Source organism: Condylostylus longicornis, unplaced genomic scaffold, assembly GCF_029603195.1.
Source record: "Condylostylus longicornis isolate FDR11 unplaced genomic scaffold, ASM2960319v2 ptg000091l, whole genome shotgun sequence".
NCBI classification, from domain to species: domain Eukaryota; kingdom Metazoa; phylum Arthropoda; class Insecta; order Diptera; family Dolichopodidae; genus Condylostylus; species Condylostylus longicornis.
Window position 1 is genome coordinate 1,260,567 of NW_026578059.1, and position 60,948 is coordinate 1,321,514.

The 60,948-nt window shown below is 24.0% G+C and overlaps 1 protein-coding gene and 2 long non-coding RNA genes across 4 annotated transcripts; 2 read left to right on the forward strand and 1 right to left on the reverse strand.

Moving 5' to 3' along the window:
• Window positions 1-19,014: 19,014 nt before the first annotated feature.
• Window positions 19,015-33,629, forward strand: LOC129613765 (uncharacterized). 2 transcript variants are annotated; one of them, XR_008697332.1, is made up of 6 exons: window positions 19,015-19,079; window positions 20,065-20,221; window positions 20,300-20,455; window positions 26,826-26,982; window positions 27,061-27,216; window positions 33,592-33,629. It is a non-coding gene; the product is annotated as an uncharacterized LOC129613765 (long non-coding RNA). The 2 variants fall into 2 exon arrangements; XR_008697331.1 differs by lacking the exon at window positions 33,592-33,629 and adding an exon at window positions 28,392-28,453.
• A 5-nt stretch (window positions 33,630-33,634) lies between these two features.
• Window positions 33,635-35,245, forward strand: LOC129613768 (uncharacterized). Its single transcript, XR_008697333.1, has 3 exons — window positions 33,635-33,748; window positions 33,827-33,982; window positions 35,184-35,245. It is a non-coding gene; the product is annotated as an uncharacterized LOC129613768 (long non-coding RNA).
• Window positions 35,246-42,045: 6,800 nt separating this feature from the next.
• On the reverse strand, window positions 42,046-60,623 carry LOC129613766 (calsyntenin-1). Its single transcript, XM_055527978.1, has 11 exons — window positions 60,470-60,623; window positions 47,616-47,851; window positions 46,928-47,070; window positions 46,350-46,850; window positions 46,163-46,270; window positions 45,797-46,094; window positions 44,003-45,649; window positions 43,610-43,693; window positions 43,387-43,520; window positions 43,189-43,312; window positions 42,046-42,197 (listed from the first exon to the last, which is right to left on the reverse strand). Exons 2-11 carry the CDS (start codon window positions 47,776-47,778, stop codon window positions 42,139-42,141), a joined length of 3,261 nt encoding a protein of 1,086 aa, XP_055383953.1. The 5' UTR covers window positions 47,779-47,851; window positions 60,470-60,623; the 3' UTR covers window positions 42,046-42,138.
• Between the last annotated feature and the right edge of the window lie 325 nt (window positions 60,624-60,948).

A 60,948-nucleotide genomic window follows, 5' to 3' on the forward strand; every position in this document is an offset into this window, starting at 1 on the left:
ACATTTTGTTTTAATTACGTTACATTCATATTAAAAATTTATATTTCTCAAGCAACGATTTTTTTAATTTTAAGAACATTCAAAATATTCTTTACAGCACACCGTGCTTAGAGATATTAAACAAACTATGTAATATTGTATAATCACAATTGGGCTTTTTGATCATTATATAATTATCCAATTTTTTTAGTATTTAAGAATATATATTTTAATTTGTTTCCTTAATTTTAATTATATTTGTACTTTGAAATTTTTTTCCACTAATTGTAATAATAACCAAAAATTTAATAAAAAAAATGGTGATCAAAGAACAACAAGATTGCCGCAAAAAAAAACTTTTTTTTATACCTAATAAATAATAGTTCTAAATAATAGTTTTTTTACAGTTGGGTTTCTACATAACAAACACAATTAAGTATAAAAATTTTTATATATTATGTAGTACACTTGGAGCTCTGATATGTACGTGTATGCTTTATTTTTTGACGCATGTATGCTCTATTTGTTAAACATACATGTATGCTTTCGTTCACAAAATGCTATCGATATCGATTTCTTTTGAATCGAATTATACAATTACAACAATGCTGGTCAAGAACAATTCGATGGCTCCAAATTCAGAACTATGCGCACATGCAACTATCTACAAATTTTTGTACACCAGTTTTTAATAGAAATTCCATAAATATGTACAAAAAAAACTATTTGTTGTAAGTTGTTCGAAAAAGACTCAAAATATTTTGTGAATGAATCACAGTTAATATTGTCCATTTCTAGTGAGAACTTAAAATTTTCATTGGAATCTTCGTATTGCATCTAACGGTCACCCAGCACCAGTGAAGTTGAGGCCGTTTTTGCAGATTTTATACAGTTTGAATTTAACGAACGTGCTTTATATTAAGATCTATAAGTTAAATTAATCATCGAAAATTCCTGTACTTTTAAGATATGTCACTGAATTACGACTACGTAATCCGTGACTTCAATAATGCTTTATAAAAAGTTAAAGTATTAATTAATGCGATTGTAGTACCTTTACATTGTGAAAAAAACTGCTAAAATTTTTGATACATTTTAGAATACAATTTGCACAATACTAATACATACTTTGACGTTTGCTTGAAAATTTCAATTTAAAGCTCTGTGCAAATGTTAATTTTTAACAAACGTTATCACTTAATTAAAACATAGCATTTTTATGCTGCATTTTGGGAAAAGCACTTTATATGTATAAGAAAAGCGTGCTCGATTTTTTCGATACCCAATTTACTTTTATTTTAGGTAACCACTACGTATAGAGCGCATTTAGGAAAAGTGTACAAATTTTAAGCGCATTATTGAAGTCACGGTTTGTATTATAGCACGTTTCTCTTCAACAAGAATTTTGTATTGTAGCACTTTTAAAAACAATCTATGTATACTCGTACCTTCTACACCAGTGATTTCCAAAGTTCTCCCAGAGGTCTATGAAGACTCGCTAGGGGTCTACAAAAAATATGAATTTAATTGAATAAGTATTAAGGGGGCTATCAAAAATTCAAAAACATGACAAGAGGTCTACAAGGAAAAAAAGTTTAGGAACCTCTGTTCTACACTGTTCAAATTATTTTAATTTTTATAGAAAATTATTTCAAGAATTGCATACATTTAACGCAAAAAAAATTAAAGGGGTGTTAACATAATGCTTGATTTTTTAATGGCATGAAAGTTACCGTTAGCTTTCTGAAGTTACAGTAATTTGGAAAGGCGATGGCGAAATGAACTATTTATTAGTGTGTAAAAGCTGTTAAAATTTTAGACTTTTACAACCTGCGCTCTAGAAGAAAAACGACTTCAAAAATTTGAAAAAAAAAAACGGATTTTAGATATTTGCATTCCGGTAACGTGTTCAATAAACTACCACTCATAAGTTGCTTAACATCGTAAATGGAAGGCTAATAATATATGCTATAAGATAAAAAAAAATTTTGCCAGATTACAATCCAAATACAAAAAGATTTTAGTATACTAAACCGGAAATTTTTTAAATGTGAATAAAAGATAGAAAAATGGAAGTTTTATTTATTAAAAAAGAGATGGCGCCTGATAGTTAAATTTATTTTTAATAGCGCGATATAAAAAACTCAAAAAATTCCAAGTCCTGAATGTGCGTGTAGCTATCCTTAACAAGAATAATTAATAGAAATGTATGTATACCTAGAATAAAAATGATAATCGCCAGTATGTTATTAGATTAATTAAGATTTGAATAGAATAATTTTAATTATTGGGAAAAATTATTACAAAAAATTTTATATTGAAAATAATTTAAAAACTATTTTAATTATTTCTATTCTATAGTTACATAGTACTTGGCTGCATAAACTCTGATGAGTAATATATGTATTAAAAATTACGGTAAATATAAGTTTCCATATAAATTTAATATTTATTTAATTTATTCGGTTTCAAAGTATGATCATATTTAATTATAAATGCATTCTAAAATCCTTTATATGCAAAAGGGATTTTCCATATGCACTGATAAAGTTTTAAATTAAATTTTAAAAGCCTTTTCACACATAATTTACAAATCTGTAGAAACTGAATATTTTAATTTTACAGGTTTTGTAACAGTATTCGAGAGTAACTCTTTAATATCCAACAATTTTCTATTATTTAAATTAGAACATCTTCTAATTAATAATATTTTTACAGTATAGGTATAAAAAGTTTGAAAATTCTTTTAGAACTTTAAGCGCAAACTATATTTTTCTTATCTCAGTCTTGTATTTTCTTAGAATTTGCAATTTGGGTTTATAGAATGTGCCTTATAATAAGCGCTAACTTAGAACTGAATTATTGGAAATCCCCAAATAATCATAATTGCAAGCCAACAGATCGAATATACACAAATCCATTTTGGTAATCAATGATTCGTTTACATGTAGTAGTAAGAAGTTTTACATTTTAAAATCTATGATTTTTTGTTTTAAAATTTTTTATCTCTTCTTTTACATTAGGTAGTAAGTGTTGGATATGTTAGTGATAAACAGTAAAAAAAAGTTTCAAATTTCGTTAACGCAGCGGTTTTCTATTTAGAAAGAATTTTTAATTTCTACAAATATTTTAAGAGTGCGCAATAAATGATCTGATTTTGATTGAATTGATTTTGTAGTTAGAGAGAGAAAGAAAAAGAAAAAGAGAGAGAGAGAAGAAAGAGAAGAATCGAATGTGTATAACGTTAACGCATTGTCAATATTATTTACAGAAGCATTTATTATACCCAACATTGTACACAAAAATGAAGTTAGACCTGAAATAGTAAAATTTGTATATGAAAAAGAATAATCGAAAATGATCCTTTTGAATCTCGTTATGAGAGAAAGCTGTTGAGCTGTTTCTCATGAGGGGAAGCTGTTGAGCTGTTCTCTTATGAGGGGAAGTTGTTGAGCTGTATGTGACTAACAAAGTTAATACTGTCTTTATACAAAAAAAAAATATCTGCTTCAAGACAAGTCAATGAGTGCTGTGGTTATATTACAGTTCAATTTGAATTAAAATGCCTAGATTATAAAGAGAACCTATATAGATTCTTATATGGAACATTGTACAACATGCCTCTGAAGTATAACTAAAATATATAAGTATAATATAAATTATTATCACTTTATATTATTATATTATTTATCTTGATTACACTTACCTTTTCCATATGCTTATAATAAAAACACTTGATATCTCCTATATTTGATATTATAGATCCTTTCTTATAAATAATGTCATACAGCGGTAATGACGCTAAACATATACTTAAATATTATATACTTTTTAATTAAATAAATTTTATAATATGTCCGCATATATGGTCACTCTAAAAAAGAAATTTCTGCATGCAAATTTTTGTTGTTTTTTTTTGTTCTTGTATTGAACTATTAATTTTGCAAATGTTTCTTTTTTATGCTACCAGAACAGATTTTTTCTCTTTAATTTTTATTGCTCTGATTTGATTTTTATTGTTCTCATATTTCTGACATTATCGATGAATTAAATACAGCCATTTAAATAAGCTTCTCTATATAAATTCGATTTACATAAGAATTTCTTCATCAGTTTCATTTAATCAGTTGTTGTGGTAACACACACAGTGTTTTATAAAACCATGAAATTGGTATGTTTTATTAAAAATTAAATTCAAATTATTTTTTAATCATTTCAAGTTACATTAATAATATAATTAAAAATATATAAAAATTAAAAAAAATAATTAGTTTTGGAAAATTTATTAATAAAATATTTTCAATTTTTAAATAAGAAAATTTAAATTAAATTTTTTTTAATTGCAAATCATCATGTTTAATCATGCTTTTAAATTTTAATTTTCATTTGTTTCAAGTTCGAAGAAAAGCCTACTTGCATGATAGTTTTGTACTTAATATTACTTTTTACTTTTGTAATATTGTATAAATGTGTGGTAAGAAAATTAATGATATTATTCTCGAAGTTCCTATATACAATTGTATAATGTAGAATTAAAAATTTTTTACAAGATAAACGCCTACAATTGAGTCCTACATGGATGTAATTCGTTCCTAATGTAATTTTTTTCTATAACATATAAAATATTGTTGTTGTACTTCGAGTTTTTATAATTATAAAGTGGTGCTTCCAAAATAATTTTAATTTAATTTTTAAATTTTGAAAAGTTCAAATTTTTTGTTTTAATAATTTACAATGTTGTAATTTCATTTTAAATTCAGAGCCTGGATTTCAAAACAAAGATTTACTGTTAAATTTCTTTAACTTTATACCATTTTGCTATGTTTTTCAATATTTTATTTAAATTAATTAAGAAATTTTCGGATTAAATTAAGAAAATTAATTTCGCGACATGTGTACCTTAAATATTGTTCAGTAGATCAGACTTAAGTCTTAAAATAGACTTTCATATTTTCTTGTGTATAAATTCTGCGTCATAAAATTATTTAAATATTTAGTAAAAATTAATTTTATAAATTCTTTTTTGTTTTGGGTTTTTTTAAAGGTTAAGAAATTTAATTAAAAAAATTTAAGATCTTTTTAAGTTTTTTTAAAATTAGAACTTTTTTCAATATATTTTTAACTTCTTTTTTTATTTTTTTCATTTTTTGACAAATTTATACAGATAAAGAAAAAGAAAAAGAGAAAAAAACAGCGAAAAGTGTGGTGTCGTCGCCACATTTTTCGCAAAGCTTAATATTTAAAAAATAAATAGTCAAAATGTTGTTGTGTTAACAAAGTCCTCGGATAGTCCTAAAAAATTGAAATCAACACAACATGTAAGTATCAAACAATTTTTTTAATGAACTATAATTAATTTTTTAAATATTTTTTTTTACTTTTTCCTGAAACTGCAGTCATCTTCTTTAAAATGTCCGTCCAATCATTATATTAAAGAAGAATTTGGGGTTCAAATTAATTTATGTGAACATCTATAATTAAATTAATTTTGGAAAAAAAATTTTGGTTGACATTTTGGACAAATTTTAGGCGAATGTACCAAAAATATAAGGTAAATAAAATTTTTTCTATCAAAATTTATTGTACATACATAGTTTAGCGAATTTATTATTGTACATACATAGTTTATAGAATCAGATTGAATTCAATAATTGTAATGAGTAAAAACTATGGTTTTATTCAAGTTTTGGGAAATTCTTAATTTAAATTTCAAAATTATTTTATGCTATGAGAAGAAGATCTAAAAAATTAAGAAGTTATTGAACTATTAAGTAAGTGAATATTTGAAAATTTATAATTATGCATTGTAGGGTTAAATTATTTTGCTATTATATTGCATATACACATATAGACATAAATGTTTGTAAACTTTTTTTTTAAAACGTATTTATATTAAATCGAAAGTATTCAAATTATTTTTAAAATTTATTAACGAAAATATTAAATTTATAAATTTTTTAATAAATTTTTATGTGAGATATGTACAATATATATGTGTGTTAAGATAAATAATCTATTATGTACAATATAATTTACTCTCCTATAACATATACTATGTATATATTTTGTTTAAAATATGTGAAAATATTAAAGAGATGGAAAATATTTAAAAAAAATTTTGTATGGATAAAATGTTTCAAATAATTCAAACAGAATAAAATTTAAATACGCCTAATCCTTACTAACTTTTTCACCACCTTCCTTTCTGTCCGTGATACTTAGGAATTAATATACGAGAACAGTCGAATATTGTGCAGTTATCAATTTCCAAATGTGGGCAAAAAATCCAATGCGTGTTGTAAATAAGTTTATAGAATTTAATTTATATATTAAATATTTTTACTATATTTACACATATTTTAAAATTATTAGTAAAAAAAATTGATTTTAATTGAATTTATATTTATTTTCTGTTTATTTCCGCAATTTATGAAAAATTTAATTTATCTTTCCTTAATTATCCACGAGAATATTGCTTATATTTTTTTACTATGATCCTTACTAACTCTTTACCATTTCCTTTTTCTTCCTAATTAGAAATATATCACGATTTGGCTAATTCGCAATCTGATAGCCGCAATTTATGCGTCTAAAATGATGATTGTTTTTGGCTCTTTCGTTGCAAAATGTTAGAGCTTGCATGATATAAATTAAGCTTGGCCCTAAGCAATTCTTCTGATAATTATTTAATAATTAAGTAATAATAATAATTTATTTTTTTTTTTCTTTTTTTTACCATACGCACAGCTATTTTAATTATGTTACAATTGTATTATTTAATTAAATCGTAAATTCATGATTAATTTTTTTATTATCAAATATACACAAACAAATAGATACGTAATTATTGGAATATTTTAGGTCCACTTAACAACAAACTTGGACTTTTTGCTTTTCAGATTAATAACTAGTATTAAATATAAAAGTATAAATGTATAATTAAACAATGCTAGTTTTGTAAGGAATATTGTTTTTTAAGTTCTATAATTATTTTACCATTATATTATATAACAAATGTGTGTAGATGTTTACATAATATATGAATTCAAGTTTCAAAAATATGTTAATTACTGTAATCAGTTTTTTTATATAAATGTATTTATATATATTTAGAGGTAAATGCAGTTCAGTGATTTCAAAATTTCTCATAATATACTAATTTTATATTGCTTAATATATATATAGATATATAATAAATCGGTATATGTATTTACAACCTTTTAAAACACTGATTTGTTATATAAATATATGTATATATATATGTATATATATCATTATTATATTATATAGTTATTTTGAAATCGTATAATATATAATGTATATATCAATCAATAAATATTATATACGCATACGTACGATTAATACTTTAAGATCATTCCACATATAAATTTTAAATGAATTTATATATGCATATATCATATATGCATATGTAACTTTATGTATATACATATATATGTATACGTATATATATATAGATGTTATTGGTTTTGGCAGTTTCGATATAATTTTCCCTTTTGAATTTTTATATATATATTGAATATATTATAGATTATATAAAAACAATAGGGAATCTATATATATAAATAGTACATATATGTGTATAATATATAAAGATATATGTATATAAATTACATTCATTTAAAAAAGAAACATCACATTATTATTGACTTTTTTTTCGAATTTATAAAGATAAAAAACAACCAATATAATATTGTATAATCACAATGGGCTTTCTGATCATTATATAATTATCCAATTTTTTAGTATTTAAGAGTATATATTTTATTTGTTTTCTTAATTTTTTGTTCATTTAATTGCTACAATACATAGAAGTTCAATAAAAAAAATGGCGATCCAACAACAACAAGATTGCCGTAAAAAAAATAGTTTTTTATTATATGTACCTAATAAATAATAATTCTAAATATTTTTTACAGTAAAGTTTCTACATAATAAACACAATTGCGTATAAAGAGTTTCATTGTGCTTTATTTGTTAATCAGGTATGCTTCGTTCGTTCATAAAATGTAATCAGAGTTGTGAAAACTCAAATACCCGAAAAAAACCAGTATTTCATACTTATAGGAAATTTTTCAAGTACCAGTACCAGTACCGTTTACTAGTTATTGAAAAGTATTTTTCTACTAGGTACTGAAAAGTACTGGTTGCATCAGTTTATTTACAGGAATACAATAAGCAGTAAATGTAAGAACCGGTAATTTATATTAGAAAATGATATACTTTTTTGATTAATGTCTGGGACCAAATTAATTTGTAACAAAGGAGAATAGCAATTAGAGTACCTAAATCGAATTTTTAATTAAAAATTACTTATTAAAAATCAAATTACAAGTAAACAAAATTTTATTTTCAACGCTTTTAAGTTTTAATTAAAATTTAATCTGAAAATAATTTGTTCTTCTGTTAAGCTTTCCAGTGTTATTCTATTAGCTGTTAGTGTTACTCTCTTAACTTCCCGTTCTTCTGTTAATTCACATTCGTCGTTTAATTTATATTAATTTGCTTGAATATTAATTTAATTTTCGGAAAATTAAATTAACCCTTAAGGTATCAAAAAGTTTAAAGAATTAAAAATTGTTAAAGGGAGAAAAATTAGGGCCACGTTGTTTGTCAGACATTTTCTTTTCTTTTTTAGTTTTATTCGAAATTTTTGAAATTGAGTTAATTTAATGAATTTAATTTAATGAGAACACAAAATGTTAAAGAATTAATAACAACAAAAGCAGAAGTTAACAATTATAAATATTGCTTTTCAAAATTTAATGCAATTTTTTAATTGTTTACCAAATGATTGATTCAAAAATTGGATTGAAATTCAAAATTTGGATGGGTTCTTATATTCTTAATAAAACATATAATTATACATTATTTAAACTTGTTGTTGATTAAAATCTTTCATATATAAAGACGAATTATATTGTTTTGATTTCATTATGTGCACATGCATTTTGATACTTCATGCAATGAACTTATTGGTATTAATCTTCTATACATACATTCCTCTTTTTGCTCTTTTACATTTTAATTAATTACTTTTGTATTGAAAATTCATATTTTGATAATTCGTTGGAAACTAAAGATCTGTGATTAATTTTATTTTTTGTATTGTACCATGGTCATTTAAAAAGAGTGAAAAACTAAGTGAAAAATAAAAATGAGAATAACAAAAATATAATTCCACTCAATTTTGTAAAAACAGTTTTGACATTTGCTATAATTGGTCTTGTTAATTATTTTCTTATGACTTATTACTACTCGTATAAATGGTGGCAGCATACTTGAACAAAAAAATAGTATACATTTTCACACTTGATAAATTCTAATATCATTAAGGAACTTAAAATACTTAAAATGGTAATTGATATATCAATTATCAATAAAAAATAATATTCAATAGTACAATATAGATTATTTAAATAACAGATGCAATACAATAATTTTATCATAATCTTTGTTTATGAGCAAAACTAGAACCAAAAAATCACCTATGAACGAAGACGATTTTAAAATTCAACTAAAGAGTGCATCTCTAAAGAGATATGAAAGTATCAGTGTTTTATATAAATGCTAAATGCGATGATCTAAATGTTAAAATTAATAAGTTAGAAGACGAAAACAAGTCGTTAAATAAAATAAAGTTGGATCGAACCAATGGTTTGTATTGTAGCACTTTTCTCTTCAAAATGAATTTTGTATTGTAGCCCTTTTAAAAACAATCTATGCATACCTTCTTCACCAGTGATTCCCAAAGTTCCACCAAGGGACATGCTACAAAATAACATGAATTTAATTAAATAAGTATTAAGAGGGTATATCAAAAATTCAAAAACACGACAAGAGGTCTACGAGGAAAAAAGTTTGGGAGCCTTTGTTCTACACTATTCAAATTATTTTCATTCTTATACAAAACTATTTCAAGGATTGCATACATTTAGGATGAACAATTTATGCAATCTTTGAGATAAGGAAAACAAAAATAATTGAACTTACCATTAGCTTTCTGAATTTACAGAAATTTGGAAAAACTTAGAGTTTCGGAAATAGAAGGTGCAAGTTTGGGAAGGCGGTGGCGAAATGAACTATTTATTAGTGTCTAATAGCTGTTAAAATTTCAGACTTTAACAACCTGGGGTCTGGAAGAAAAACACTTAAAAAATTTGAAAAATAAACGGATTTTAGATAACGGTTAATTTTAACCGCCATTTTCTTTTTGTTTGAATGCCGGCAAATGTCCTCTTTAACATGTGCGTATATAATATTTGCATTCCGTTAACTTGTTCAATAAACTAAAACTCATGAGTTGCTTAAAATCGTAAATGGAACTAAAAAGAAAAAAAAAATTTACCCAAGTTTACAACAGTTATAAAAAAAGATTTTAGTATAATAAACCGGAAATTTAACGATATAAAAAACTCGAAAAATTGCAAGTCCTGAATGTGCGTAGCTATCCTTAACAAGAATAATTAATAGAAATGTATGTATACCTAGAATAAAAATGATAATTGCCAGTATGTTATTAGATTAATTAAGATTTGAATAGAATAATTTTAATTATTGAGAAAAATTATTACAAAAAAATTTATATTGAAAATAATTTAAAAACTATTTTAATTATTTCTATTCTATAGTTACATAGTACTTGGCTGCATAAACTCTGATGAGTAATATATGTATTAAAAATTACCGTAAATAAAAGTTTCCATATAAATTTAATATTTATTTAATTTATTAATATCTGAAAAGATTATAATATAACTAATGTATTGAACCGAATTCTGGTTCTGAGAATTCGGTTTCAAAGTATGATCATATTTAATTATAAATGCATTCTAAAATCCTTTATATACAAAAGTGATTTTCCATAGTTCATCATATGCACTGATAAAGTTCTAAATTAAATTTTAAAAGCCTTTTTACACATACACTTACAAATCTGTAGAAACTGAATATTTTTATTTTACAGGTTTTGTAACAGTATTAGAGAGTAATTCTTTAATATCTAACAATTTTCTATTATTTAAATTAGAACATCTTCTAATTAATAATATTTTTACAGTATAGGTATAAAAAGTTTAAAAATTCTTTTAGAACTTTAAGCGCAAACTATCTTTTTCTTATCTTAGTCTTGTATTTTCGTAGAATTTGCAGTTTGAGTTTATAGAATGTGCCTTATAATAAGCGCTAACTTAGAACTGAATTATTGGAAATCCCCAAATAATCATAATTGCAAGCCAACAGATCGAATATACACAAATCCATTTTGGTAATCAATGATTCGTTTACATGTAGTAGTAAGAAGTTTTTCATTTTAAAATCTATAATTTTTTGTTTTAAAATTTTTTATCTTTTTTTTACATTAGGTAGTAAGTGTTGGATATGTTAGTGATAAACAGTAAAAAAAAGTTTCAAATTTCGTTAACGCAGCGGTTTTCTATTTAGAAAGAATTTTTAATTTCTACAAATATTTTAAGAGTGCGCAATAAATGATCTGATTTTGATTGAATTGATTTTGTAGTTAGAGAGAGAAAGAAAAAGAAAAAGAGAGAGAGAGAAGAAAGAGAAGAATCGAATGTGTATAACGTTAACGCATTGTCAATATTATTTACAGAAGTATTTATTATACCCAACATTGTACACAAAAATGAAGTTAGACCTGAAATAGTAAAATTTGTATATGAAAAAGAATAATCGAAAATGATCCTTTTGAATCTCGTTATGAGAGAAAGCTGTTGAGCTGTTTCTCATGAGGGGAAGCTGTTGAGCTGTTCTCTTATGAGGGGAAGTTGCTGAGCTGTATGTGACTAACAAAGTTAATACTGTCTTTATACAAAAAAAAAATATCTGCTTCAAGACAAGTCAATGCGTGCTGTGGTTATATTACAGTTCAATTTGAATTAAAACGCCTAGATTATAAAGAGAACCTATATAGATTCCTATATGGAATATCGTACAACATGCCTCTGAAGTATAACTAAAATATATAAGTATGACACTGGATATAATATAAATTATTATCACTTTATATTATTATATTATTTATCTTGATTACACTTACCTTTTCCATATGCTTATAATAAAAACACTTGATATCTCCTATATTTGATATTATAGATCCTTTCTTATAAATAATGTCATACAGCGGTAATGACGCCAAACATATACTTAAATATTATATAATTTTTAATTAAATAAATTTTATAATATGTCCGCATATATGGTCACCCTAAAAAACAAATTTCTGCATGCAAATTTTTGTTGTTTTTTTTTTGTTCTTGTATTGAACTATTAATTTTGCAAATGTTTCTTTTTTATGCTACCAGAACAGATTTTTTCTCTTTAATTTTTATTGCTCTGATTTGATTTTTATTGTTCTCATATTTCTGACATTATCGATGAATTAAATACAGCCATTTAAATAAGCTTCTCTATATAAATTCGATTTACATAAGAATTTCTTGATCAGTTTCATTTAATCATTTGGTGTGGTAACACACAAAGTGTTTTATAAAACCATGAAATTGGTATTTTTTATTAAAAATTAAATTCAAATTATTTTTTAATCATTTCAAGTTACATTAATAATATAATTAAAAATATATAAAAATTAAAAAAAGTAATTAGTTTTGGAAAATTTATTAATAAAATATTTTCAATTTTTAAATAAGAAAATTTAAATTAAAATTTTTTTAATTGCAAATCATCATGTTTAATCATGCTTTTAAATTTTAATTTTCATTTGTTTCAAGTTCGAAGAAAAGCCTACTTGCATGATAGTTTTGTACTTAATATTACTTTTTACTTTTGTAATATTGTATAAATGTGTGGTAAGAAAATTAATGATATTATTCTCGAAGTTCCTATATACAATTATATAATGAAGAATTAAAAATTTTTTACAAGATAAACGGCTACAATTGAGTCCTACATGGATGTAATTCGTTCCTAATGTAATTTTTTTCTATAACATATAAAATATTGTTGTTGTACTTCGAGTTTTTATAATTATAAAGTGGTGCTTCCAAAATAATTTTAATTTAATTTTTAAATTTTGAAAAGTTCAAATTTTTTGTTTTATTAATTTTCAATGTTGTAATTTCATTTTAAATTCAGAGCCTGGATTTCAAAACAAAGATTTACTGTTAAATTTCTTTAACTTTATACCATTTTGCTATGTTTTTCAATATTTTATTTAAATTAATTAAGAAATTTTCGGATTAAATTAAGAAAATTAATTTCGCGACATGTGTACCTTAAATATTGTTCAGTAGATCAGACTTACGTCTTAAAATAGACTTTCATATTTTCTTGTGTATAAATTCTGCGTCATAAAATTATTTAAATATTTAGTAAAAATTAATTTTATAAATTCTTTTTTGTTTTGGGTTTTTTTAAAGGTTAAGAAATTTAATTAAAAAAATTTAAGATCTTTTTAATTTTTTTTAAAATTAGAACTTTTTTCAATATATTTTTAACTTCTTTTTTTATTTTTTTCATTTTTTGACAAATTTATACAGATAAAGAAAAAGAGAAAAAAACAGCGAAAAGTGTGGTGTCGTCGCCACATTTTTCGCAAAACTTAATATTTAAAAAATAAATAGTCAAAATGTTGTTGTGTTAACAAAGTCCTCGGATAGTCCTAAAAAATTGAAATAATCAACACAACATGTAAGTATCAAACAATTTTTTTAATGAACTATAATTAATTTTTTAAATATTTTTTTTTACTTTTTCATGAAACTGCAGTCATCTTCTTTAAAATGTCCGTCCAATCATTATTTTAAAGAAGAATTTGGGGTTCAAATTAATTTATGTGAAACATCTATAATTAAATTAATTTTGGAAAAAAAAATTGCGAAAAAAAAAGCGAATGTACCAAAAATATAAGGTAAATAAAATTTTTTCTATCAAAATTTATTGTACATACATAGTTTAGCGAATTTATTATTGTACATACATAGTTTATAGAATCAGATTGAATTCAATAATTGTAATGAGTAAAAACTATGGTTTTATTCAAGTTTTGGGAAATTCTTAATTTAAATTTCAAAATTATTTTATGCTATGAGACGAAGATCTAAGAAATTAAGAAGTTATTGAACTCTTAAGTACGTGAATATTTGAAAATTTATAATTATGCATTGTAGGGTTAAATTATTTTGCTATTATATTGCATATACACATATAGACATAAATGTTTGTAAACTTTTTTTTTAAAACGTATTTATATTAAATCGAATGTATTCAAATTATTTTTAAAATTTATTAACGAAAATATTAAATTTATAAATTTTTTAATAAATTTTTATGTGAGATATGTACAATATATATGTGTGTTAAGATAAATAATCTATTATGTACAATATAATTTACTCTCCTATAACATATACTATATATTTTGTTTAAAATATGTGAAAATATTAAAGAGATGGAAAATATTTAAAAAAAATTTTGTATGGATAAAATGTTTCAAATAATTCAAACAGAATAAAATTTAAATACGCCAATCCTTACTAACTTTTTCACCACCTTCCTTTCTGTCCGCGATACTTATATCCCGGATAATAAGGAATTAATATACGAGAACAGTCGAATATTGTGCAGTTATCAATTTCCAAATGTGGGCAAAAAATCCAATGCGTGTTGTAAATAAGTTTATAGAATTTAATTTATATATTAAATATTTTTACTATATTTACACATATTTTAAAATTATTAGTAAAAAAAATTGATTTTAATTGAATTTATATTTATTTTCTGTTTATTTCCGCAATTTATGAAAAATTTAATTTATCTTTCCTTAATTATCCACGAGAATATTGCTTATATTTATTTACTATGATCCTTACTAACTCTCTACCATTTCCTTTTTCTTCCTAATTAGAAATATATCACGATTTGGCTAATTCGCAATCTGATAGCCGCAATTTATGCGTCTAAAATGAAGATTGTTTTTAGCTTATTCGTTACAATATGTTAGTGCTTGCATGATGTAGTTGATACTTGGCCTTAAGCAATTCTTCTGATAACAATCTTAGTAATAATAATAATTTATATATATTTTTTTTTTTTTTACCATACGCACAGCTATTCAACATTTTGTTTTAATTACGTTACATTCATATTAAAAATTTATATTTATCAAGCAACGATTTTTTTAATTTTAAGAACATTCAAAATATTCTTTACAGCACACCATGCTTAGAGATATAAAACAAACTATGTAATATTGTATAATCACAATTGGGCTTTTTGATCATTATATAATTATCCAATTTTTTTAGTATTTAAGAATATATATTTTAATTTGTTTCCTTAATTTTAATTATATTTGTACTTTGAAATTTTTTTCCACTAATTGTAATAATAACCAAAAATTTAATAAAAAAAATGGTGATCAAAGAACAACAAGATTGCCGCAAAAAAAAACTTTTTTTTATACCTAATAAATAATAGTTCTAAATAATAGTTTTTTTACAGTTGGGTTTCTACATAACAAACACAATTAAGTATAAAAATTTTTATATATTATGTAGTACACTTGGAGCTCTGATATGTACGTGTATGCTTTATTTTTTGACGCATGTATGCTCTATTTGTTAAACATACATGTATGCTTTCGTTCACAAAATGCTATCGATATCGATTTCTTTTGAATCGAATTATACAATTACAACAATGCTGGTCAAGAACAATTCGATGGCTCCAAATTCAGAACTATGCGCACATGCAACTATCTACAAATTTTTGTACACCAGCTTTTAATAGAAATTCCATAAATATGTACAAAAAAAACTATTTGTTGTAAGTTGTTCGAAAAAGACTCAAAATATTTTGTGAATGAATCACAGTTAATATTGTCCATTTCTAGTGAGAACTTAAAATTTTCATTGGAATCTTCGTATTGCATCTAACGGTCACCCAGCACCAGTGAAGTTGAGGCCGTTTTTGCAGATTTTATACAGTTTGAATTTAACGAACGTGCTTTATATTAAGATCTATAAGTTAAATTAATCATCGAAAATTCCTGTACTTTTAAGATATGTCACTGAATTACGACTATGTAATCCGTGACTTCAATAATGCTTTATAAAAAGTTAAAGTATTAATTAATGCGATTGTAGTACTTTTACATTGTGAAAAAAACTGCTAAAATTTTTGATACATTTTAGAATACAATTTGCACAATACTAATACATACTTTGACGTTTGCTTGAAAATTTCAATTTAAAGCTCTGTGCAAATGTTAATTTTTAACAAACGTTATCACTTAATTAAAACATAGCATTTTTATGCTGCATTTTGGGAAAAGCACTTTATATGTATAAGAAAAGCGTGCTCGATTTTTTCGATACCCAATTTACTTTTATTTTAGGTAACCACTACGTATAGAGCGCATTTAGGAAAAGTGTACAAATTTTAAGCGCATTATTGAAGTCACGGTTTGTATTGTAGCACTTTTCTCTTCAAAATGAATTTTGTATTGTAGCCCTTTTAAAAACAATCTATGCATACCTTCTTCACCAGTGATTCCCAAAGTTCCACCAAGGGACATGCTACAAAATAACATGAATTTAATTAAATAAGTATTAAGAGGGTATATCAAAAATTCAAAAACACGACAAGAGGTCTACGAGGAAAAAAGTTTGGGAGCCTTTGTTCTACACTATTCAAATTATTTTCATTCTTATACAAAACTATTTCAAGGATTGCATACATCTGCCGGCAAATGTCCTCTTTAACATGTGCGCATATAATATTTGCATTCCGTTAACTTGTTCAATAAACTAAAACTCATGAGTTGCTTAAAATCGTAAATGGAACTAAAAAGAAAAAAAAAATTGACCCAAGTTTACAACAAATATAAAAAAAGATTTTAGTATAATAAACCGGAAATTGTTTAAATGTGAATAAAAAATAGAAAAATTGAAGTTTTAATTATCAAAAAAGAGATGGCGCTTTGAGAAAAAACTCGATAAATTTCCAAGTCCTGAATGTGCGTATAGCTATCCTTAACAAGAATAATTAATAGAAATGTATGTATACCTAGAATAAAAATTATAAATGCCAGTATCTTATTAGATTAATTAAGATTTGAATTGAATAATTTTAATTATTGAGAAAAATTATTACAAAAAATTTTATATTGAAAATAATTTAAAAACTATTTTAATTATTTCTATTCTATAGTTACATAGTACTTGGCTGCATAAACTCTGATGAGTAATATATGTATTAAAAATTACCGTAAATAAAAGTTTCCATATAAATTTAATATTTATTTAATTCATTAATATCTGAAAAGATTATAATATAACTAATGTATTGAACCGAATTCTGGTTCTGAGAATTCGGTTTCAAAGTATGATCATATTTAATTATAAATGCATTCTAAAATCCTTTATATACAAAAGTGATTTTCCATAGTTCATCATATGCACTGATAAAGTTCTAAATTAAATTTTAAAAGCCTTTTTACACATACACTTACAAATCTGTAGAAACTGAATATTTTTATTTTACAGGTTTTGTAACAGTATTAGAGAGTAATTCTTTAATATCTAACAATTTTCTATTATTTAAATTAGAACATCTTCTAATTAATAATATTTTTACAGTATAGGTATAAAAAGTTTAAAAATTCTTTTAGAACTTTAAGCGCAAACTATATTTTTCTTATCTCAGTCTTGTATTTTCGTAGAATTTGCAGTTTGAGTTTATAGAATGTGCCTTATAATAAGCGCTAACTTAGAACTGAATTATTGGAAATCCCCAAATAATCATAATTGCAAGCCAACAGATCGAATATACACAAATCCATTTTGGTAATCAATGATTCGTTTACATGTAGTAGTAAGAAGTTTTTCATTTTAAAATCTATAATTTTTTGTTTTAAAATTTTTTATCTTTTTTTTACATTAGGTAGTAAGTGTTGGATATGTTAGTGATAAACAGTAAAAAAAAGTTTCAAATTTCGTTAACGCAGCGGTTTTCTATTTAGAAAGAATTTTTAATTTCTACAAATATTTTAAGAGTGCGCAATAAATGATCTGATTTTGATTGAATTGATTTTGTAGTTAGAGAGAGAAAGAAAAAGAAAAAGAGAGAGAGAGAAGAAAGAGAAGAATCGAATGTGTATAACGTTAACGCATTGTCAATATTATTTACAGAAGTATTTATTATACCCAACATTGTACACAAAAATGAAGTTAGACCTGAAATAGTAAAATTTGTATATGAAAAAGAATAATCGAAAATGATCCTTTTGAATCTCGTTATGAGAGAAAGCTGTTGAGCTGTTTCTCATGAGGGGAAGCTGTTGAGCTGTTCTCTTATGAGGGGAAGTTGTTGAGCTGTATGTGACTAACAAAGTGAATACTGTCTTTATACAAAAAAAAAATATCTGCTTCAAGACAAGTCAATGCGTGCTGTGGTTATATTACAGTTCAATTTGAATTAAAACGCCTAGATTATAAAGAGAACCTATATAGATTCCTATATGGAATATCGTACAACATGCCTCTGAAGTATAACTAAAATATATAAGTATGACACTGGATATAATATAAATTATTATCACTTTATATTATTATATTATTTATCTTGATTACACTTACCTTTTCCATATGCTTATAATAAAAACACTTGATATCTCCTATATTTGATATTATAGATCCTTTCTTATAAATAATGTCATACAGCGGTAATGACGCCAAACATATACTTAAATATTATATACTTTTTAATTAAATAAATTTTATAATATGTCCGCATATATGGTCACCCTAAAAAACAAATTTCTGCATGCAAATTTTTGTTGTTTTTTTTTGTTCTTGTATTGAACTATTAATTTTGCAAATGTTTCTTTTTTATGCTACCAGAACAGATTTTTTCTCTTTAATTTTTATTGCTCTGATTTGATTTTTATTGTTCTCATATTTCTGACATTATCGATGAATTAAATACAGCCATTTAAATAAGCTTCTCTATATAAATTCGATTTACATAAGAATTTCTTCATCAGTTTCATTTAATCAGTTGTTGTGGTAACACACACAGTGTTTTATAAAACCATGAAATTGGTATGTTTTATTAAAAATTAAATTCAAATTATTTTTTAATCATTTCAAGTTACATTAATAATATAATTAAAAATATATAAAAATTAAAAAAAATAATTAGTTTTGGAAAATTTATTAATAAAATATTTTCAATTTTTAAATAAGAAAATTTAAATTAAAATTTTTTTAATTGCAAATCATCATGTTTAATCATGCTTTTAAATTTTAATTTTCATTTGTTTCAAGTTCGAAGAAAAGCCTACTTGCATGATAGTTTTGTACTTAATATTACTTTTTACTTTTGTAATATTGTATAAATGTGTGGTAAGAAAATTAATGATATTATTCTCGAAGTTCCTATATACAATTGTATAATGTAGAATTAAAAATTTTTTACAAGATAAACGGCTACAATTGAGTCCTACATGGATGTAATTCGTTCCTAATGTAATTTTTTTCTATAACATATAAAATATTGTTGTTGTACTTCGAGTTTTTATAATTATAAAGTGGTGCTTCCAAAATAATTTTAATTTAATTTTTAAATTTTGAAAAGTTCAAATTTTTTGTTTTATTAATTTTCAATGTTGTAATTTCATTTTAAATTCAGAGCCTGGATTTCAAAACAAAGATTTACTGTTAAATTTCTTTAACTTTATACCATTTTGCTATGTTTTTCAATATTTTATTTAAATTAATTAAGAAATTTTCGTATTAAATTAAGAAAATTAATTTCGCGACATGTGTACCTTAAATATTGTCCAGACTTACGTCTTAAAATAGACTTTCATATTTTCTTGTGTATAAATTCTGCGTCATAAAATTATTTAAATATTTAGTAAAAATTAATTTTATAAATTCTTTTTTGTTTTGGGTTTTCTTAAAGGTTAAGAAATTTAATTAAAAAAATTTAAGATCTTTTTAATTTTTTTTAAAATTAGAACTTTTTTCAATATATTTTTAACTTCTTTTTTTATTTTTTTCATTTTTTGACAAATTTATACAGATAAAGAAAAAGAAAAAGAGAAAAAAACAGCGAAAAGTGTGGTGTCGTCGCCACATTTTTCGCAAAGCTTAATATTTAAAAAATAAATAGTCAAAATGTTGTTGTGTTAACAAAGTCCTCGGATAGTCCTAAAAAATTGAAATCATCAACACAACATGTAAGTATCAAACAATTTTTTTAATGAACTATAATTAATTTTTTAAATATTTTTTTTTACTTTTTCCTGAAACTGCAGTCATCTTCTTTAAAATGTCCGTCCAATCATTATATTAAAGAAGAATTTGGGGTTCAAATTAATTTATGTGAAACATCTATAATTAAATTAATTTTGGAAAAAAAATTTTGGTTGACATTTTGGACAAATTTTAGGCGAATGTACCAAAAATATAAGGTAAATAAAATTTTTTCTATCAAAATTTATTGTACATACATAGTTTAGCGAATTTATTATTGTACATACATAGTTTATAGAATCAGATTGAATTCAATAATTGTAATTAGTAAAAACTATGGTTTTATTCAAGTTTTGGGAAATTCTTAATTTAAATTTCAAAATTATTTTATGCTATGAGAAGAAGATCTAAAAAATTAAGAACTTATTGAACTCTTAAGTACGTGAATATTTGAAAATTTATAATTATGCATTGTAGGGTTAAATTATTTTGCTATTATATTGCATATACACATATAGACATAAATGTTTGTAAACTTTTTTTTTAAAACGTATTTATATTAAATCGAAAGTATTCAAATTATTTTTAAAATTTATTAACGAAAATATTAAATTTATAAATTTTTTAATAAATTTTTATGTGAGATATGTACAATATATATGTGTGTTAAGATAAATAATCTATTATGTACAATATAATTTACTCTCCTATAACATATACTATATATTTTGTTTAAAATATGTGAAAATATTAAAGAGATGGAAAATATTTAAAAAAAATTTTGTATAGATAAAATGTTTCAAATAATTCAAACAGAATAAAATTTAAATACGCCTAATCCTTACTAACTTTTTCACCACCTTCCTTCTGTCCGTGATACTTAGGAATTAATATACGAGAACAGTCGAATATTGTGCAGTTATCAATTTCCAAATGTGGGCAAAAAATCCAATGCGTGTTGTAAATAAGTTTATAGAATTTAATTTATATATTAAATATTTTTACTATATTTACACATATTTTAAAATTATTAGTAAAAAAAATTGATTTTAATTGAATTTATATTTATTTTCTGTTTATTTCCGCAATTTATGAAAAATTTAATTTATCTTTCCTTAATTATCCACGAGAATATTGCTTATATTTTTTTACTATGATCCTTACTAACTCTTTACCATTTCCTTTTTCTTCCTAATTAGAAATATATCACGATTTGGCTAATTCGCAATCTGATAGCCGCAATTTATGCGTCTAAAATGATGATTGTTTTTGGCTCTTTCGTTGCAAAATGTTAGAGCTTGCATGATATAAATTAAGCTTGGCCCTAAGCAATTCTTCTGATAATTATTTAATAATTAAGTAATAATAATAATTTATTTTTTTTTTTCTTTTTTTTACCATACGCACAGCTATTTTAATTATGTTACAATTGTATTATTTAATTAAATCGTAAATTCATGATTAATTTTTTTATTATCAAATATACACAAACAAATAGATACGTAATTATTGGAATATTTTAGGTCCACTTAACAACAAACTTGGACTTTTTGCTTTTCAGATTAATAACTAGTATTAAATATAAAAGTATAAATGTATAATTAAACGATGCTAGTTTTGTAAGGAATATTGTTTTTTAAGTTCTATAATTATTTTACCATTATATTATATAACAAATGTGTGTAGATGTTTACATAATATATGAATTCAAGTTTCAAAAATATGTTAATTACTGTAATCAGTTTTTTTATATAAATGTATTTATATATATTTAGAGGTAAATGCAGTTCAGTGATTTCAAAATTTCTCATAATATACTAATTTTATATTGCTTAATATATATATAGATATATAATAAATCGGTATATGTATTTACAACCTTTTAAAACACTGATTTGTTATATAAATATATGTATATATATATGTATATATATCATTATTATATTATATAGTTATTTTGAAATCGTATAATATATAATGTATATATCAATCAATAAATATTATATACGCATACGTACGATTAATACTTTAAGATCATTCCACATATAAATTTTAAATGAATTTATATATGCATATATCATATATGCATATGTAACTTTATGTATATACATATATATGTATACGTATATATATATAGATGTTATTGGTTTTGGCAGTTTCGATATAATTTTCCCTTTTGAATTTTTATATATATATTGAATATATTATAGATTATATAAAAACAATAGGGAATCTATATATATAAATAGTACATATATGTGTATAATATATAAAGATATATGTATATAAATTACATTCATTTAAAAAAGAAACATCACATTATTATTGACTTTTTTTTCGAATTTATAAAGATAAAAAACAACCAATATAATATTGTATAATCACAATGGGCTTTCTGATCATTATATAATTATCCAATTTTTTAGTATTTAAGAGTATATATTTTATTTGTTTTCTTAATTTTTTGTTCATTTAATTGCTACAATACATAGAAGTTCAATAAAAAAAATGGCGATCCAACAACAACAAGATTGCCGTAAAAAAAATAGTTTTTTATTATATGTACCTAATAAATAATAATTCTAAATATTTTTTACAGTAAAGTTTCTACATAATAAACACAATTGCGTATAAAGAGTTTCATTGTGCTTTATTTGTTAATCAGGTATGCTTCGTTCGTTCATAAAATGTAATCAGAGTTGTGAAAACTCAAATACCCGAAAAAAACCAGTATTTCATACTTATAGGATATTTTTCAAGTACCAGTACCAGTACCGTTTACTAGTTATTGAAAAGTATTTTTCTACTAGGTACTGAAAAGTACTGGTTGCATCAATTTATTTACAGGAATACAATAAGCAGTAAATGTAAGAACCGGTAATTTATATTAGAAAATGATATACATATAATTGAATAATTTTTTGATTAATGTCTGGGACCAAATTAATTTGTAACAAAGGAGAATAGCAATTAGAGTACCTAAATCGAATTTTTAATTAAAAATTACTTATTAAAAATCAAATTACAAGTAAACAAAATTTTATTTTCAACGCTTTTAAGTTTTAATTAAAATTTAATCTGAAAATAATTTGTTCTTCTGTTAAGCTTTCCAGTGTTATTCTATTAGCTGTTAGTGTTACTCTCTTAACTTCCCGTTCTTCTGTTAATTCACATTCGTCGTTTAATTTATATTAATTTGCTTGAATATTAATTTAATTTTCGGAAAATTAAATTAACCCTTAAGGTATCAAAAAGTTTAAAGAATTAAAAATTGTTAAAGGGAGAAAAATTAGGGCCACGTTGTTTGTCAGACATTTTCTTTTCTTTTTTAGTTTTATTCGAAATTTTTGAAATTGAGTTAATTTAATGAATTTAATTTAATGAGAATACAAAATGTTAAAGAATTAATAACAACAAAAGCAGAAGTTAACAATTATAAATATTGCTTTTCAAAATTTAATGCAATTTTACAAGTTTACAACAAATATAAAAAAAGATTTTAGTATAATAAACCGGAAATTGTTTAAATGTGAATAAAAAATAGAAAAATTGAAGTTTTAATTATCAAAAAAGAGATGGCGCTTTGAGAAAAAACTCGATAAATTTCCAAGTCCTGAATGTGCGTATAGCTATCCTTAACAAGAATAATTAACAGAAATGTATGTATACCTAGAATAAAAATTATAAATGCCAGTATCTTATTAGATTAATTAAGATTTGAATTGAATAATTTTAATTATTGGGAAAAATTATTACAAAAAATTTTATATTGAAAATAATTTAAAAACTATTTTAATTATTTCTATTCAATAGTTACATAGTACTTGGCTGCATAAACTCTGATGAGTAATATATGTATTAAAAATTACGGTAAATATAAGTTTCCATATAAATTTAATATTTATTTAATTTATTCGGTTTCAAAGAATGATCATATTTAATTATAAATGCATTCTAAAATCCTTTATATGCAAAAGGGATTTTCCATATGCACTGATAAAATTCTAAATTAATTTTTAAAAGCCTTTTCACACATACACTTACAAATCTGTAGAAACTGAATATTTTAATTTTACAGGTTTTGTAACAGTATTCGAGAGTAACTCTTTAATATCCAACAATTTTCTATTATTTAAATTAGAACATCTTCTAATTAATAATATTTTTACAGTATAGGTATAAAAAGTTTAAAAATTCTTTTAGAACTTTAAGCGCAAACTATCTTTTTCTTATCTTAGCTTGTATTTTCGTAGAATTTGCAATTCTGGTTTATAGAATGTGCATTATAATAAGCGCTAACTTAGAACTGAATTATTGGAAATTCCCAAACTTAATCATAATTGCAAGCCAACAAATCGAATATACACAAATCCATTCATGTAGTAGTAAGATTCGTTTACATGTAGTAGTAAGAAGTTTTTCATTTTAAAATCTATAATTTTTTGTTTTAAAATTTTTTATCTTTTTTTTACATTAGGTAGTAAGTGTTGGATATGTTAGTGATAAACAGTAAAAAAAAGTTTCAAATTTCGTTAACGCAGCGGTTTTCTATTTAGAAAGAATTTTTAATTTCTACAAATATTTTAAGAGTGCGCAATAAATGATCTGATTTTGATTGAATTGATTTTGTAGTAAGAGAGAGAAAGAAAAAGAAAAAGAGAGAGAGAGAAGAAAGAGAAGAATCGAATGTGTATAACGTTAACGCATTGTCAATATTATTTACAGAAGTATTTATTATACCCAACATTGTACACAAAAATGAAGTTAGACCTGAAATAGTAAAATTTGTATATGAAAAAGAATAATCGAAAATGATCACTTTGAATCTCGTTATGAGAGAAAGCTGTTGAGCTGTTTTCTCATGAGGGGAAGCTGTTGAGCTGTTCTCTTATGAGGGGAAGTTGTTGAGCTGTATATGACTAACAAAGTGAATACTGTCTTTATACAAAAAAAAAATATCTGCTTCAAGACAAGTCAATGCGTGCTGTGGTTATATTACAGTTTAATTTGAATTAAAACGCCTAGATTATAAAGAGAACCTATATAGATTCCTATATGGAATATTGTACAACATGCCTCTGAAGTATTACTAAAATATATAAGTATGACACTGGATATAATATAAATTATTATCACTTTATATTATTATATTATTTATCTTGATTACACTTACCTTTTCCATATGCTTATAATAAAAACACTTGATATCTCCTATATTTGATATTATAGATCCTTTCTTATAAATAATGTCATACAGCGGTAATGACGCCAAACATATACTTAAATATTATATACTTTTTAATTAAATAAATTTTATAATATGTCCGCATATATGGTCACCCTAAAAAACAAATTTCTGCATGCAAATTTTTGTTGTTTTTTTTTGTTCTTGTATTGAACTATTAATTTTGCAAATGTTTAATTTTTATTGCTCTGATTTGATTTTTATTGTTCTCATATTTCTGACATTATCGATGAATTAAATACAGCCATTTAAATAAGCTTCTCTATATAAATTCGATTTACATAAGAATTTCTTCATCAGTTTCATTTAATCAGTTGTTGTGGTAACACACACAGTGTTTTATAAAACCATGAAATTGGTATGTTTTATTAAAAATTAAATTCAAATTATTTTTTAATCATTTCAAGTTACATTAATAATATAATTAAAAATATATAAAAATTAAAAAAAATAATTAGTTTTGGAAAATTTATTAATAAAATATTTTCAATTTTTAAATAAGAAAATTTAAATTAAATTTTTTTTAATTGCAAATCATCATGTTTAATCATGCTTTTAAATTTTAATTTTCATTTGTTTCAAGTTCGAAGAAAAGCCTACTTGCATGATAGTTTTGTACTTAATATTACTTTTTACTTTTGTAATATTGTATAAATGTGTGGTAAGAAAATTAATGATATTATTCTCGAAGTTCCTATATACAATTGTATAATGTAGAATTAAAAATTTTTTACAAGATAAACGCCTACAATTGAGTCCTACATGGATGTAATTCGTTCCTAATGTAATTTTTTTCTATAACATATAAAATATTGTTGTTGTACTTCGAGTTTTTATAATTATAAAGTGGTGCTTCCAAAATAATTTTAATTTAATTTTTAAATTTTGAAAAGTTCAAATTTTTTGTTTTAATAATTTTCAATGTTGTAATTTCATTTTAAATTCAGAGCCTGGATTTCAAAACAAAGATTTACTGTTAAATTTCTTTAACTTTATACCATTTTGCTATGTTTTTCAATATTTTATTTAAATTAATTAAGAAATTTTCGTATTAAATTAAGAAAATTAATTTCGCGACATGTGTACCTTAAATATTGTCCAGACTTACGTCTTAAAATAGACTTTCATATTTTCTTGTGTATAAATTCTGCGTCATAAAATTATTTAAATATTTAGTAAAAATTAATTTTATAAATTCTTTTTTGTTTTGGGTTTTTTTAAAGGTTAAGAAATTTAATTAAAAAAATTTAAGATCTTTTTAAGTTTTTTTAAAATTAGAACTTTTTTCAATATATTTTTAACTTCTTTTTTTATTTTTTTCATTTTTTGACAAATTTATACAGATAAAGAAAAAGAAAAAGAGAAAAAAACAGCGAAAAGTGTGGTGTCGTCGCCACATTTTTCGCAAAGCTTAATATTTAAAAAATAAATAGTCAAAATGTTGTTGTGTTAACAAAGTCCTCGGATAGTCCTAAGAAATTGAAATCATCAACACAACATGTAAGTATCAAACAATTTTTTTAATGAACTATAATTAATTTTTTAAATATTTTTTTTTACTTTTTCATGAAACTGCAGTCATCTTCTTTAAAATGTCCGTCCAATCATTATATTAAAGAAGAATTTGGGGTTCAAATTAATTTATGTGAAACATCTATAATTAAATTAATTTTGGAAAAAAAATTTTGGTTGACATTTTGGACAAATTTTAGGCGAATGTACCAAAAATATAAGGTAAATAAAATTTTTTCTATCAAAATTTATTGTACATACATAGTTTAGCGAATCAGATTGAATTCAATAATTGTAATGAGTAAAAACAATGGTTTTATTCAAGTTTTGGGAAATTCTTAATTTAAATTTCAAAATTATTTTATGCTATGAGAAGAAGATCTAAAAAATTAAGAAGTTATTGAACTCTTAAGTACGTGAATATTTGAAAATTTATAATTATGCATTGTAGGGTTAAATTATTTTGCTATTATATTGCATATACACATATAGACATAAATGTTTGTAAACTTTTTTTTTAAAACGTATTTATATTAAATCGAAAGTATTCAAATTATTTTTAAAATTTATTAACGAAAATATTAAATTTATAAATTTTTTAATAAATTTTTATGTGAGATATGTACAATATATATGTGTGTTAAGATAAATAATCTATTATGTACAATATAATTTACTCTCCTATAACATATACTATATATTTTGTTTAAAATATGTGAAAATATTAAAGAGATGGAAAATATTTAAAAAAAATTTTGTATGGATAAAATGTTTCAAATAATTCAAACAGAATAAAATTTAAATACGCCTAATCCTTACTAACTTTTTCACCACCTTCCTTTCTGTCCGCGATACTTATATCCCGGATAATAAGGAATTAATATACGAGAACAGTCGAATATTGTGCAGTTATCAATTTCCAAATGTGGGCAAAAAATCCAATGCGTATTGTAAATAAGTTTATAGAATTTAATTTATATATTAAATATTTTTACTATATTTACACATATTTTAAAATTATTAGTAAAAAAAATTGATTTTAATTGAATTTATATTTATTTTCTGTTTATTTCCGCAATTTATGAAAAATTTAATTTATCTTTCCTATATTATCCACAAGAATATTGCTTATATTTATTTACTATGATCCTTACTAACTCTTTACCATTTCCTTTTCCTTCCTAATTAGAAATATATCACGATTTGGCTAATTCGCAATCTGATAGCCGCAATTTATGCGTCTTAATTGAAGATTGGTTTTAGCTCATTCGTTACAATATGTTAGTGCTTGCATGATATAGTTGATACTTGGCCTTAAGCAATTCTTCTGATAATAATAAGATTATATAAATAATAATAATTTATATATTTTTTTCTTTTTTTTACCATACGCACAGCTATTCAACATTTTGTTTTAATTACGTTACATTCATATTAAAAATTTATATTTCTCAAGCAACGATTTTTTTAATTTTAAGAACATTCAAAATATTCTTTACAGCACACCGTGCTTAGAGATATTAAACAAACTATGTAATATTGTATAATCACAATTGGGCTTTTTGATCATTATATAATTATCCAATTTTTTTAGTATTTAAGAATATATATTTTAATTTGTTTCCTTAATTTTAATTATATTTGTACTTTCTGAAACTTTTTTCCACTAATTGTAATAATAACCAAAAATTTAATAAAAAAAATGGTGATCAAAGAACAACAAGATTGCCGCAAAAAAAAAACTTTTTTTTATACCTAATAAATAATAGTTCTAAATAATAGTTTTTTTACAGTTGGGTTTCTACATAACAAACACAATTAAGTATAAAAATTTTTATGTATTATGTAGTACACTTGGAGCTCTGATATGTACGTGTATGCTTTATTTTTTGACGCATGTATGCTCTATTTGTTAAACATACATGTATGCTTTCGTTCACAAAATGCTATCGATATTGATTTCTTTTGAATCGAATTATACAATTACAACAATGCTGGTCAAGAACAATTCGATGGCTCCAAATTCAGAACTATGCGCACATGCAACTATCTACAAATTTTTGTACACCAGCTTTTAATAGAAATTCCATAAATATGTACAAAAAAAACTATTTGTTGTAAGTTGTTCGAAAAAGACTCAAAATATTTTGTGAATGAATCACAGTTAATATTGTCCATTTCTAGTGAGAACTTAAAATTTTCATTGGAATCTTCGTATTGCATCTAACGGTCACCCAGCACCAGTGAAGTTGAGGCCGTTTTTGCAGATTTTATACAGTTTGAATTTAACGAACGTGCTTTATATTAAGATCTATAAGTTAAATTAATCATCGAAAATTCCTGTACTTTTAAGATATGTCACTGAATTACGACTATGTAATCCGTGACTTCAATAATGCTTTATAAAAAGTTAAAGTATTAATTAATGCGATTGTAGTACCTTTACATTGTGAAAAAAACTGCTAAAATTTTTGATACATTTTAGAATACAATTTGCACAATACTAATACATACTTTGACGTTTGCTTGAAAATTTCAATTTAAAGCTCTGTGCAAATGTTAATTTTTAACAAACGTTATCACTTAATTAAAACATAGCATTTTTATGCTGCATTTTGGGAAAAGCACTTTATATGTATAAGAAAAGCGTGCTCGATTTTTTCGATACCCAATTTACTTTTATTTTAGGTAACCACTACGTATAGAGCGCATTTAGGAAAAGTGTACAAATTTTAAGCGCATTATTGAAGTCACGGTTTGTATTATAGCACGTTTCTCTTCAACAAGAATTTTGTATTGTAGCACTTTTAAAAACAATCTATGTATACCTTCTACACCAGTGATTTCCAAAGTTCTCCCAGAGGTCTATGAAGACCCGCTAGGGGTCTACAAAAATATGAATTTAATTGAATAAGTATTAAGGGGGCTATCAAACATTCAAAAACATGACAAGTGGTCTACAAGGAAAAAAAGTTTAGGAACCTCTGTTCTACACTGTTCAACTTATTTTAATTTTTATAGAAAATTATTTCAAGAATTCATACATTTAACGCAAAAAAAATTAAAGGGGTGTTAACATAATGCTTGATTTTTTAATGGCATGAAAGTTACCGTTAGCTTTCTGAAGTTACAGTAATTTGGAAAGGCGATGGCGAAATGAACTATTTATTAGTGTGTAAAAGCTGTTAAAATTTTAGACTTTTACAACCTGCGCTCTAGAAGAAAAACGACTTCAAAAATTTGAAAAAAAAAAACGGATTTTAGATATTTGCATTCCGGTAACGTGTTCAATAAACTACCACTCATAAGTTGCTTAACATCGTAAATGGAAGGCTAATAATATATGCTATAAGATAAAAAAAAATTTTGCCAGATTACAATCCAAATACAAAAAGATTTTAGTATACTAAACCGGAAATTTTTTAAATGTGAATAAAAGATAGAAAAATGGAAGTTTTATTTATTAAAAAAGAGATGGCGCCTGATAGTTAAATTTATTTTTAATAGCGCGATATAAAAAACTCAAAAAATTCCAAGTCCTGAATGTGCGTGTAGCTATCCTTAACAAGAATAATTAATAGAAATGTATGTATACCTAGAATAAAAATGATAATCGCCAGTATGTTATTAGATTAATTAAGATTTGAATAGAATAATTTTAATTATTGGGAAAAATTATTACAAAAAATTTTATATTGAAAATAATTTAAAAACTATTTTAATTATTTCTATTCTATAGTTACATAGTACTTGGCTGCATAAACTCTGATGAGTAATATATGTATTAAAAATTACGGTAAATATAAGTTTCCATATAAATTTAATATTTATTTAATTCATTAATATCTGAAAAGATTATAATATAACTAATGTATTGAACCGAATTCTGGTTCTGAGAATTCGGTTTCAAAGTATGATCATATTTAATTATAAATGCATTCTAAAATCCTTTATATGCAAAAGGGATTTTCCATATGCACTGATAAAGTTCTAAATTAAATTTTAAAAGCCTTTTCACACATAATTTACAAATCTGTAGAAACTGAATATTTTAATTTTACAGGTTTTGTAACAGTATTCGAGAGTAACTCTTTAATATCCAACAATTTTCTATTATTTAAATTAGAACATCTTCTAATTAATAATATTTTTACAGTATAGGTATAAAAAGTTTGAAAATTCTTTTAGAACTTTAAGCGCAAACTATATTTTTCTTATCTCAGTCTTGTATTTTCTTAGAATTTGCAATTTGGGTTTATAGAACGTGCCTTATAATAAGTGCTAACTTAGAACTGAATTATTGGAAATCCCCAAATAATCATAATTGCTAGCCAACAGATCGAATATACACAAATCCATTTTGGTAATCAATGATTCGTTTACATGTAGTAGTAAGAAGTTTTACATTTTAAAATCTATAATTTTTTGTTTTAAAATTTTTTATCTCTTCTTTTACATTAGGTAGTAAGTGTTGGATATGTTAGTGATAAACAGTAAAAAAAAGTTTCAAATTTCGTTAACGCAGCGGTTTTCTATTTAGAAAGAATTTTTAATTTCTACAAATATTTTAAGAGTGCGCAATAAATGATCTGATTTTGATTGAATTGATTTTGTAGTAAGAGAGAGAAAGAAAAAGAAAAAGAGAGAGAGAGAAGAAAGAGAAGAATCGAATGTGTATAACGTTAACGCATTGTCAATATTATTTACAGAAGTATTTATTATACCCAACATTGTACACAAAAATGAAGTTAGACCTGAAATAGTAAAATTTGTATATGAAAAAGAATAATCGAAAATGATCACTTTGAATCTCGTTATGAGAGAAAGCTGTTGAGCTGTTTTCTCATGAGGGGAAGCTCTTGAGCTGTTCTCTTATGAGGGGAAGTTGTTGAGCTGTATATGACTAACAAAGTGAATACTGTCTTTATACAAAAAAAAAATATCTGCTTCAAGCCAAGTCAATGCGTGCTGTGGTTATATTACAGTTCAATTTGAATTAAAACGCCTAGATTATAAAGAGAACCTATATAGATTCCTATATGGATTATTGTACAACATGCCTCTGAAGTATAACTAAAATATATAATATAAATTATTATCACTTTATATTATTATATTATTTATCTTGATTACACTTACCTTTTCCATATGCTTATAATAAAAACACTTGATATCTCCTATATTTGATATTATAGATCCTTTCTTATAAATAATGTCATACAGCGGTAATGACGCCAAACATATACTTAAATATTATATACTTTTTAATTAAATAAATTTTATAATATGTCCGCATATATGGTCACCCTAAAAAACAAATTTCTGCATGCAAATTTTTGTTGTTTTTTTTTGTTCTTGTATTGAACTATTAATTTTGCAAATGTTTCTTTTTTATGCTACCAGAACAGATTTTTTCTCTTTAATTTTTATTGCTCTGATTTGATTTTTATTGTTCTCATATTTCTGACATTATCGATGAATTAAATACAGCCATTTAAATAAGCTTCTTTATATAAATTCGATTTACATAAGAATTTCTTCATCAGTTTCATTTAATCAGTTGTTGTGGTAACACACACAGTGTTTTATAAAACCATGAAATTGGTATGTTTTATTAAAAATTAAATTCAAATTATTTTTTAATCATTTCAAGTTACATTAATAATATAATTAAAAATATATAAAAATTAAAAAAAATAATTAGTTTTGGAAAATTTATTAATAAAATATTTTCAATTTTTAAATAAGAAAATTTAAATTAAATTTTTTTTAATTGCAAATCATCATGTTTAATCATGCTTTTAAATTTTAATTTTCATTTGTTTCAAGTTCGAAGAAAAGCCTACTTGCATGATAGTTTTGTACTTAATATTACTTTTTACTTTTGTAATATTGTATAAATGTGTGGTAAGAAAATTAATGATATTATTCTCGAAGTTCCTATATACAATTGTATAATGTAGAATTAAAAATTTTTTACAAGATAAACGCCTACAATTGAGTCCTACATGGATGTAATTCGTTCCTAATGTAATTTTTTTCTATAACATATAAAATATTGTTGTTGTACTTCGAGTTTTTATAATTATAAAGTGGTGCTTCCAAAATAATTTTAATTTAATTTTTAAATTTTGAAAAGTTCAAATTTTTTGTTTTAATAATTTTCAATGTTGTAATTTCATTTTAAATTCAGAGCCTGGATTTCAAAACAAAGATTTACTGTTAAATTTCTTTAACTTTATACCATTTTGCTATGTTTTTCAATATTTTATTTAAATTAATTAAGAAATTTTCGTATTAAATTAAGAAAATTAATTTCGCGACATGTGTACCTTAAATATTGTTCAGTAGATCAGACTTAAGTCTTAAAATAGACTTTCATATTTTCTTGTGTATAAATTCTGCGTCATAAAATTATTTAAATATTTAGTAAAAATTAATTTTATAAATTCTTTTTTGTTTTGGGTTTTTTTAAAGGTTAAGAAATTTAATTAAAAAAATTTAAGATCTTTTTAATTTTTTTTAAAATTAGAACTTTTTTCAATATATTTTTAACTTCTTTTTTTATTTTTTTCATTTTTTGACAAATTTATACAGATAAAGAAAAAGAAAAAGAGAAAAAAACAGCGAAAAGTGTGGTGTCGTCGCCACATTTTTCGCAAAGCTTAATATTTAAAAAAAAAATTGTCAAAATGTTGTTGTGTTAACAAAGTCCTCGGATAGTCCTAAAAAATTGAAATCATCAACACAACATGTAAGTATCAAACAATTTTTTTAATGAACTATAATTAATTTTTTAAATATTTTTTTTTACTTTTTCATGAAACTGCAGTCATCTTCTTTAAAATGTCCGTCCAATCATTATATTAAAGAAGAATTTGGGGTTCAAATTAATTTATGTGAAACATCTATAATTAAATTAATTTTGGAAAAAAAATTTTGGTTGACATTTTGGACAAATTTTAGGCGAATGTACCAAAAATATAAGGTAAATAAAATTTTTTCTATCAAAATTTATTGTACATACATAGTTTAGCGAATTTATTATTGTACATACATAGTTTAGCGAATCAGATTGAATTCAATAATTGTAATGAGTAAAAACTATGGTTTTATACAAGTTTTGGGAAATTCTTAATTTAAATTTCAAAATTATTTTATGCTATGAGAAGAAGATCTAAAAAATTAAGAAGTTATTGAACTTTTAAGTACGTGAATATTTGAAAATTTATAATTATGCATTGTAGGGTTAAATTATTTTGCTATTATATTGCATATACACATATAGACATAAATGTTTGTAAACTTTTTTTTTAAAACGTATTTATATTAAATCGAAAGTATTCAAATTATTTTTAAAATTTATTAACGAAAATATTAAATTTATAAATTTTTTAATAAATTTTTATGTGAGATATGTACAATATATATGTGTGTTAAGATAAATAATCTATTATGTACAATATAATTTACTCTTCTATAACATATACTATATATTTTGTTTAAAATATGTGAAAACATTAAAGAGATGGAAAATATTTAAAAAAAATTTTGTATGGATAAAATGTTTCAAATAATTCAAACAGAATAAAATTTAAATACGCCTAATCCTTACTAACTTTTTCACCACCTTCCTTTCTGTCCGCGATACTTATATCCCGGATAATAAGGAATTAATATACGAGAACAGTCGAATATTGTGCAGTTATCAATTTCCAAATGTGGGCAAAAAATCCAATGCGTGTTGTAAATAAGTTTATAGAATTTAATTTATATATTAAATATTTTTACTATATTTACACATATTTTAAAATTATTAGTAAAAAAAATTGATTTTAATTGAATTTATATTTATTTTCTGTTTATTTCCGCAATTTATGAAAAATTCAATTTATCTTTCCTTAATTATCCACGAGAATATTGCTTATATTTATTTACTATGATCCTTACTAACTCTTTACCATTTCCTTTTTCTTCCTAATTAGAAATATATCACGATTTGGCTAATTCGCAATCTGATAGCCGCAATTTATGCGTCGAAAATGAAGATTGCTTTTAGCTTATTCGTTACAATATGTTAGTGCTTGCATGATGTAATTGATACTTGGCCTTAAGCAATTCTTCTGATAATAATCTTAGTAATAATAATAATTTATATATATTTTTTTTTTTTTTTACCATACGCACAGCTATTCAACATTTTGTTTTAATTACGTTACATTCATATTAAAAATTTATATTTCTCAAGCAACGATTTTTTTAATTTTAAGAACATTCAAAATATTCTTTACAGCACACCGTGCTTAGAGATATTAAACAAACTATGTAATATTGTATAATCACAATTGGGCTTTTTGATCATTATATAATTATCCAATTTTTTAGTATTTAAGAGTATTATGAACATCGGTATCGGCCGATATATTATCGGCAGTTCTAATCGGTTTTAAGTTTTTTCTGTATTATGAACCGATACCGATAAAAATATTTCAACCGATTAAAAGAAGCTTTTTCATACAAATTTTTGTTTTTGTAAATTGGAGAAAAAGTTTTTTTTTTTTTCTAATGACATTTGTTTTCTTTCAAAAGTTATTTTCAAAAAATTTTTAAAACTATTTTGAATTTGGTTTTGATGTGCTAAAAAGTTGTTGTAAGCAAATTATTTTCTGTTAAATTTGTAAAATAAATATATACATATATCGGGAAAATGTCGCGTGCATTATATTTTGAAAGTGAAGAAACGGTAGTAAGTGAAGAAACGCAAGCTATTCAAAGACGACATATAAGAGATTCAACTAATCCATTGGATTTAGACAGCAAAATGTATGTTTATGTACCTATTTTATTTTATTATTTATATAATATGTACACATTTTTTAGGTTTATCCAGAATTTCAGATTATCATTCCTTGCCAGGTTTAAGTCCTCTTCCATTTTTTCTACTAACCGCGCAATTTGTTTTTTGTTGCTTACGATTTTACTCCTAAATAAAATATATGAATAACATTTTGAAAGAAAATAATTTAGAAAAAATGCTTACATTTTAAAAAAGCAATTAATTACACCAGTTTCCTTGATAAAATGAAGATTTTACAAAAAAAAAAATCTGTCGTCTAAAAATTTGTACCCGCTTTTAAATCGGTGAAAATCCGACAATTTATCGTTTTCATAATACCAGCTAATACGTTTCCTATACAGGAAAAAAAGCTTTCCCGACTCCGATAAAATTTACCGATAAACAATGTTGGTAATACAAACACAAAATTTTGCCGATAAATTATCGTTTATCGGCCGATACCGATATACATAATAGAGGGGAATAATTCTAAATATTTTTTTACAGTTAAAAATTTTTACATATTATGTAGTACACTTGGAGCTCTGATATATGTACGTGTATGCTTTATTTTTTGATGCATGCATGCTTCATTTGTTAAACTTATATGTATGCTTTGTTCGTTCACAAAATGCAATCGATATCGATTTCTTTTGAATCGAATTATATAATTACAACAATGCTGGTCAAGAACAATTCGATGGCTCCAAATACAGAACTATGCGCACATGCACCCATCTACAAATTATGCTGCATTTTGGGAAAAAACTTAATACATAGCACTTTATTGCTGAAAATATATACTATTTTATTTAGTTGGTTATTTCTGGCAACATTTATATGACAAGGTATAAGAAAAGCGTGCTCGATTTTTTCGATACCCAATTTACTTTTATTTTACGCGTCCACTACGTATAGAACGCATTTAGGAAAAGTATACAATGTCAATAGCTTTTACTAAACTTTTTGGAATGTGATACTTTGTAAAATTTACGTCGTAAGCACATTATTGAAGTCACGGTACCTCGAAAAAATATATCGACTAAAAAGAATTTAATAAATATCCGTTGATCTCGTTTCTTTTCGCATGTGTACATAATTTATTTACTTTGTTTTTGAAAGTTCAGTCGGTATTTAAAAAAAATATAAAAATCCAATTAACTGGAAGGTCCTTTAGAAAAGCGGAGAATTCTGATATGAAAGTCAATAAAAAGTGATCAATGGCTTTGGATCTACATATTATTAAAGAGTTCAGAACGAATAAATTGCGACAGTCTAGTAAGATTTTGATATTTTGTATTTTAATGGCGTCTAAAACCAAATTGATTGATCTGGCAAAATATTATTATTAGATAAAAATTTTGGAATTTTAATTTTTAATACTTTTTCTAAAATTTTTTTAAAAGTACACAAAAGACTGATGTTGCGGTATTTCGACGGATTATGTAAAAAATTTTTAAGACTTGGTTTTCCACTAGTTTGAAAAGTAGCATAACTTTAGGCACGTATTAATAATTAACGTCAGAAAAACAATTCCCGCTCTTGGAAAGTGTTTTACCTATCTATTGGAATTTCCATCACAGCTCGGAGCCTTACGATTTTTCAATGAATGCATTATTTCTGAAATAGAAAATTATTTATTATTTTATTTTTTCAATTTGCAAATTTTTAAGAAAAAATAAAAACACACGAAAAAATATTTTATCTTTTTTTATTTTTCTCATTCTTTTTATTTATATCGTCTTATTTTTCACAAAAACAAATTTACAATTTCTCATTTTTTTATTAAAAAAAAAAAAAAGAAATTTAAATAATTTACTTATTTATTTAATTATTTTATATATGTATATATATATATATATATATATATATATATATATATATATATATTGTGTTTTTTGTTTATAAATTATTTAATCATTGAATTATATTTTATATATATATATACATATATTTATATTTAAGTATTTGTTTTCAGAGTTCAATTTTGCTTTGATTTCATTTCCAAAGTAAATGCAAGCTTTGAAAAAATTAAAATTCTTAAATTGGAAATTCTCTGGAAATTTTTGTTTGTTATTGTTTATTTTGCTGTATAATTTATCATTTTTCTCAGATGGAAATACAAAATTTAAAAAGGAATTACAACTCATCATAAGCCGAGTTGTGTAATATACCGTATGTGTGTGATTGCAATGTTTGAAAATCAACGAAAGTATTGCTAAGAATTTGCATTTGAAAATCTTTCCACACGTATACTTACAAATTTCCCAGAAATTGAATATTTTATTTTAGCAGATTTTATAACAGTCTTGGACTTACTTCTTCGAATTTATAATTTTTAAGTATAGGTATAAAAAACAAACTCAAAAATTCCTTTTAGAACTTTAAATGAAACTGTCATTTTCAAATATTATATTTTTGCATATTTTGCAGTTTTGATTTATCGAACTTGTGCTTTTTATTATAAAGTTCTAAGTTAGAACTGAATTTTTGGAGATCTTCCAATAAAAATCCCACATATATGCGATGACATTCTATTGTATTTTGTAGTAATTTACATTTTCTCCTTGTCTTTTATTTTTTTGCTGTTTCGTTTAAGTATTGGAATATTCCTATATATAGAAGCATATATTAAGCATATAAGAACTCCGATAAATTTTTTGTATTTATATACTGCAGACTTCAACAAAAATGTTAATAAATATCAATTTACAACTTTAATTTATTCATCAATAATATAATTTAATATATATTACACATATTCAATTAACCATATAGGAATGTACTGGACTTGCGGTATCTCGCTTATAAATTAGTACAATGGGAACAAAATAATATAACACATGAAGAGTGGTGGCTTAATATTTTCCTTTTACATATTGACAAGGTTCAAAAAAAGTTCCGTACAAAGGTATATATATATATATATATATATATATTACTATGTGTATATATATATAGTAAAAGATACTGGCAAAGTGATTATGATTACAAAATGAAGAAAATCAATGTTAATACAACTTATTTATAAACGAATAGTATTTACACATAACCCTTCTTTTTTAAAAAAATGTGAAAAAATCTAAATCTAACACACATTTCTATACAATTTAGATTTTTTCTCAGTGATATGGTGATCGTTGATATTATTAAATTTCTATTTTTGTTATTTAGCAATTGTACTTGTGTATATTAAAATTCAGCAATTAAATCACATTACTGAAACTAATTACATACAATGTACATATAATATGTATGTAATGGCAAAAAGAAATAATCGCCAAGGTGATTATTGCTAATTTTCAAAAGAGCAAAAATTAAAATTTGTATAATTATTACAATTTCAAAAAAAAATTTCTGAAATTTTAAATTTTGAGATTATCACCGATATCCCCCCCCCCCCCCCCTCCACCCCCTTTTCCCTCGTCGTAATTGTAATATATAGACTGTTTCCAAGTATATCAAATGCGTGGAATTGATGAATTACCCATATGAATACCAACGTGACATAAACAATATAATTGGGAAACGGCCACTATTATTTTTATGTAATTGCGCTGAATTGTTTGAAAATGAGTGGGTTTTTTAATTTAGTATGCGCGTGTTATATGTATTTAAAAATACACGCCTTGAATGTCACAAAACACACAAATACTATATACATACATATACTCTTTGACTTTAAAAATCGCCCAGTATGATACTGGTTGAGTATTAATAATATACGATTCAACTTTAAGAAATTGGTAATTAATTTTTATTCATTCAAGTATTACCTACATACCAGTATTAAAGCAATTATGAAGTTATGGTTTTTATGCCCCTGTTTTATGTTCTATAGGAAGGAATAAATGCATATATGTTTTTTTTTCATATATGTATACATTATTATATTATTTACTATGTATTATGCATATTGCAAAGGAAAGTTACATAACAATATATATACATATATATATATAAAACTATTTATACATATATCGTATTAAATAATTGTGTTTTATGAGTGAGTGTGTAAATAAATAATTTTTCTTTTTTTTTTGTATTTTGATTGCCTTTCATTTCCATATTAATGAAGTATATGGATGAAATTATTTTCATTTATAAATTTCAATATTTAGGCAAATCATGTATTTCCGTTATTATTTATATATATATATATATATATATATATTTATTTATATAACTACATTATGCAAAAAAAAAATTTATAATATTCTCAATTTTAATATGGCAAATACCATAGACTAAAAGATATTTATTTATTCTATGGCAATACTGTTATTTTATACATATACATACATAATTTTGAATTAAATATTTTTATATTTTGTTTTTTTTTTTAACTAATTAAATTATCGCATATAATTTTTACCATAATTATAGGTGCTAACATAGAGGAAGATTTCTTTTTTTTTTGTCTTTTTTGTGTTTTTATTTTGTTTTATCAATTCTTATCAATATTACCAGGGAGTATATATGTATAAAAAATTCTCGAAAAAAATGCTGGGATAAATTAACACATAATATAATAAATAATATACAATATTGTTTATATTTTATACGCTCTATATTTTATTAAAGTATTAATTTTTTTTAATAGAAAATCTAGACATTTTAAAATCTGAAATAAAAGCATTATACATTGTATATACATATATATGTATATTAAATATTAAAATCATTTGTATTATTTACTAAGCTATGGAGACATAGGGAGATAGAGAGAAAGAGAGAACATTATAAATTTTTTTTAATAAAAATTTTAAAAAATATAAATGCGCGTTCTTCTAATTATATGAGGACAATTTATTTAGAATATTATTATGAATAATACATTCAAGAATTTATTTTAGTAAATCAATAACAACAATATTGGGAATACTTAAAAAAAGAAATAATGTTATAAAAATCTTATTTGAAAATTAGAAGTTAGACAAAGAAATTTATGCAGAAATAATATTACAAAATCCCCTCCTCCTTCCCCATCGCGTATTTTTAATCAGCAGTGAAGTATTTTTAATCGCGTATTTTTAATTCATAAGTGAATTTGATTCCAAAATTCCAGTGTTTTTTACATTCCTCGTAGTTTCGAAAAAATTTCAATACCAAATGCGATATGCAAAAATATTTGAGAAATCGAACGTATCCCGGCTATCGAACTGTGCGATGAATATTCCTGTGATTTATTAAAGAAAATAAAGTAGGTACATATTTCTCTATTTGAGTCTCTAACCCTTCCGTCTCTAACCAATGGGTTTTTTAAGTGTATATATAAGTATATTAAAACCAAACTAATTTTTAAAAATTCCTATTTTAAATATGGCATGGCGGCGGCCCAATATTATCAAAAGGGACAAGAAAAAAAAGTTGTATATTAAAAAGAAAACTGAAGCTTTCGAGAGAGTTTAATGCGATGCGATGCGTTTCTTTTTTTTTTGTAATTTTTCATTTTTTTTTGTTTTTTTTTTTTTTAATATGTTTTTTTTTATTTATTATTTTGTCCTATATATCAAAAATTCTATATTGTTTTTTGAATGTGTTTATGTTCACGTATGTATATGCATGTATTTGATTTATTAATATTATTATGCGATTTACTACTCCCTGAGAGACTGAGATTCTTTGTTTTTTATATTATTCAATTATCTTAATATATAAGGTATATATATATATATATATATATATTAAGTATATATATATATATATACATATATATTATGTATATATCTTATTTATTTTGTAGATATATAAATTGCAATGTTAACAAATTTTTTGTTTTTTCTTTTCTCTGTTTTTATTCATTTTTTTTTACATTTACCAATTTTTCTGAATAATTTTCATATATTTTTTATATAAATGTATTTATATGTACCTATATATATATATATATATATATATATATCTTTACATGTATATATACGTAACCTATCACTTAATAAATGATATCTTTTTTTTTTATTTTATATTTTCCTTAAATTTACATACCATTCAAATGTCTCGTTTTTTTTTTTTTTTGCTTTTCAATTTAGATAATCAAATTAATATTATGATTTCTATATTATATCTGTATATATTTATATATATATATATATATATATATATATTACATATTTAACTATGTTAATATGTGTATATATTATACATATATGTATAGAATATATATAAATATGTTAATAGATGTATATATATATATATATATATATATATATATATATATATATATATATATATATATATATATATGTTTAATATATCTATTTAATTTTATTTTTATTAATTAATAATAAACTTAAAATTATTTACATTTACATTGTTGAATTATCCCATTCAAGTTGGCTAACGTTTTTATATTTACCATTTAGAACTACAGCCAAGAAACAAAAGAAAACAAGAAAAAAAAATTAATTAAATTAATCAACTAAAAAATTTTTTAAAATGAATTATATATAAAAATAAAATTGGGAGTAAGGATTGTTTCAACAATAAAATGTAAAATAAATAAATATTTCTGTTTTTGAAGACCCCAATCAATATCGTTTTGTGTGTAGTGCAAGATAGTACAGCATTCAACAATATCAGTACTGAACTAGAAAAATCCATAATGCCGGACGACAACAATTGCTTCTCATACGATAAGCAAACCCGCACTCAATCATTTCAATCATTTCAAAAAAAAGCATTTTTATGTCAACTTTCGTATAAAAAAAAATTGATTGAGCTTCAAGTTTAGTTCGAAAGTTTTTGAAATTTTTACATTATATTGATTTTAAATTTAAAAATTTTGTGCGTTTATACGTGGTTCAATCCTTTCTATATATTATATATACTTCATTTTTCTAACAGAATTAAATTAATTTTTGAATATAAAACATAAAGATTTTCGATAGTTCACATACATATATTGTATAGATTTGGAAACTTCTAAGATTTAATTAAAAATCTTTTCAGAAATGTTTGCAAATCTGCCAGATCGGAGTAAATCATAGGATACTCGGAGTAAATCTTAAATTTCCAACAGTTTTCTATTATTTATGCGCCTCTTTGTCTAATTAAAAATATTTTTACCGTAGCTATAAAAAAAACTTTAGAATTTCTTTAGAATTTTAAACACTGTCATTTTCGAATATGCTTTTTTTGAAGATTTTGCAGTTTTGGATTTACCAAACGTATGCGTAGTTTAGAACCTAATTATTGAAAATCCCCATCCTGAAGGTATTTTATACTATTTTAATTCAAATTAATTTCAGAAAAATTAAAATAATATTTTAAAATGACATATTTTAAAAAATAACATTTTCTATAATTTTGAAATAAATTATTTGAAATAAAAAATTATTTTTTTCTAAATTGCAAACCTTCATCATCATCTGAGTCAGAATTTTCAGATTCAGAACTTTCATCTGAGACAACATCATTTTGCATTGGATTTATTGTAATTGTTAATGCTGAATCATCCCAATCTAATTGTTCAGTTGCAATCTATAAATTATAATTAAATTATAATATTAGAAAAAGGAAAGCAGTTTTGTTGTAATAAAAAATATAAATTCCACCTTAGGACATGGCTGACGCCTTTCCATATATTTGTTATTATTGTTTCGTATACGAGCAATCGAAACCCCACACAATAAAATCACAAAGAAAACACAAATTACAATTATGAGCATTGTTGGATGTGAGCTTTGTGCTAAAATAGAGAAAAAGAAATAGCTTTAAGATGCTTTAAAGAAAATTACTTTATTTAAAATAATTCAAAATGTAAAAGATGAACATTACCTCTATGTATAATTGAATGTATTTTAGATTTCGGCTCTTGTACATCATGTGAATGTACCATTGCATGAGCGAAAACATTGGATTCTTGAAGAAAAAAATAAAATTAATCAATTAATATTTATCGTGAGTAAAATATAACTTTAAGTTTACTATGAATACTTTCTAAAATGAATAAAATGTGCTCACATACAGAACATCAATTTTTATACTGAAATCATCTTATGTTACACTTTGAGCTCCAAGAAATGCAGTACAATACTATATTTTAAATTCTATTCAGAAATTGAATAGGGTATAAACAATACTGAACTGAAGAACAGTAAGGAAAATATTAAATGCACACTTTATTCATTAGAAATGTTTTTTTATCACAAAAAAAAGAATTTAATTTACCATGTTGTTTTAACAAGTGCTGCTGTGGTAATTCATTATCCATATTATTATTATTGTTATTATTGTTATTGTTATTATTGTTATTATTATTATTGTTAATATTATTATTGTTATTATCAATATTATTTTGATTACTATTTTTATTTATATTATTTCCACCACTACCAATTGGATTATTTGTTGTTGCAGTATTTGATTGTTTTGGATGTAATACTGTTAATGTTAACGTAAATTCAGCACTTTTAAATCTTGAATTAACTTGTGAGCATGACAATTTAAATACACGATTTAAATAATATGCTGGCTTTTTATTTGTGTATATTAAAGCTTTTAATACATCTAAATAATTATTTGTAGTATCATAACCGATCATTTCGACACCATCTTTATTTATATTTGTTTTGATATCCAATGTTGTTGATAAACTTTCATCATTATCTAATGCTATTTCTTCATGATCTGGATTTAAACTTGGAAATACGCTAACACTGCATGAATCTAATCTTTGTAAATTTGATTGTATTTCATTACCAGAATATACAGTTATATTAATACTAGCCAATATTCTTACACCATCTTTAATATCTGGATATGATACTAAATGATTTGGATTGCCACTGATTATTATTTTTGGTTTATCTGTTTTAATCATATCATTATCATAATTTACATCAGATATATCAGATAATTTATTATGGTTTTGATTATGATTATTATTATTATTATCAACTTGAGATAAATGTGATGATAATAATAAATTTTTGTCTTTTAATATATTATAATCATTATTTTGTATATAATGTCCATTGTTTGATTTTGAATTTATTAAATCTGCTCTAGATAATGTTAATAATGGATTAACTGATGTATCCATTATTGTACCAATTGATGATTGCTGTTGTTGTTGCTGTTGTGATAATAAAGATGATGACGATGATGACGAAGATGATTGTAATTGTGGTTCATTAACCATTATATATGTTTCAACAATTGGTAAACGAACTGCTGATTGGTTTGGACATGTTAGTGTTGTTCTTACTTCAATATTTCTTCTACCAATTGTTGGATTCTGTTTTGTATTTATATATTGTATATTTCCCAATAATTGTTCAATATTACTTTTATTACTACCTTCAATATATATTTCATTAAATTGTGAATTAGATTGTACTTCTTGTTCAAATTCTAAATATTTTTCAGATGGTGGTATTAAATGTTCAGCGCAATAAGTACCACAACGTACATCATCTGATGTTAAAATTTTGTTTAATGATAATTTTATTTCCGATATATCACCATTAAAACCATGTTTTAAACGATTCTCAGATCCTTGATAACATGCACCAACTGTTAGTGTTGTATTAACACCATGTGCTGCATGTAATGGCCAATCATCGATTACCTCTGGATTACTATGACGATCTTCAGCTGTATTTTCGAATTTCGCTCCGTCAATATATAATTCGACTTTTGGTAAATCAATATTTAATACATAATGATGCCATTCATTATCACATACTTGTGGTATTTTCCAACGCCATTCAGCCGGGCTGAACATATTTAAATCACCTTCATTGTAATTTTTACGTATCAATAGTATCAAACGACAATTTCGTACAAATAATGCCATATGATGCCGATTCATTTCTACGTATAAACAAAATAAAAGCAAAGGAAAGAAAAACATAAAAAATTGTATTAAGAATAAAAACTATTTTACTTTTAGCTTAACAATCTAACATACTACAAAAATGTAGTATGTGAGATTGTTAAGACGGAACTGTTTTAAATTACTGTGATCATCCGCACTACATATAATATGTTCTTTGGCATGTTTATTTGATTGTGATGAGCTGGTATGCTTAAACATTGCAACAATACTGAATGGATTAGAACCAAAATCATGTTTTGTAACTAAACTATCTGGTACAATTGCACCCGATGAGCCATCAAAATGAAAAACAGATTCTAAACCTTCATCATATATTAAATCTTTTGTCCATTCTGCACCTTTTGGTAATACATCAATTAATTGGTGATTTTTAGAGCATTGTGTTATATCACGGTCGCAACCAAATGATATGTGCTTTGTCTAAAAATATTAAAAAAATTATTTGAATAAAATAAAAAAAACTAAGTTTTTTTTATTAAAAATATTACCTTTAAACTGACTGATACATGAATATTCATATTTTCCTGGTTACAATGAATATCACATAACTCAATCCGTATATTTGGGAATAACGATAGACTTTCCATTGAATTTGCCTAAAATTAATTTCAATTTTGATGTTTTGAGTTTTTTTAAAAGAGGTTTAGCCACATTTTGTATATATAATACGCATACCGTATAATCAATCCTTTCTGGTATACCAGCAAGACGTGCTTCACAAACTCTTCTTACTTTAATACTAGCCATTATTGGTACAGATTGTTTCATAGCACAATCATATGCAACAACTTGTAATATATGATTATGACTTATTTTATGTGATAATGGTTCTGTATTTTTTATAGAACCTTCATTATCAATTGTAAATGGTTCATCATCATTTAATATTTTATATTTGCATACATCACCATATGGTGGTGTACAATCTTTATCTGTTGCTTCAACACGTAATATCTCTTGATATAAACGTCCCTCATCAACTTCAGTTACATATGATGGTTGTAAAAATGTTGGTGCATATTCATTAATATCAATAACAGATATATGAACATTGGCCGGAATTGAATGTGAACCATCACATAATATTGCAATTATTTCAAAATGATAACCACGACGTTTTTCACAATTTAATGTACGTCTAGCTTTTAATATTCCTAAATTATTAACCAATTCAATCTAAAAAAGAAAATAATTAAGTAATTGATTTATATAGTAATTGTACATAATTTGTTTTTGTTGTCTTTACAGCTTACCCGAAATGGTATTTCATGATGCGGTTTTTTAAGAATTCTAAAATCACAAACTTTCTGCTCATCCACTTTTATCAATGGTGTTATTTCAACAAACGTTTCATTTTCCCTTATTAATCCATGGTACGATTTTTCTAATATATGCTCTGTAAGTATATTTTAAATTAATTGTTTTTATATTCATATTATTTAAAATAGTATAAATTGTGCATAAATTCGATAAGATTCTGGACGTTTAGAGTGCGAAATTTATGTAGTTTGAATAAGTTTATTAATATTCCTTACAACTCTTAACTATATTTTAAAAGACTAAAAGAAATTTTTGCATTTTGACCCATGAAGGACTAGAAATTTAGATCCATATTCAAATTCTATTTATTTATTTCGTCTTAGTTGATTTCTTGTACAAAAAATTAGTTTATGTACTTCAGTTATTGATATTGAGGAATGTTTCGCATATTATGGGAATTTAAACAGAAAACAAATTGAAAATGTGAAAAGGGAATTTAACAAAAATATATGAGAATTTTTATAAATTCCAATAATTTCATCGGTTATACTTCTAATAAAACAAACCAAATATATGTAAATTTTTTAGCATTAAACAAACTATAAAACAAAATTTGATAGGACCACCAAACTGTCTATTTTTTATTTGCAACTGTTTATGAAATTTTTCTATAGAACTTACCTTTTTGTAATAAATAATTGTCATGCTCACTAGCACTGTCGCCGCTGTTACTGTTGCTTACGCTACTAAACTTATTCGAAAATCCAAAATTTATTTTTAAACATAATAGAAATGTTATTAATATTGTTTTTGAATCCATTTTTAATATTCTATTTTGTACCATTTTGAATTTATTAATTTATATAATTATATTTTTTTTCTCTCTCGTTCTCTCTGCCACTGGTATTACACGCGCACTGAATTAAAAAAACAATAAATATTAAAATATTTAAAATTGGAAAGCAAATTTTTTTTTCTTTTAATTAACAGTAAGCATTTTAAATATTTTCTTTTTTTTTTTGTCCAATATTAATTAATATTGTGTTTTTTAAATACAAACATATATAATTTTAAAAAATTTCTGTTAGCTAGAAGTTTAGAAAAATAAATACCAATCCCTTGGGCACATAAAAATGAATTGATTACAGTAAATGATCAGTTCTAAAGGAAAATGATTGTTATAGTAAACGATCATACACAATTTTGTGGAACGATAGTATGAACAGAGTCCATTAAAGTTTATATTTATTTAATTTCTGACATAAGTCTTTATGGGTACAGTGATTTTCCTTCTAAATTTTACCACTGATTTTACTTTAATTTGAAACAAAAGAAGGTATGAATCGTAAAATTTTACTATTTTGGACTTACTATTTTTTTTTATTATTGGAAATCTTTTAATTTTATCTCTTGTGTTTACTATTTATCTGGTTTTTTGTTATCCTTGCGTTTTACCTTTTCAATTAAAAATTTCCGTTTTTCGAAGTGGAACAAAACTAATTAGAACATACATATTTTTTATTTATTTTATATTTATGTTATTTTTAACAACAAAATAAATAAAAAAAAAACTCAAAAATAATAAAAAGGAAGAAAAGAACAATTGTGTATACAACAAAATATACTCATTTATTGTACATTTAATACAAAGTGTCTACATTCCAAAGATACTATCATCATATTTTCCAGGTAAAATACTAAAAAAATTTTTTGAAAATTAAAAGACAAAAGCCTGAAAATTTTCAAAGAATTTTTGTTTTTCCCATTCGCTCCGGTTTTATTGAGTTCGATTTCTTACAATGAGAATTCCACTAAGTTAAGGTTAATCAGGGCTTTCAATATTCCGTATACTATTTATTGACACAACGTACAGTAGTGTATACGATGCATACATTTGATTTTGGTAGTTTAAATTTTAATTTATAACATTTCACATATTAATATTAAATTAACGCTATTAATAACACTTATTTTATCTCCCCCTTTTCTTTTCCGTCTATGTAACTAAATTTAGTAACTGATAGGAACTTTTGTTATAACTAAGTGATTTATATTTTGCTATATTAAATGTTTGTACTAAGCAATCGTCTGATTATATTAATTCATAATTATTTCCACACAGGTAAATGTTTTCGAAAAAAAAAGATGATTACTTGTTAAAATTTTTTTTTTGCTTTTACAGAACAATATTGTTTATATGAAATTAATTTCGACTCAACACTTTGTTTTATTATTATTAAAGTGTATAGAGATGGTAAAAGGAAAATACCTGTATATTGTGTACATGTACTTATAAGTGCACATGGAGGTACTTATAAAACAAAAAATCCTTATACATATCCTTTTAATTAAATATCGATTTTAAGTATGTATATATATATATATATATATATATATATACACACTCATATATATATGATATATATATATATATATATATATGATATATATATATATATATATACATATATATATATATATATATATATATATATATATATATATATATATATATAATATATATATATATATGTATATATTTATATCTAAACTAAATAAATAAAAAAAGAATAAAAAGTTTTACATAAAAAGCATCCATAGGATTAAAAGAGAAGATAAACAGATTTGCTATCATCACCTCCCGCCCCTCCCCCCTCCATCCTTCCAATAAACACTTGTATTTATAAATTCAGGATTAATAATTAAGTGAAAATTAATTGAAAATTTTTTTCTTATAGGTTTAAAATTTTCATATATATATATTTATGTATGTATACATTGGGTAGTTGCCGCAGACCCTATCGTATCCTTTTTAAATGTCAATCCAATTATTTATTTACATCAATATACATATACTTAACAAAATTAATTAGAAATATTACAATAAATTAAAAACAAAAAACCTTGATTTAAAAAAAATAAATAACGTTATCTATAAGTAAAGAGAAGCAATTAAAAATTTTTTATAAATTAATTTTAAATATATGTATATTAATCTTACATTTGCAATCTCCGAAATTTATAATTAATGACACTATATATATGTATATATATATATATATAAACATATATATTTTAATTATAGTTACAAAGCACGTTTCTTGAAAGTGTGTACCTCTCACCTCCCTCCGACACAGTTTCCCCATATTACCAGATTTATCTGATTTTTCAGATTTATTGGAGGGTCTGCCAGATGACCGAATTTCTTACCCAAAATGCGAGATTTTTTGAAAGTTGCCAGATTTTTCGACACACCTGGCATCATAAAATTATACTTGTTTTATTCAAATAGTTTAGCCTATATAGTGTTTTGTTGCCAGCAAATCTAGAACGAACCTTTTCTGTCAATAAATAAAAATAACACCAAAAATAGAAACACACTGTCAACAGACATATTAAATGAAATATTATTACGTAATGATTTAAAACAAAAAACTAATATACCTGTTATGATTTCATAATTAATAAAAATATGTTAAATAAATTCAATTTAAGAGTGTATAAAATATTAACTAAATAATTTTTCGAAAACATTATTTTAGGCATTTTTAAAAATTTAATTGTAATAAGAACAGTTTTTGATAAATACATGCTATATTAAGCGTTTCAAAAACTGAAATGATTTATTTTTTATAGGTATTTTGTTTTGTTGATTGTTGAACATTCATTTATTAAAAAATAGTTAAATATATGACAATAAAAATGTGCTTAAATGTCTGAATTTAAACCAGTTTCTTTTCTTTTCATGTTGCCAGATTTTTCAGATTTTTTGATATTTTCCAAGTTTTCTGCAAAATCAATATGGCAACGCTGTTCGCACGTCAAAAATAAATCTGGCTCCCCTTGAACTCTCTATATATTCGGTTAATGTAAAAAAATTTATGTCAAGGTATTCGAACAAAAAAAAATAGATAAAAGATTCGCGTTTAGTCTAAAACGGAAGTTCTTCTCTTATTTCAAATGACTTTTATATGCTTTGATACTTCACTTGGAAGAATATTGAACCTCAAACTACGCTCAGTTATGTCAGCTTGAAAGACCGAAATGGCAATTATGTTGTCCAAAAAGTTTTATGTATATAAGCAGAAACTCCTTGTACATGAAACACTGACAAAACATTCAAAAATATTTATATTTATACAAGTTTTGTGTTATATAATGCAAGTTCCTATTAAGTGTTACAAATCTGCAGCATGAATAATTTAGAAAAATTACATGTGGGCAAAATATCCAATGCGTATATAAAGGAGTTTTGCTTATATGCGTGTGTCAAATAGGTGCGTGTTCGACTGCATAACAAATTAAGTAGGCCAACCAATGGTTTGTAATGTAGCACTGTTCCCTTCAACAAGTAAAAATACTGCTTTTAAAAACAATCTAACTATCTACTCCATTACTAAAATTGCTTTCATTAATTTCTGTGAAAAATTACTTTCTTAGGAAATAGGTAACAATTTCTTTGTACGGAAATAAGTTTCTAGTAAAGATCCATGTACGCATGAAATTTCAGCTTTCTATCTTCAAGGGTGTAGAAGTTTTGTAAACATGTCCGCGGACGGACTGTGTGAAACTAAGAAACACTTTTTTTTTTTATTTTTTTGGAAAAATGCTAAAAATATAAAAACCAAACGTAAATATTAAATATGAGAAATTGTTACATGCAATATAACAACAATATTTAAATAATCGGCAAAAAAAACTATTTAAAACAAATTATTCCGGAACTGAAAAAAAAATTGCCATTATTCCTTTGAATATTAACTCACGGAGAAAAATATGAATAATGCATGTGAAGATCGCAAAATTTAGGGAAATTTTCGATTTCAGTTAAACCTGAAATCTGCCTATCCTGCAACCTGTCCGAGAAAAAAACTTCATATCACTTGCGATTCCGTTTCCAGCAGGTTTTACTGTATTATGATAAACAATTTTTGTTAATTAATCACTCTGCATATATACATACATATGCACATTTACAATACTCTAATAGTAATATAATACGCATACACAGAGAAAAAAAAATATTTATGTATAATAAAAAAAGGCGAGATATGGAAGTTTTTCTTTTCTTTTTCGTTTTTGTGTGTGCTTTTTTCTTTTTTTGTGTACATGCACCCAATCTATATATTAATATGCATTTATTTATGTATAAATGTAGGTAAAAATTGAAATTTTTTTTCAATAGCTAATAAAAGTAATTTTTAAAGAAGAATGCGGGAGAAATATATAAGATCCTTCCTCTCCACACTCTTCAGTCAATTCCCTCTTTTTATGAGAAAATCAATTCCCCATCCTCGTCCCCATCCTCCTCCACTGAAGGAGAAAGAAAGAGAGCTAATTTTTTTATTAATGATAATTTTGTTATTGTTGTTATTGCCTTTATTCAAATTACCACTTTCAACTTAAATATTTTTGTGTTTTTTTTTTTAAATAAATTGCGTTACAATATTTTTTTATGTGCCATTTAAGGATGGTATGTTATACAATAATTATACAATAATACAACAATAAGTTGATTTTTAATTTACATAATATTTAAAAAAAATCTTTATTTTAATTTTTCAATATTTTTATTTTTATATTTTCTCTTTTAATTCGTTTTTTTCTCATTCTTTTTGGATTCAAATAATAATTTTTGGAAAATCAATTAAGATTCTGCACAATATTTTCACAGATTTTTCACAATTAATTAAAATATTTTTTTTTAATTGTTTTTTTTTTGATATTTTGAAACACGAAATTTTATATATAAAATAAATTTAGATCGAATTTTGTAGGTACAAATTATTTGTTTTTTATTTTTTTTTTATTTTTACGCAAATATTTTTAACCTTGTTTTTTTTTTTGTTTAAAACGAAAAAAAAACAAATAATAATATAAGAAAACTTATTCATCAATATATGTATGACGACCTCAAAACAACAAAAAAACAAAAAAAGGATTTTTTTCAGTGTATTTGTTCACATATTTTCTTCTTTTCTGTGTGTGTACGATTCTGTATGACTGCGTATGAGTGAATTTTTGTATGTAGTAAAATCGCAAAGTGTTGGAAAATTTGGTCGAGAGTAAATTGTAAAGCTTTTTCCATTCTTGTAGCCAACATATTGAAGAGGTGGCGCAATTCACGGCATATTTTCCCCCGCAATTTTCCTCATGTGCTGTCGAGCGCCTCTTTTTCTATTGTCCTTTCTAGGGTACTAGTAAACCGAAACAAAGCGGTCTCTGTCAACCTCCCTACCAGATAAGCATGTTGACATTCGCTCAACATGCTTATCTTGACCAGCACCCCTGTCCGGATATAATTGTGTTATATTATTTTCTCGATCGTCTTCAATAAAAACGGTGTGAGGAAAATTCGTCTGAATGATTTGGGAAACATGTTACTCCTTCTTAATTTTTACATGTTACTCCTTCTTAATTTTGGGATAAAAAATCACCCTAGCCAACCGCTAGGACTTAGGGATATATAGTATACGCTATCATCGGACTAATATTTAATTATTTTTTTTTTATTTCTTTAAAACGAAATTCCTAACTCATTTTCATATAATTTCGCAAATAATTTAAATAAAATCTGGCTTAGTTATCTTACACATATTCTGTATTACCTTAGAAAGGGATGTTGGACAATGAGGACGATATTAGTGTATTAATCACGATTAAAAAATGATTAAAATAAAAATAAATACAGTAACAGAAAAAAATGCTATACAAAAATTCCTATACAAAAAGGATATTATTTTTAAAATATTTATGTATTTTCTTACATTCTCACAAAAATACCTACGAATACCCGAAATAAACAGATATGAAAGTAGAATAACAACAAAAGGTATATTGCACTTATAAATACATACATGTGCAATTATAAGAGAAGAAACATATGTAAACGAGAGAAATAAAATAAAACAAAAAGATATGAGAGTAAAATAAATATACCTATATGTATGAATATGAGGGAGAAACGTGGGTGCAGAGATATTTGTAAGATTATGTATAAAAAAATATATATATTTAGGATTGAGGAAATTAGTGTAATAGATAGGTATAATGTATAAATGGTGAAGAGGACACAACATGAAAATTAAAGGGGTGGGGGGTATAAAGAGGAAGTCAAAATTTAGCAAAGGACCAACATGAATATCAAATTTGGAAAACATACACAGGTACATGCCGCTTTACAAATTTCATTATACTAAATAAATTATTAGCGATTACATTTTTCTTCAATATTATTTCCATATATTCTACATACACACATACTTTTTTCATACACAGATAAAAATTATAAGTTGATTTTTAATTTATTTCTAATTTTCTATTTTAATTACAAGAGTATAATTTACATATTTAATAATATGTTTTAAAAAATCTAACTCATTTTTATAATTATAAAACTATATATGTAGATGAAATTCAATATAAGAAATTTTGAGAAATTCTCTGACATTTCCTTTAAAGGATAATCTCTTTTTCTTTTTAATTGACATACATAATAATTGTTAAAATATAAAATTTTAATGGCGTTTGTGATTGCAACATTAAAATATTGTTGTAAAAGCAGAAAATATAAAAAAAAATTCATTATTTTGTGTTTGGGACATTAGCAGAGAGAATAAAAAGTAATATAAAGCGTAAAGTAAAAGGCGCTAATACTGCTAAACAAACTGTTTGTTATTGTTCTATAAAGTAGTTTTTTTACATTGAAATTTTAATGTATATATTTGTGTATATAAAATTTTTACTCTCATTTCAAAAATTTTCTATCACATCTGAATCTGAATAGTGAATATATAATCATTATACATATATCGGATTGCAATACTTTAGATATTTTAGGACGACAATACTTTCGGATATCAAATATTTCTTAATATATATATGTGTACATATGCATTTAAAATAACTGAATTGAATTAATTTAAATTTTGTAAGTCCTTAAAAAATAAATTCTTAAAAAAAGGCTCTTAAAAAATCCTTCAGTTATACTCATGCTTAATTAATACACAGTGTTGACATGGTCAGTTCAAATCTATAGTCGCTTTCTTATAAATTTTTTTTTTTATTTATTTCTTTTTTCCTCCTTTATCCGTGTCGTCCTCCTACTTCCGTGTCCTCAAAAATATATTTATAAATGTTTTATTTACAAATACATGTATGTGTTAAAGTGGATTTAAATATTAAATATGTATATAGTATGTAGGGTTGCCAAATGGAAAATAACATACGTTAAAATATACTATACCGTATTTGTAGCTGTATTTTTATTCAATTCTAACTTTTCTAGTAATAAGTGCTTACTATCACTTTGTAGTGTGTTAATTTTATAAGAAATACCAAGGAAGTATTTTGAAAATTATATTCTGATTTAGAAATATTTTAGAAAATCAATTACCTACTGCCAATTAGTAATGTGAAAGAAAAATAAAAAAGATGGCCGTTGCGTTTTTTCTTAGCTGTTAACTATGACAGATAAACTTTTTCTAAGAACATTTCTGATTTGATAAACAGTATGACCACTTAAGGTCTTATTATTTGGCCGAAATTATATTCAAAATATGAATTTACCGAATATTTTACCCAGTAAGAATGTTTTAACCAAAATTGTATATCGCAATTTTGGGTAATTATCGCATATTTGGCAATTCTCTCACTAGTGTACAATACTCTTTAACTAATACATACAGAAATATGTGCGCGCGTGTGATTTTAAGTACGTAACATATTCGTACATACTTCCATACATGTTGCCTTGTTAAAATTTTGTTATTGCATACTACTAAAACATAAGTAACTACGACGAGTATTCTGAAAAAATTCCTTTTCTCTTCGGGGCTGATGGGCCATACCAATATTCTATATACTGCGTATCTCTTAAATAATTTTGCCATCCATTTTTCTCTCTTTTGTACTTTATATATACGTACATGTACAATAATATTTTACTTTGATTTTGCTTTTTTGATTAATTTCTTTTTTATAAACAAAAAAAAACATTTGAACCTATCAAAAATTTCTTTTGAACCTTAGTTAAAGCTTCAGAATTTCCAAGTTTTACGTATTAGGTATGAACCAAATAAACATACTAGAATACGTGGGCACGTTTGAAGACGCATGCATACATGATATTTATTGTTAAATCATTTTAATGACTAAAAGTTAAATCTATATTCTAGATTAGAAAAAAACAAAGAAAAGCAACTAATAGACTCAATCTTATGAAAGACAATTCAATAAAACGATCAAATCCTCTGAATTTAAGCAAAAGTTATCGAAATATAAAAACAGTGTTTAAAAATTTTGCTTTACAGAAGGTACTAAAATAACCTCATCTTTTTCTTACCCAAATTTATACTTCTGTAAGTAAACTGTGTAATAGACTTACTCTATAAAAGAAGTATATATACGGACAGATATGATTAAATCAACCAAAAAATCCTGTGAACGTGTTATGCAGAATGTCTCCGTATTCCATGCACATGTTCAATTTATCAAGAGTTGCATATCAATTTGCATATTCTTTAGCGAGATACGGACAAATAATTCAACTATATGGTTCTATCACAGCTTTTGAAAAACAAAATTCTTGCAATGGACCCATGTAAAGGAGAACATTAAAAAAGGATTTAACCGAACAAAATGAATGGCTAGTGGAACCAGCATCTTACAATTTAAAAACTTTTAATCAAGAAATTTATCATCAAAATATTTGCAAACATGCTATTAAAATTAATGTAGGGCCCCCAATTCGGCATAAACTAAGTTCCGAAAGGCTCCAACAGCATTATATTCAAGAGAATAATGTATTTTATGAAATTATATGCATAAAATTGATTAGGGAGGTCCATTCAGATTTTTTTAATTATTATAAAATTTTTTGGCAACTAAAAAAATGTATTGTATTTTTTAGTTTCGATTATTATACGATATTATACGATGTTATACGATTATTACACGATTAATATTTTTGAAATCGATTTTAATTTTTAAAGTTGTTTGTAGAATTTACACATTTTTATATTATATTTTTTTCTATTGCTTTCTATATATGTGTATGTATTGGCATTTATTTACGTATGTATGCATGATGGTTAATAAGCCATCATAAGCCTTGTATCTTGTGTATATATATACTTGTATAAAAGACTCTAGTGGAAATATAGAGGACTATACTTTCTTATTTGAAGGACTTTAAGAATTACGTCCTTTTTTTTATTAAACAATATTAAAATACAATAATAATAACAACATCAATAATAATAATAATAACAATAAAATGAAAATGGAGCGGGTGGGGGAGGGCAAGGTGTAGTGTTTAAAGCAAATAACAATTTAAAAATTTTTTAAGAACATTAAATTTTCTTGTACGTAGTATGTAAATTTGATGTAGCCCAATCAATATTTCAATAATTTTGATAAATCTTAAAATCAAACAGCGAAATTTTGGTATTAAAATCCAAAATATCGAAAAAATATAAAACTAAGAAATACATACATTTTTTTGATATTTTACACTTAAATTAAATATAGGAAATTTCAAGTTCTTGCGCTTCAACGCCGCCAGAATCACGAGAAAAAAAATATCAAAAAATATCCAAGGCAAAAACAAAATATCAATTATTGAAAAATTCTTTCCTCCTCCTTCTTCCGGATAATGGAATTTTTAATAAAAATATAGAATTAAATTGAAAAAAAAAATTATTTGATGTATCTTATATGTGGTAGCCTAAATGTTGTATATTCGGCAATAATTTGTTTTGTATTATAACCCACATAATATTAAAAAAAAAAATATTATAAAAATTTAACTCTCCATTTAAATTCAATTAACAAAATGAATCATTTTGAATAAACATGAATTCTATTGTGGAAACGGGGAGATTTTATAGAATTTACAAAATTTACTAAGAAAAAATAGAGATTGCTAACAAAATTAGAGATTTGCTAGTCTATTATTCGACTTTATAAACCTTATAAAATCATCATTTGAATCTTTGAATTGGGAAACAAGTGAAATAATTCTTAAAGTCTACATTTATTTTTATTTTGGTTTAAGGCTCTTAATAATTTCTTATATGTATATAAAATTTTTTAACTTTCAATTTTTTACACAATTGAATTTTTTTTTGTTGTTGTTGTTATCGTAATCCTTTTTTAAAAATTTCTAATCAAATTTTGACATTTGTATATACATATTTATTTATTTTTTATTATAAACAAGATTTATAAAAAAATGATTTTACTGTGTATCCAAAATTGCTGTATATTATATATTCTAATCCAGAGTTATAAGCACATACTAGATTTATTGTTATTACTATTAATATGAAATACTGGAAGATACAATAATTGTTTTCCGTATATATCAAAATGTATGTATATATCATATACAACTTAATGTTATACGTATTAACTTATAAGGAAAGAAAAAAGTTGTTATATTTATTTTCATTTTCGGACACATCTTAATAATAAATGTATAAATTTGATGACATGTGATCATAGAGGACAATAAATTATCTTATGTAGAGAAACAAATTAAAATGAAGGTTTATAATAGAAGCTAGAAGTATAATTTTCAAAGTGTAGCTCATAAAGAAGATTAATATAATGCAGATTTAATTAAGATTTAATGTAAAATTTTCTAATAAAATACTATAATTTCTAATACACGTTTTCTTGCAAATATTTTTTTTCTTCTTGAAAAAAAAAAAAAACTTATAATACAACTCTTGTTTGTCTAATTTACGAAATAATTTTATTAATGAAATGTTATTTACTTACATTTTTTTCATTCTGGTGGGAGTTGGTTTTATTTCCTTTCAAAAACATATATATGTACACCGCGCCCCGTTTAAATGTAATCGGTTTAAAACACATAATAATAATAATTAAAAAATATTATATCCATAAATAGAATGGGTAGTTTTGAAAGGGTTTTCTTTCGTTTTAAAAAGAGTATATAAAAGAAAAGAGTTGGATTAGAGCGGTGCGATTTGCGATTGGTGGCCGTCACCTACCGTCTAATTGTATTAAATAACTATTAGACGCTAATATATTAGCGGCTAATTGTACGAAATAACTATTTGAAAAATAAAGAACCTATCTAACATAAGCGATGAGGTGAAGAGATGATACGGGCAAATCAGATGAAAAAGAAAAAAAAACCTCCTATAACGACATTCCTTTTTACATAGTTTCTTTTTTTTTTTTTTGTGCCTTCCCTGTTTCTTTTTGAAAAAATTTTGTAATAATAGGGTTACCCGCAAAGTTTTGGAAAAATTATAGAAAACTTTAGAAAAATTAATTTTTTTTATTCTTTTTGTTATTTTGCGCGTGTTCTAAGATTTTTTTCTTTCATTTTTCATAAATTTTTTTCTTTAATTCTTCTCGAATTTCTTAATATTTTTGTGACTACTTTATTATTGTTAAAGCAAGTTTTCTTTTTTTGAAATTAATCACTTTTTTCGAAGTTTTCTACCTAATATTTTGTTTCTCTTCTTTTTCTTGCTTTATTTATAAAAAATTTTTTCCTTCTTTGATTTTAATATTCCTTTTTTTTTTGAGACGACAATTTTTTAATCTGAATCATCAGGGCTGCCGTCGTTCGTCTGATTTATTATGGAAGAGGCGTTTTTCTTTAATTAAAAACGGAGTAATTTCGAAGGAAATACACTTACAGGCCATTCAAATTCGTTAATATACACAATTTAAACAAAATTCATCAGACAACAGATATAACAAGACAGAAAATCAATATAAAAACAAAAACAACCGGAAATAGAACCACAATGAAAAAAAAAATATAAGTAAATGATATTTTATTAAAAAAAATTATACGATAAAGTAGACAAACAATGTTGTATTTCCAGTTTTATCAAGAAGAAAAATAATATTTGAAAGAAAATTTTAGTCTATTTCGGGTATTGATTAATATTAAATAAGGTATATTGGAAGTTATAGTATTTTATTAGAAAATTTTACACTAAATCCTTAATGAAAAGTCTATACAGACGAACACACTTATTTGCAACGCCCATATGAACAAAACTCTTTTATGTGCATTGCATTTTTTTTGACCCACATCTGATTTTTTAATCAACTTGAAAATGAATCAAACTGCACAATACGGATATATGCGTTACGAAAAAGTTCTACCCACAATGGTTTGCATATAAGCGTCTGTTCTACTGCATTAATTTTTTACTTTATATTTAAATACTTTGAAAATTGCATTTCTGGCTTCTACAAAGTAGCTATCAAAATATATATTCTGTAAATATTAAGAAAACTGCATATATTTTAAATACTGATACGGAGTACATTAAATAGCACGTAGCACAGAATAGGAGTTCAAATACTCTTACATGAAATATAACGACAACCGTAAATTCTTCTAAATTTACTGCGAATTCGAAGTTGCGATGTCGAATTTTTTGAGGTTAAAAAATTTGTGTGAATGAGAAATTATTGCTATATGCTGCAGCAGATGAAAAGAAAAAATAAAATAAAATAAATTTGATTAAGATTTTTACCAAATATTTTTTCTGTCCTTTTTTTTTCGAAAAATTTTAACTTTTCATAAAAAACAAAAAAGAAACATTAACAGTCATTATTTTTTTTTTTTTACTGTTAATTGAAAAAAAAAAAATTATTTTTTTTTTTTTTTGATTTTTAACTGATTTTGCGATTTACTTATTTTTTGTTGTTTTTTTTTTCTCAGTGTTGATTTTTTTTTTCTATTATGTTCTCTTTTTTTTTTTCTTTTTGTTTATTTTGCTTTACTTTATTATTTTTTTTTTTTAAGAAAATACCCAGGTACCCGAGACACACACAAATCGAGCTAACACGGTATACTAAAGCTTTTCTGATTATAAACTCAACTCTGTGGTGTCTCTCTATTCACACGAAATAGATGACTTATACAAAAAAAAAAAAGAAAAAAAAAACTAATATAACAGAAAAAATCTTTATTTTTCTTTTTATTTTTTCATCATGCTGGGTTTTTTTCTTC

What these genes read in the sequence shown, in the direction of transcription:
- LOC129613766 (XM_055527978.1), bottom strand. Translation starts at nt 47,778, where the DNA reads ATGGTACAAAATAGAATATTAAAAATGGATTCAAAAACAATATTAATA. An exon ending in GCACTTGTTAAAACAACATG is followed by an intron (nt 43,694 to 44,002) that starts GTAAATTAAATT and finishes TTTTTCTTCAAG; the next exon opens with AATCCAATGTTTTCGCTCAT. An exon ending in ACATTCAATTATACATAGAG is followed by an intron (nt 43,521 to 43,609) that starts GTAATGTTCATC and finishes TCTCTATTTTAG; the next exon opens with CACAAAGCTCACATCCAACA.